This window comes from Melanaphis sacchari, unplaced genomic scaffold (genome assembly GCF_002803265.2).
Source record: "Melanaphis sacchari strain LSU unplaced genomic scaffold, SCAv2.0 Contig1_pilon_pilon, whole genome shotgun sequence".
NCBI lineage: Eukaryota > Metazoa > Arthropoda > Insecta > Hemiptera > Aphididae > Melanaphis > Melanaphis sacchari.
This window is the reverse complement of record NW_020270976.1, coordinates 5,656,895-5,723,853: the sequence shown is the minus strand read 5'-3', so window position 1 is coordinate 5,723,853 and position 66,959 is coordinate 5,656,895. Positions and strand designations below refer to the sequence as shown.

The 66,959-nt window shown below is 25.4% G+C and overlaps 4 protein-coding genes across 9 annotated transcripts; 2 read left to right on the top strand and 2 right to left on the bottom strand.

Moving 5' to 3' along the window:
• Positions 1–20,870: 20,870 nt before the first annotated feature.
• Positions 20,871–26,724, bottom strand: LOC112593146 (phospholipid scramblase 2). 3 transcript variants are annotated; one of them, XM_025337466.1, is made up of 8 exons: positions 26,478–26,724; positions 23,568–23,644; positions 23,070–23,363; positions 22,792–22,902; positions 22,347–22,564; positions 21,338–21,505; positions 21,078–21,239; positions 20,871–21,012 (listed from the first exon to the last, which is right to left on the bottom strand). In XM_025337466.1, exons 2-8 carry the CDS (start codon positions 23,602–23,604, stop codon positions 20,953–20,955), a joined length of 1,050 nt encoding a protein of 349 aa, XP_025193251.1. In that variant the 5' UTR covers positions 23,605–23,644; positions 26,478–26,724; the 3' UTR covers positions 20,871–20,952. The 3 variants fall into 3 exon arrangements, with proteins under 3 accessions (XP_025193251.1, XP_025193253.1, XP_025193252.1); XM_025337468.1 differs by having other exon boundaries at positions 26,492–26,724; XM_025337467.1 differs by lacking the exon at positions 26,478–26,724 and adding an exon at positions 26,059–26,448.
• Positions 26,725–27,110: 386 nt separating this feature from the next.
• LOC112593147 (ras-related protein Rab-2A) lies at positions 27,111–28,758 on the top strand. 3 transcript variants are annotated; one of them, XM_025337471.1, is made up of 6 exons: positions 27,111–27,202; positions 27,659–27,779; positions 27,847–27,918; positions 27,989–28,232; positions 28,291–28,471; positions 28,574–28,758. In XM_025337471.1, exons 2-6 carry the CDS (start codon positions 27,734–27,736, stop codon positions 28,664–28,666), a joined length of 636 nt encoding a protein of 211 aa, XP_025193256.1. In that variant the 5' UTR covers positions 27,111–27,202; positions 27,659–27,733; the 3' UTR covers positions 28,667–28,758. The 3 variants fall into 3 exon arrangements, with proteins under 3 accessions (XP_025193256.1, XP_025193254.1, XP_025193255.1); XM_025337469.1 differs by lacking the exon at positions 27,111–27,202 and adding an exon at positions 27,237–27,395; XM_025337470.1 differs by lacking the exon at positions 27,111–27,202 and adding an exon at positions 27,402–27,596.
• Positions 28,759–30,475: 1,717 nt separating this feature from the next.
• Positions 30,476–36,582, bottom strand: LOC112593197. The gene is made up of 10 exons (XM_025337540.1): positions 36,543–36,582; positions 36,347–36,417; positions 36,040–36,093; positions 34,808–34,873; positions 34,133–34,216; positions 33,806–34,017; positions 32,713–33,080; positions 31,029–31,203; positions 30,887–30,970; positions 30,476–30,785 (listed from the first exon to the last, which is right to left on the bottom strand). Exons 2-9 carry the CDS (start codon positions 36,387–36,389, stop codon positions 30,890–30,892), a joined length of 1,083 nt encoding a protein of 360 aa, XP_025193325.1. The 5' UTR covers positions 36,390–36,417; positions 36,543–36,582; the 3' UTR covers positions 30,476–30,785; positions 30,887–30,889.
• A 3,913-nt stretch (positions 36,583–40,495) lies between these two features.
• Positions 40,496–47,020, top strand: LOC112593105 (RNA polymerase II subunit A C-terminal domain phosphatase). Of its 2 annotated transcripts, XM_025337380.1 has the most exons (9): positions 40,496–40,813; positions 40,938–41,097; positions 41,165–41,290; positions 41,361–41,605; positions 42,566–42,771; positions 42,902–43,786; positions 43,886–43,888; positions 45,078–45,158; positions 46,528–47,020. In XM_025337380.1, exons 1-9 carry the CDS (start codon positions 40,599–40,601, stop codon positions 46,812–46,814), a joined length of 2,208 nt encoding a protein of 735 aa, XP_025193165.1. In that variant the 5' UTR covers positions 40,496–40,598; the 3' UTR covers positions 46,815–47,020. The 2 variants fall into 2 exon arrangements, with proteins under 2 accessions (XP_025193165.1, XP_025193167.1); XM_025337382.1 differs by lacking the exon at positions 43,886–43,888 and having other exon boundaries at positions 46,528–47,019.
• The last annotated feature ends 19,939 nt before the right edge of the window (positions 47,021–66,959 follow it).

The window sequence follows — 66,959 nt, the reverse complement described above, 5'->3', positions numbered from 1 at the left end:
TTCCAAACGGTAGTATAGAATAAATCATTATGTCGTTTTCATTGAAAAAGAATCTCAAAAGTCCATTAGTTTTCGCTTGGGGGATGTCTTGTGTGATAAACTAATCAGATCTGATTTATTAAATTACTTTTTGTTTTAGAAATATTGAACAAAATATGCTTACCAATGTACGATATAAGCTTGTTTTATTTTTTTATGATTTATTTTGATCAAAATATAAATTCATTAATACTGTATAGCATCATTTATTATTAAAATTAACTTATAAAATATTAGATCAAACAACTCTACTGAAGTTAAAACCATTAAAAACCTAAAGGATAGAAAGAGAAATTAATAATGTAATTTGACTTCATAGACACACACACTAATTACACATGGACACCTTATGGCCATAGATGGCCAACATTTTAAAATTATTTTTAACAGTACTTAAGCAAATCCTACTCGAAATCTACCCAATATCCAAAACGTGACAAAATTAAATCAAAAAACAATATACTTATTTAATTTAATAAATTATTGTATAAACTAAATAATACATAAATAATTAAAATTAAACCATAGACTGAATACAAAAAAATAAAAATAAATGATAAAACAATTTACTTGTATAAGTAATAATAGTTTAATTTTTGAAATTTTAAAATCATTAAAATATAAAAATTATTTTAAGATAAAACATAATTTTTAGAAATTTTAAAATCTTATAGGTACTCTACATTTTTTTACTGTAATATTTTTTTATCCAGTTAGGAATAAACAAATAATATTTTGTACCACTAAATTTGTAAAGATATTTTATTAGAGTTTAAAATATTTTTATTTATACATATATTATTAATTCATATTTATATTAGTAATATTCTGTAAGTTAAAGTTGAGTTAATTTTCATCGTATACTAATTGCATATATCAAAAACCAAATAAAAAATATTATTTCATATAATATTATTATTGCTGTTATTAACTTATAAGCCAATATGCCAATGTAAATTAGAATAGTGTGAATATAAATTATCATTCGTCTTATAAATTAAAAATACGTTACCTAAGATAGAGCTTGAGATTAATCAAAATACTATGAACATTTTATTGTATATATTACCTAATAAGATAGTCGGTAAGAAAAGTTTAAGTTTCAAAAAATAATACTTTTAACCATAAAAAATATTTAAAACCGCTATTTATTGTTTAAAATTTATATAATCAATTTTGTCAAAATTTTAATTGAATAAAAAATGTACCTTAATACTTATGTATTTTTGATATGTTAAATTACTATAAGAACAACTTATATGAAATTTTATATTAAACTTTTGAGCTTTAAATAAAATTATAATTTTGTCATTTTTTTGATTTCGATGATTGGCTCAGTAGCTCTTAAATAAAATAATAATCAATTATTTTGTAGCCTTTATTTACAAATATACCTATAATATATTATGGAAACTTAATTAAATCAAAGATATATTTCCTTAAAAATAATAGCGATAATAATTTCGTAAATAAATATTTAAAAATAAATTTAATGAAAATTAATCATTTTCTTTAAATAATTGAATGTAGGTACGTTGTAAAATCACTAAATTAACATCATAATCCTTAACATTATTTTCTTGAGTGTATAGTGCATACAAAATCACAATGATATGATAAAAGTTAATAAATAACTAAATGAAATTTGTGTTATTAGAATACGAAAAGTGCTTAGATTTAGGATACATGAATTTAATAGTTAAAAGTTCAATATTAATATTTGTTAAACTAAAACATTAAAAGTTTTTAGTACACCTAAAATATATTGAATTTTTGAATTTTTAACTATAATAGTGCATTTATATTTTTTGATAAAAAAGTCCAAGTTCCAAACCCCTAATAAAACTTAAAATAAACTTTAACACATATCGTACCTCCTAACTAACTTTTAACTTTTTTAGTTTTATATTCATTCAATTCTTTTTTTAATAAAACTGTATAATTACTTAAGTTTTACTTTTTATAGTTAAATTCAATGTTTTTACGTTATATTTTAGTAATATATATATTAATTTAATAATATAATATAAATTTAATATATAGGTTTAGACTTGATTTATCTGTTTAGTGATTATTATTTTTTTAATAGTTCTTGATGATTAAATTATTTTAAAATTCATTTCATTAGAATTATTTTATTAATATTATACTTCTTTTTTTTTATATATACTAGTATAACTAATACTTATACTTCAAAATACATTTCGGTCGTCATTTTTAGAACAAAAAAAATATGGTGGTTTTTGGTTGGATTATTAGTGTTTGACGTTAGTATAAATGACAATTTATATTTTCATCACGTTCTACTTTTATTTTGGTATAAAACGTATTGCTTGATCTGTCGTAAAAGTTTGGTGTACCTACATAAGGAAATGTAACAAAAATCACACACATCGTGACGTATATGTTAAACTCACAATTCACATGCATTATACATGATTAATGTAACAAGTGGAAAATAATAATAGTAATATGTGTAAGTATAGTGATTTAGTTTTACAGTTAAAAATTTGAAAAATAAAACTAGAATTGTAGTTTTACTAAGGAATGATTAACAGCTTGTATGTAGGGTCCATCGTAACGAATCACCGGACTGGCAAGTGATAATAGTCTTTAAAAGGGGAACACATCAACCACACCGTTTACAAGATTGATTTGTCTAATTATTAAAGACGACTGTATTGTTTGGATGAAAAATACTAGGCCAGTAGGTAGCTTAGGGAAGAAATTTCCCACAGGATTTCCCCTAGCGTATAGTGATGTATATTATATTCTGTTCAACACATTGTTCTATTTTACACGTTGAGCGTAAATCATTATACTAATCAAATATGTTTTGTTTGGAAACAATACATTTGTAATTTTTATTCAAATTATATTTAAATGGTATAATTTACTAAAAATGGTTTACCTCTTTTATACTTGCCTATCTAACAATAAGTTAATACAAATATCTATTATAATTTAAGTTTCAATACAATTATTTCATTCATTCTATATGCCCATGCTCCTTGATACGATAAACTAACTAAATATCATAAGTATAATTAATATTATTACACTTTATTACTTTAAATTTTTAAAGTTGTTCATTATTTTTGCAGTTGAACGGTTTCATATTTAACATTTTACTCTCATTAAAATTCAATTATAGTAATAAAAAAGATATATTTTTTCTTTTAACTCCCGTGAATAAAAACGAAATCTAGATGATGTTTTATATTTTACTAAAACACAACGTCGCATTTGAAAAACAATTTTAAAAATCTCAAAAAAGTTATGACGTTACATTTTTATATTATTTTAAAGTGATTTACATAGAGTGAGTGATTTATTCACTATTAAACGTGCTCTACGATGAATAATTTTTTATCACTTTAAAATGTATAAAGACGTTCATTTTTTTTTTACATTTTTTTTAAATGGTTTACGCCAAAATCTCAATTTTTCAACGTTTCAAAGCAAGTAAAGTTGTTTTTTTTTATAATTAATTACTTTCAATTAAGTTTTTTAAATTTTACGTATATTACCGTAAGTTATAGAATATTTAGTAAAAGTTAAAAAAAAAAAAAAATACAAACAAATTAGGTTCCTACAAAAATAGTTTTAAAATCTAAGTCACGACATTAAAGCTACAAACCATTATGTGTTAATTAATTAGCGTAGCTCGTGCATGATATGTTCAAACATAAAATTACTTGAATGGTATAATATTGAGATGTGTTTGTGTAGTTTTGTCGTGTAAAAGAAACAGCTATTTCGTCGAATTTGCTCCCCATATAATATCGTAACCACAAAAAATAAATAAAAACAAGACTATAAAACGCGTAGGTACCTACCATATAGTTTTGATCTAATAAAGCTATACCAACATAATCAATTTAAGCAAGTGTGTGTTGCGGCGGATGTCCTCGGGCCACTCGTGTGAAACGGAAACGGTCGCGTGGCGTAGGGTGCCCCTCGCTCATCGTTGCATTTCGCAAAACACAAAAAGGACTTTTGGACACGTGCTGTCCCCCCGGGCTCGTCAATCAAATTACAATTATTCTTGTACGTACCCGTACTTGTTTTGAACTAATTTTACGTTCCGCCGACCGACAACCGTGTCGGAGAAATAATATATCTGAATATTGTTGTACGTATATTATGAATGTATTAAATACCTATTAGTTGTATATTATGTTTAAAACAAAGAACAAGTATGCTGTAGTAAATTATAAACAATATTATAATTTAAATACCAAAGTAAATATTAGTATAGGCGTTCAACTATTATTAATTATCATGATATAAAACTAAATTAAGCTATGGTATTAAAATATACAACCATATAATATGAGATAAGACAAAACGATTTTATGTTAATTGTATGACTAGATAGTAATATTAGGCGTTATATTTTATATATGTATATTATACTTTTAAGGTAGTAAGTATGTTGCATATTATTAAGGCTGGAAATAACACTCTAAAAAAACCAACAAATGCCCTTAAAAAAAAATACTTTTATGCCCTGAAAATTCAAAATAATGTACCTATAAATTGCAATTACATTTTTTTTATTTTAATGATTTAAAAACATATTTTGAATGAAAAAATTATTTTTTTATTAAATTTAATAAAACCTTAAGCAGGACTGAATATTTCTAAATTTTTTCTGTAGAATTTTTTCTTGCCACTCATAATATCGATTTTTATGTTTCATAGTCCAAAAAAAATTTGGATTAATAATATTGGATTAGTAAATGTTGAAGTTACGTTTTAAAGTATGATCCAATGAATAAAACTTAAAAATCTGATTTTATTGTTAAACGCCCTAAAATATTAAAATAAATTAAAATAACTTTACAATTAAAAATTGTCAAAAAATACTGAGAAATTTAAAATAAAAACTTCTTTTCCTGCTTTTAAGCGGGGACCATTAGTCAGTATACTGTTTTTATTAAACGTTTAGCGAGTATTTATGCAACAACTATTAGCGTTGGAGTGTTAGACTACGTTACATTAGACACGCACAGCATCACAGACAACGAGATGTCGATGAACGGTACAAGTGGTACAAGGTATAATAATAATATGCAGGTTTTCGATGAAACATATACCTGCAGTCGGCTTTCTGGACGAATAAAAGGAGAACGAAGAAAAAAAAACAAAAACAAATGACGTAAGATAGAAAAGAGCGAATCTAATTTCTGATACTATGCGCTGTATCACACGCACACACGAATACGGTATGTGATATAATATAACACGCCCGTCCGTGTGGAATTTCACATAAACAGAATAAAATATGGCGCGAGCGTTATACACACTAGTTGTATACTCGTGTATATATGTATATATATATATATATAAACATATAGTTGGATAGGTATATGCAACAAAAACGTTTCCGCACACCCACACCCCCACACAATATATAGTGTACGGTCGTATAGTATTATATGAATGTGCATGTGTATGTGTGTGTAAGCATACATAGTAGTAGATGAGTATAAATATAAGGGGAATAAATGATAACAATAAAAATATACACGTCGCATAAAAGTGAACGCGGGCCTGCGTGTGCGTGTATATAGCATAAGCATATACTAGTGTGTATTAGAGAGAATAGGGAGTTTCGGTCATGGGGTACTGCGGCAAGCCCGGCGCCGGATGCTGCGCGAGGTCCCCGGGGATTATCTAAGGGATGATGTTCTTAGGCTTTGTGACTGTGTGTGCGTGCGTGTATTTGTGTTATTGCCAATGCCTTATACGCGCGGAAAATGATAGCGATATTGCCCCCGCGTGGGACATATGCGGCGGCGGATCCGTCGCGGAGGGGCGACGGCGGGTGGTTCGGCGCGAGTGGGTGGCGCGGCGGGAAAATACGTTTCCCGGGGCGCGTGCACATAGCCGCCAAAAGTCGCTACCATCCTGCCGCTCCACCGCAAAAATCGCACTCACACCTATATATATATATGTGTGTGTGTGTGGGTGTGCAAAGGCCTGGGGCGTGCGCTCGTATGTGTCTATGTCTGTCTGTTTTACGTACGCAAATAAGCAACCAAGACGTTAGAATCGGTCTGGGTAGACGTAGGTAACTCCTGCACATAGCTAGTACGTATGGGTATCGCGTGGTGGCAATCACTTTGATCCGCTTTCCAAAAATATTACATATTATATATTATATTCACGTTTGTTTCTGCTGCATCCAAACATAACGGAAGACGTTATTCTCTTGGTCATGTACACATTTAGCCCATTTAGGTATACCCTCGACCACGTGCGTATATGTCATAATTAGGGTTAGGATGTTCATGATTTTGCATATTTTTTTTAGGTTGTCCAATAGCATCCATTCTTATACAGAAATATGTTTCATGATATTTATATTCAAAATATCATAATTTTATTTTGCATATAAGTGCATATTTTACCATTTTTTTAAAAAATTGCATAATTTGTGTTTTTTTCTGTTTTTAAGCGCATATTTGACGGTTTTCGATGCAAATTGCTGAAAAACACTGTAATTTTATATTTTACTGAATCTTATATAAATTTGATTATCTGTATTTCACATATTATCATTTATCACTTATTTATTGTTGAGAATTCAATATTATGGTTTTACCTATTCGGAGTAAATAATATAAAGGTACCTACTTAAATAGAATTTTCGATAAGCTTCGTCAATTGTCACAGTCAAAACTTATCTTAAAACTGCGAGTCATTAAAATTTTATCAGATATTTTAACAGAACGTATATATATAATAAATCTAAATTAAATTATAATAATTTAAATAAATACAATTTTTTACATAGAGATTTTTTGTTCAATAGATTCAAAAACGTATTAGCACCAAACAGACGAAGATTTACAGTGGAACATTTAAAACAAACTTTAATTATTCAATGTAACTCTTTTTAATTTTTTTATATTTTATTTAATTTTTTTCAGTTTTTTTCAATTTGTCTATAATAATAAATGTTTATTGCATTTTTTGTCCAAAAATTTCTTTATTTTTTAATGCATATTTTTCAAATTGTTCATGCATATTTAGTTGATTTTTAGTGCATAAGTGCATACATATTCATACATTTTTTAGTGCATAAATATCCTAACCCTAGTCATAATATAACGTTAGGTAATCTAACGCACAAGACATTCGTCATTATTTCAGAAAACTAACTATAATGTCTTGGAAAATATTTTTTTCGTATGATTTAGTTCGTTAAAAAGACATTTTTAGTTTAAATATTATTTAAATTTAAGATGAGTAAAGAAACGGATCGACATTTTACGGGCTATCCGTATACCACAACGTCCCATTCGTTTGTATACTTTAATAGCGAGTTACTTATACATATATCGTAATTACTCGTCCAAACTTTGATTTTTACTCATCGAACTACTCCAAAAATATTCTGCTTCAAAATAAGGAATTAAAAATTCATATAAATTTTTTTTTAAATAAATGATTTTAAAAATATAGTTTTTTTTAATATCGATTTGATCAGCATTGTGTAATTCACTGAGTGTTCTTCTCCGAACCGGCTGAATTCGAATTCGAATCATTTAAATAATATTGTAATAAATAAGACATTATTATTCTCAAAATGTTCATAATTCCTGAGTTTCATTATTGGACGTTTTGTATAGGTAGGCTTGAAAAAATGTTTAGTTCAAAGGCCTGTTTACGGTTGATTTAAAACCAAACTAAAATATCAATCATGACCATCTATGATAATATAATTTATTTAACCCAGTCTCGTAGACGTTTGTAATACTGCTAGGTACACTTATACCATGACTTATAATATTCTTAGTTCGTGTTCTTGCTCTACTCGTTCGTCATATTTATTTTATAATGTCATATTATCGTACATTCACAACGCTATTATGCAGGTCGTGACCGCGTTTCGTATTTCGTGAAGGGTATACCCACCACTCTCATTTCGATTTATCTCTGTAGCTTATTATTATGATATCCGGCGAATAACGACGCATAAAATATTATATGTAAATATTAGAAATCGTATATATCTACTTATTACAGAACATATACAACTTACATATAGTTTACGTATAAACGGTTACATAAACATAATACGTATTGTTGATATATTTTGTGCGAGTTCATATACGAGAAAAACACAACCATATATGTAAGTTCGAACACCATTACAATAGATTATGTTATCACATGTAAACAAATAAAATTCTTACATATCATTAACACTCGAGTTTGGGAGCAAAAAGAAAACGAACCGCTAAAGCAATAAAGAAAATATATAATGTACAGTATATAGTTCAATTTACAAGAGGTGCGAAATTGAAGTGGATAAGCCATGTTTAGAGAGTCAAAAATAGTTGGTATAGTTAATAGCAGTGTCCACTAACAAGATAAATAAGAAAAGGTTGCGTGGTCAATCAAAACAACGGTGGTTAGATGTAGTGAAAAGAGACAGAATGGATCTGAGACCAGAATAGAATGGGGAACTAAATCATGCATATAACAGCAGAGTGGATTAAATTAGTCTTGGCAGCAAAGGGTTGTCGAAGTATTAAATATGATTTATATTATTATTATCAGATAGATATAAATTATTTTTTTTAAGTCTTTGTGATACATTGAGTTTCTTTACCGTTAAAATTATTTTCTTCTATCCATGGAATAAATCTATATGAACTCAAATAAAACGCACGTCAAAGGTATATTCACCTCGTTATGTTTATATTACCTAAAACTAAATTTAAAACAGAGTTCTCAATTTTTCAATTTTGGTTCAACACGTAGGATCATATATTTAGTACGTGGGCTATAGTATACAGTGTGTCCCAGAAGTCCAGTATTACTCTTAATACCTATCTCCGTGGAAAATCAATGAACTTAAATGTGGTTTTTGCATTAATTAGTTAAAAAATTTCTATTAAATATCATAAGTATCGTGGTTTTTTTCAAAAATTCAAAAATTTCAAAAAAATTTAGTTTTTTAAATTTTCAAAATAACCATTTTTGATCATATTTTTTTAAATAGTTTAAAAAATATATTAAAATTAAATGAAAATTAACAAAATTGCGTTTATATTAGTTAGTACATACTTTAGTAGTATATTGAATTATTTCATTGATTTTCAAATTGTATTAAAAACTCAACTTTAACTATTATTTAATGTCAATAAAAAAAATAGGTCAGTTCGATCGAAGAACACAACAAACGTTGACCACACCATTAACATTCTTGGAAGTGAAGTTGTATCTTCAATATATCATACTCACATTATTGGTATGCGAACCTTGGAATAAACAAATCATGCGTTATGGAATATCACAAAAAAATTAAAATAAAGCAATATAGAAAACCAAATTTGTTCAATAGTTTTTATGCGAGTGATAAAAAAAGGTATTTGAAAACAAAGATTCGGTGTTACATAGAATGGTTCAGTATCCAATATTTGGAAATAAATTAATTTTTGCCAATAAATCTATTAAAAAAAAAAATCTATATTCCAATCGAAATCGATGAAAACAAACCATCCGTGTTTTACTACATACTTAGCTATTTATATAATTTTTACGAATTCAGAAATTTAAATTAACCAGTTCGATTTCTACTTCATTTAAATTTTTTTTTTTTAAGCTATTATAAAATATATGATAAAAATTATGGCTATTTCTAGTATATTTAAAAAAATTGTTTTGAAAGTATACCATTTAATTGGAATTTTTTACTAATTGCTGAAAAATAATGCATTTAAGTATATTGATTTTCCACAGAAATTACTAATGGAGATGATGATACGGGACTTCTGAGACACACTGTATAGTCTATAGGTATATAAGCAATATATATTATATGTATCTATATTTATCGTTTAGCGACTCGCAAAAACCGGCGATAACTGCATGTATATATACATTATACATCGTTATATATAAATTTAGCGTGGAGTTAAACGCATTTCAATGACGCCAGATCACGTATGCTTGTGTATATATACAGCATTTGTGTCCGCAGAGAATACGCTACGATAGCAAATCCAATTAACTAGAGCAAACCATCACCTTTTGATATCGGCGACCAATAAACGCGCTCGGGATAAGACCAGAAATATACACACACACACACACGCACACACGCACACACTCACTCACTATATACACAGTCAATATTAGTCGTGTGTGGTTGCGTAGACTTAAAAATTCAACCGTACAAAGAGGTGTGGTAGTTATATACTTGTATATATGTAAGGAAGAGCGGAAGAAGACTCGACGAGCGGAATCGTCTTGTACATATAGTTACATTTATGTATAATATACCTGTATACACGCCGCCGCACGCAACGCTGTTCCCTATAAAACATTCATAGACATTGGATCACGCGAACATCGGTTTCCAACTCCGGTATATATGAGGTCGATCGTCGGGTTATTTTTTTCAGCGGGACGGGTGGGAGAGGGAAGGGGGACTTACACGTCTTGAGTCGAGTTTTTCATATACCCCACGTTGGTAACCGTTGTATATAGGCGTAATGAATTTTTATAAATAATAATATTTTTATATAGGTAGGTATTGTATAGGTATTTCATAAACGCGCGTGTAACTCACATCGCATGGTTATCAATTATCATGTACAGAATAAGTCGGGTGCCCAGACATACACATTACATTACACAAATGTAGACCATATTATAGATGATGTACAGTATAAAGACTTCAATGATATATGGATGTGCTTATGGTACACCATCAATAGATAGTGATCAATTGGTAGCGCGACAATAGATAGTATAATACGACAATTGATAGTTTCATGAAAAAATGTTAAATCAATTTTTTCACAGATTTGTCAATAATTTAATTCATAATAATAAGTTCTCACAAATAAACGATATCAATAATAATAATAATAGTTATAGGTTTTCAGAAATAAACTTACACAAAGTTCTCTATAATTAAAATAATCGGTTGAAAGTTGAAAAATTAGTCATAGGAAATCAACCATCATTAAAAATAAAGTGTAATGATCGAGCAAAAAAACTTAAAATTATGTGTAGTGATTATAATAATAGAAGTAAAAAAGAGTATCTACGAAGGTTGCGCATAATTTTCAACTACAAGTTTGATTTTTTTATTAGGTAGGAACCTACTATTATTGTAATTATTAACAACTTTGTTAAAGTTTATTTCTAAAAACATATTATAATTATTATTATTATTGATATAGTTTATTTGTGAGAAACTATGGCTATTAATTTAATTATTGACAAATTTGTAAAAAATTCAAATCTAAAAATATATATGAAATCATCAATTGACATGGATCCAAATATCTACAATTGACTATAAATATAGATTTAAAAATAATAATTGCATGTGGAGTAAAAGAAATCCTTTTATCCATCCGTGATCAATAACATTATCAATTTTTAAAATATGCCACTATACTTGAATAAGAATAAAATTAATTCATCTTTTTTTTATCTATTTAGCATAACTTTAAAAATTAAAAAACTTAGTTTGAAAAAAATAACTTAAATAACATATGTAATTACCGTTTGTCGTGGCTAAATCGAGTTTTGTTTTGTACAAGTGAATTAAGAAACATGATTTAAAAAATAATAATAATAAGATTTTAAGTTAATATTTTAAACAGTTATTCCATAATATTATTATAGGTAGGTAGTGTTTCAAAATATCGTAATTTAACTCCTAAATAAATTCAACCGTATACTATGTGTCGTTATTTTTAACTCACTGTACATAACAAATATGGTTGTGTTTTATTTATAATAATTATTAATAAGAATCGCCATACTATAATATTGCAACAGAATAATAACTATATATAGAGCAGCGGCGGCTTGTATAGAGAATGTTATTGTTGTTTCGTGTATAATATGAATGCAATATATTATACGGTATAGGTTAGGTTATAGTATATACTCTATTACCATATATAGTATAATGTACATACATAATACATACGTGTATATATTTACGTATACTTACAAGTTATAATACATCTACATTATTACATGCACATCGCTTCTAAACCAAACGAAGTCAACCACCGCGGCTGCTGCTGCCATCTGTGTCTGTTTACTAACGTTGCCTCAGGCCACGCAAATTTAATCATCTCCTTAGTGTGCATGTGTAAACACAATTTTCAACCTTAACTGCCAACGATTTTCGCAAACATTTGCTCTCATTGTTCCTTTGTAAGTTCATCCACTATATACATATTACAATCCGACCATACCGTTTCGATAGAACCTCAAAGACTTAAGCCCCTAAACGATATATTATTATGCCAGTTTGGTAGATATCTTAAGAAAATATAATATTATTATAATCCCATATTGTTGTATTAGCATTATATATGACGTGAATATATTATATAATTTAATAATAACATTAAAGTGAATACAAGTTTATATATATATATATTATATATATTTAGGGGCTGTTACAACGTTGTTGTCGATTACTAAAATTACATAATATCACAATTCGTAAATATTTCAAAGTAAAATTAACAATGATTTAAAAAAAAGCTGAATAAAACTTAATACAGAAAACCATGTTATAACCATTCGTTGTAAAATGTGTGAAATACTATTGTTTTTTTATTTTTCAAATCAATAATTGGCGTAATAAATAAAAATATTTTTTTCTGCAAGCTAATGTTGCATCGATAAATACATGCATAAATACTAATTAAGTACATACAATTTATTAATACTTACTACTATCAATAATTATTATAACATTTAAAATATCCATATGGTTAGAAATATACAGTAATATAAATACTAATTAAAAAACATCAAAAATCTATAGTCACAATAGTTTTTTATAGGAAATTAAAGTTAACATTTTAACAATACACCGCTAAAATTAATAAATTATTTTATATAGCTAGAAATTTATAAAAAAATGTTCTTCATATCTAAGATTTACAAATTAGATACAAGTTCCACAAAAGACATTCTTTACTTATTTTTAGTATGCATTTGAAGTTAGAATTTCGACAAAATTCATCAATATCACAAAATATTTAAAATTATTTTGTTGTTAAAAATGCATAAAAACTTTCTTTTTTTAATATTTAATCTTTAAAAATATAATACAAGGTTGTTTATAAGTAGTTCATACTAAAATCTTAAAATCTAAATAATGTTTAAAAACAATATTTTTCATGGAATTTTAAGTTCCCATTTAGACGAAGTCGCGTATTTTAACGACAAATAACAATATTTTCATTATTTGATTGTAATTTAAAAATATTATTCGTGAGAATTTAAAATTTAATGTATTTTATATTATTATGAATTTGACTAAGCGAAATGACATTGTTAATTTATTTTAAAATATTATCTATTTATAGGTACTAGGAATTTATTTTTTTCTATTTCACGATATTAGCAGAATGATGTTATTCAATTTTAAGTCTTATAACTTTATATGATATGGTATCAATACATATTATAATAATTAAATACTAATAATAAACGATAAATGTAATTTTTTCGAAAAAATGAAATAAATCTACTATAATACTGAAAAAAAATGATTCTGCTAGTTTTATCAATAAAAAAACATATCTCTAGGACTAGGTGATATAGGCTGACAGATCGCTATCGCTCAAAATCGTTTTTCGTGCACTATGATATTATATCGACGGATAATTTAGCAGATCAATAATAGTGACCTACTCGATAATCCTAATGCACAGAGAAACGGTATTCATTTAGGTACCTAGCTTTTTATATCCAAATATTATTTATTAAATAAATAAGTGCTAAATAATAATTTTGAATAAACGTAAATAAATTTTTTTTTATAATTCTTCAATATTTATATGCAAACCAGTATAATATTAATATAATATGGTTTAAAAAAAAAATATTTATTTATATTTTAGCTATTTATGTTGTTTTTTACACTGAATGATGTACGGTATACGTTTATAAATTAGATAAATGCGTATTTAATGATAATATTATATTAATGGTTTACCGAACACTACACACTGCACACACACTAAAAGTCCGACTTTTAAAATAATATATTTTTCGTACATAAAAATTTAACATAAAAAAGTTTCTATTTATTAATGGATTTAATTATATTTATTATCTATTGATACTCAATGTGCGAGTAAAAATAATATATTTTACGTACAATTATATAATATATTATACATTGTCATATCGATCATTAATATACACGACAAAAATTATGTCTATTTTTTTTTATCATCTATTTTCTTTTTATCATTCTCGTGTGTATATTTTTTTTCTACAAAACTTTTCTCTAGCTAGAATGACATTGCATGTTATAAATCACTTGTATTAATAATTCAACAACTTTTGACCATAGAAAAAAAAACGCATGCTTAATAACGGTATAGCGGGACTTTATACACCGACGTATTGCCGTATATTATATCATGAACAGTCTTCGACGACTATTAGTTTACTTCACCGCTCCTGGGTCTGTTGTAAACTAATAACTATGGGCAATAATAAGGACCTTGATTGTGTGTTCGACGAAGTACTTTGGCTATCACGCACAACATTTAATTTCCTATTGAAAATATATTAGAAGGTATTATAATACCTATATGACAAATAACAATTTATAATTCGTTTGTATGATATATAGTCCATTATATCTAATAGGATTATACTTGCCCAATAGAATTAACCGGAAATCACCCATATATGTTATAATTTATAACTAGCAATTAGAAAGACTGATTTGAATTTTATATAAGCCTGTATAAAAAAGGTAAAAAAAAAAATGTCATTTTTATTGCAGGCCAATAGCAATTACGCACCGATGAACCGGTGCAATAACCAGCTGCAGGTACAAAATATGTCCAATTTTTTAATTTTTCAAGAATCATATAAAAAAACTTTTTGAAAACTTGATAAATTAACCAATGTTTAAAAATATATTAGTATCATTCATTTTTCAAAATAAGAGATAACAGGTACATCAATTAAAATCATTTTGTGTGTATAGTAAATAATATAATACAACGACTATATTCATGAAAATAGTTTTGAAAAAAAAACTATAACAATTTTATTATTACGTATTTAATTATTGTTCCGATTGATATTTACGTAGTTTTGATTTATAAAAAATAACTGGTTATTGTTATCGAGTATAATAAGTGAAAATTCTGGTAATTATCCTATAGCTCACGAAACTTATTTCAAACTTTGATACCGATATCAGGTAATTGTTTACTGCCAGTTTATTAATAATATTACCAAATCACAGTACACTAGTATTTTTAAATACCAAATATATCGGATGCCTGTCGTTAATATCCAAATATATGTATACTAATTATATTATTATTATGAATAATAATAATTTTATCAATGAGTAAGTAGATATGTATCTATTTTAAAATAATTAGATAAGTTATTCCATACATATAAATAAATAAAAGATTATCATTTTATACCTGATTATTACTATACCAAAATTCTAATGGAATATTATTATAGGAGATAAACTGCATCCTGACGTGATAGATATCATAGCCACTAGCCAGTAAAAAGAAAAATGTCGAATAGTGTTTTGATTTTACGGATATGTATTTGATTATTTCGACCGGAAAATTTTTTCAAATAATTTAATAATTATTATATCTCCAACAAGAATGATTCACGTAACTGATTGTTACTTCAGCCGATCAGAATTTGTTTTTTAATAATTAACCTAAAATAACCTTCTAATGGGTAACCGCTCTGATGTACAATATAAGTATCCAATGAACTTCGTCATTAAGTAGGTCACTTCAATGGACATATTAAATTTAATTCAATAATAAATTATTTTATATAATTAAAAAACAAAATTTGAGCATAGACAGTTTAACTATCTGCTAACCAAGGTTTTCAAACAATTTATTTTAACCAATTTTATTAATTGTAACAAATGTCTGTAGTTTTTATTTGTTTTTCTCGATTATTTTAAAAGCACAGAGAAATCTCTATCTTTAACCAACCAAAGTATCAATAAAACCCAACTTCGTACAAGAAACTTCGCTTGAAGTTAATGATCGAAGCATTTTTTCTTTTTTAATAATTGTATAGTGATTAGTAATTATTGATTAGTGGGTGATAATGATTATACCATCAAATTTCGTAAAATTGTTCTTGTTGAAATAATATTGTTTACGTAATAATAAAGGCTGCAAAAATTAATATTTGGTACTTATAATATTAAAATATTATTATTAATTTATCTTAATATTTTAAAAAACAAAAACAAAATAATTCTGTGAAAATTGAGTTATGAAAATTCTGAAAATTACGTACTAATATGAAGCCGATTCGTCGAAAAATTACAATAAAATTACTAAATTTCTAACTTTAAATTGATTAACTTATCGCGAATACTTGTATAATAAACGAAGGTTTTCGATTTTTTAATTTTTAAATAATAGATTATAAAATTAGCCTTTTTTATTTATGTTTCTATTTTTTGATTTCGATTTATAGACACGTCAAACATTTGGGGATGATATGATTAAATATTAGATTCAAATCGGTCTAAATCTGTCAACACGTCTATCTAAATAATACAAAAATAGCGCATGGTAATATTATATTGATAAATTCTAAAGCAGTGGCTCACTCCGACACGTCGAATAAAGTTTAAAATACATTTCCAAAGTGCACTGAAGTGTACTTTTTTTAACATTCCTGTTAGAGACCAATCTCTTATTCTCTTCACTTCTCTTCGTCATCATTAGCATCAGTGTTAAGATTTCGATGCACATTGATTTTTTAGTTACACATTGTACGTTTTATAGCATAGACACGTCATATCTTTTATGTATTTTTGAATCGGAATAAAATGTTTTAAATTCTTTGGCGATTTCTTAATTATTATTACCTATTTAAACCATCTATGAACATATTTGTAATTTTATATATTTTGTTGACCATTATGTTTTGTTTTTATGGTATTTTATTTTTTCGTTTATCGTTTAAAAATTTCAATGGTTTTTTTTTTCATGTCGTAACGTTCATACAAGCACTTATTTTAAGTACCTATGTTCCTAGGTACTTACTAAGTACTATTAATATAGATAGTAAATCAAACTCACCTTAAACGTTTATATTTTTAAAATAATTTTCGATTTATTATCATACAAAAAAATATACATGTAATACATAAATATTTAAAACGAGGTATTAAAGGCGTTACGGTCAAATGAAAAATGTAACCAACCGAAAATATATCGACCACTAGTTTTACGGAGTCTAAATATTAACAACCACGGTGTAGGCACTTTCATTCGTCGTCCGGCGTGGTGTATATGCAATTTCGGTACATCGGTGTACAGGTTGTTTTCGAACGCTACCGCGTGCCGCCTTGTACGAAAAGAGTAATACGGTTAGGTATTGTATTCGTATTCCGTTAGAATAATAAAATAAGACATACATAATAATATAGATACATAGAATAAATAGAACGCGATGATTTAATATTGACACTGATTTATAACTAACGATGAATTAAAAAAAAAAAAATGAATTATCATTGATTATTATGGTACTAACTACTAACTAATCTGGCTATAATATATTATTATGTAAATAGATTTATTAAAATAATATGTTATCATTAGGGCCCGGATTTATATGTTTTTTTTTCTGAATAGTCCAAAAAATAGCTAAGCAAGTCAAAAGTTTGATTTGTAGTCAAATAGATCCTTAATATAAAGTCTTGTTTTGCTTATTATGTCATTTTTTTACATGACGTGCTGCATATTTCTGTATTTTACGATTTTTTTTATCGCATATATACGGGTTTTAAATGCATAATATGTAATGTTTTGCTCATTTTAATTAAAATAACGTATTTATGGTGATATTTATAGCCCATGTAATTTGACCAAGTCGTCTTCTTATCTTATCTGAGACCTATCGGGTAATCTGTTATTGAGTAGATTTTAGTGAATCATACAAATCGTCGTGTTTGTCGTGATCCGTGTGTGCATAACTTTTATTCAATTTTATTTATTTATACTTAATGAAAATAAAAGACATTTTTTAATCGTTTTTTTTTTTTTTGCATATTTGAATGATAATCAGTACATAAATGCATGCATATTTAGTAGACGTCTTTAGTACCTACATATAATTTCGGGCCCTAGTTCTCATAATATATCTGCTACTAGTGTTTCAAAATGATCAATTGATATATTTCGCTAAGAATGTAATATGATCAATATATTTATCAAGTACAAAGTTGATATAGATACAATTATATTTGTGTATTAACTTTGATCGAGGTAGATCAGCTAGTTGGATAGTAAAGATTATAAAATAATTTGTCGTAGAACAGATGTTTACGATAAGATGAAAATTTCATAAACATTAATTACCTAATACATCTATGTATAATTACATAGTAATTAATTTATGCTATTATTTTTACATTTTATTTACAATTTTTAATACCTTTATAGGGATTATATTATTTAAATCTTAATATAATATAAATAATCCAGATATACGTGATGGATAAATGTATTACCCATATTTTCTGGACCACACCTGTTCATTACATTTATTTATTTAAATATATTATTTTTTTCATACAACATTATATTAATATAATTTTAATAATTGTTTTTCTGATTCATTTATCATAGTGTAAAATATAAAATATGTTAAATTTATTGTTTAAATTATTCACACACTAAGAAAAAATTATGAAACAAAAATGCAGTTTGGTATCCATTCTTATTATTCAATTTTTTAATTTTTTTTAATGGAAGTTTGAGCACTAAATCTGAAAGAATTTTAGTTTTTTTTGGAAGTTTATCAAGACATTTAATTTTTTTTTATCAATTATACTATATGCTATGAAATACTAATATATGTAATAAATAGGTCTTATGAAGCTTTCATGATTTACTTGGGAAAAATGTATATAAATATATTTTGATCATCCAGACATATAACTTTTAAATACATGAATATTTTAAACACAGGAAACATGTATGATTTTTAAAACATAATACTCAAAAATATAATATTAATTAATGAGCATAATAAATATATTTATTCAAACAACAAATACACAGCATAAGTAAAAAAATACATTCAAAATTAGATATTAACATTTTGTCATGTCATATTATATCAGGTATCATTAAATGCATAAAAGTTTTTGTGCTATGGTAGATATAGGTTAACAAAAATATTTATTTTTTAAATAAATATAAATTTAGATTTTAAATTCAATATTTTAGTACAATAGTAATAAATAAATACAAATTATTCAAGTTACAAATAAATTTTCATTTCAATTAAATACATTTTAGCAAATCATTTAGGCTTTACGCTAATATAGGTATAAAATAAGAAAAAAAATATATAGCAGTGTAATATTTATTAAAATAAAAATAGTAATTGTTAGGTGGGTTAAAATAATAAACACAACTAATAAATGGTTAATTAATATTAATTTTTTTACAATATTTGATAATAAGACTAAAATTTTTATTTTTTGTTTGACAAATAAATATGGTAATTAAAATAAGTTATTTGGCAATAAAAACATGTCTTCATTAAACTTTAAGAAAAATTTGGCAAAAGTAACTTTAAAACATTTGGTAAACAACATTGACTAGTATTTACTGAAATATTTTCAATAATCAATATCAATTATAGCTAAAATAATTTTATGCTATTATTAACATGGACATATAGTACAATACATTTACAAAAGAGTATTTCTCAGCAACGTGTTACATACGAAATGGTGGTCGTTTAGTGGGTATATTACTAGCATTGCCATCGCCCAAAAATCTATTTATAGAATATTGAATCATTACAACAGTTGTGGAGCGTAAATTTATATATTAATATTAAAGAATTATACTGAAATATAATCATAACAAACTACTTACAGTTAAAAATGTTAGCAGAGAGCTCATATGACAACAGTCAGTATTGTGGTAGAAGAAGGGATGTTATATGGCGAAATCTGATGAATGCACGAAGCTGCCCAAATGTACTCTTAACGTAAATAGAATATATTTTATTGTATATTATAAATTCAACAATGAAAAAAACATTTACTTTAAAAATATTAAAATTAATTAATAAACAAAATATAAATATGTAATTATTTTATGAAAATTTCAAAAACGTTAAATATAACAAAAATAAAATACTTTAATGTATTTTTAATATTAGTAAAATAGTGAACTCAAAACTTAAATATTTATAAAAACGTAATTAAGAGTTGAATTAATTGCCAGTTATGTATATAGCTTTAAATTCTATTTTTTCTTAAAACAATAATACTAAACATTTGTTCATAAAGCCATAGAATCGGTAGGAAAAAAAGTTAATATTTTTATCTCAATCAAATGATACAACAAAAAAATGAAAATAAATCTAAATACATAAAGTTCATGAATTTCTACAAAAAATAAGAATCACTTAATTTACTTTTTAATTTTGAACTCTTAGCTATTTAATACCTAACTTTTTATATAACAATAAAGGAGTGTGTTCAAATTGAACTGGAAAAAATTTGATCGCACCTGAAATTAATTTTTTATAACATAGAGTATTTAAGTACCACATTATTCAAACTGTAGTGAAGCACAAATTTAAAAACAAATATGAGATTATGGCATTTTTTTTTTTTACAAAAATAAGGATTATGATAGTTTTCAAAGTGTATTTCACAAATTATAATATATATGAGAATAATATATATATTTTTTATCAGTGAAATTAAAAATTAAAATATTAAGATTTTAAATTTCGATATTTAAAAAAAATATATAAAAATAGTAATGAATATAACTATATAACTACTGTTTTAATTATAAAGTTATACATTATACATGATGAAAGATAACAAAGTTAACAAAGTCCAATGCCATCAGTTTCTGCATTTCCTCGCTTTTCATAAAACATGACATCCTAAAATAAACATGAGTTAATAATATTCAAGAAAATTCAAAGATATTAGTTTACATTTAACTTACTATCAAAAAACAAGCTCCTAGCATAACAGCTTTCATACGAACATCAAGATCCATAGGAAAAGTAATACCAAAGAAATCAGCATCAGTAAATACTTCTCTTAAAAGTCCAGACCATTGTTTGGATATACGGCCAACTACAGTGGTTTTGTCCTTAGATAATATCTGAAAGCCATTATTATTATGTGACAAAAATTCTTAAACTTTGTCTTTGCGTATAAACAAAATATTTAGTTAACTTAATTAAAAGCTTTAAAAATTACTTTAAATTCAACATCTCCTCCACACATACTATATCGACATATTGGGCCTTCAATTTTTAATACTTCTTCATTAGCTGCATTACGAATGGTAAATATTGGTGTTAAAATTGACCAATCTTGTTCAACGGATCCAACCAAACACCCAGGTGGTGAAAATACTTCAATTTTCTGTTATACAATTTTAAATAAATTAAAAATCATACATAAAACATGAGATCCCACCATCGTTCATTAAATAAAAAAAAAAAAAACAACAACAACAACAACAAAATAACAACAGAGAACTGGTTTTAAGTAAATATTTCGATTTTTAAAAGTTTACAAGGATTTTTTTTTTATTTTAAACACTTCTCTCTTTTTTTTTTTAAATACAAACTAGACCAGAAACTACAATCAAAATATAAAATTGAAGCTTCTTATTGTTTCTAAAGTATTATCAAATATTCAGTATCCTAAAATAGAAAAAAAAACTGAAAAATAAGCTTTATTGCAGATGATCATAATTTAGAATAGAAATTAGATTATAAATTATTTAGAAGAAATAAATTGGAGACATAAGTTTTAAATGCACTTTAGAATTAAATATATGATAAACTCAATGTACTTAAGACACATTTATTGAATCTAATATCCTGAAATTGGATCATTCCCGTGCTGCCCATTTATAAAAGGGTCTAAACATTAAAATTAATAAAAAAAAATATAACATTTTTATTAGTATAAGATATGAACAACAAATATTTGACACATTTTGATTTTATTCAAGTCATTTATTCATTAAACAAAGCTTTATATTTTTATATCCAATCATTATTGTTATGGCACATAGAATAATAGTAAATAATAATAAAACAAAATATAAACTCAACTTTTTCCACATACACAGAGCTATTTAAATTGTTTTAAAAAACATAAAGCAGTTTTGTTTTAACTTTCAGGTCTATGTGTCGAACTAACTTTATAACTAAATAATTCCAGTATTTATTTTTAATATAACATATTATTTTACCTGTAAACAACAAGGAAAAAAGCAGGATTGACATGCTAAAGGCCTTGATAAATGGATAATTTCATTTTTAAAATTGTCCAAAATTTTCATTTCAAATGGCCGTATTGGCCCACAGCAATTTCGTGTACAACAATCATTATCTTCAACAGCATAAAACACTTTTTGACCAGCGCTATTTTTAATTGTATACTTGTTATTGGTCTCAAATCCCAATAGAGCTAAAATAACATATTACAAATAACCATAATTAATATAAAATATTAAATTTTCAATTGGTACACAATTATAGCCTATACAACATTTATAATATTTATAAGTTACAATGATTCAAATACTATTGAAAATATTGTACAAATATAATTATTTAAAACCAATAGTTTCTATTAATTGTTTTAAATTCAAAGACTTAAATAGTAAGTGCTAATACATTTATTTTACTTTTTACCTTCTAAAACTTCCACTTGTTGTTTAACAAGTAACTGATTAATTGTTGAAAGATACTGAAGTCCATTTGGACAGTTTTGTGGTATAGATTGAGGAATTGGCATCCAACCATCTGTTAAATTATAAGATTTAAATTTTTAAAATAATAAACTACTGATTTATATTAAGATTAAAACTATATTTATTAGAAAATTCACGGATATACGTATTACCTAAATAAGTTGTTTTGAAACTAATCCTAAATAACTTTTAATTTAGTTAAACCATAAAATAACTAACCAGCCATCACTTGAGGAGATGGTTGATAAGTGCCGGGTTGATGTTGAATAACCTGTCCATAACCTTGCTGTGAATACGGAGGTGGATAGTTTGGATTTTGAATCATAGAATATCCCTGATTTTGTTGAGCTGGCATTTGTTGTTGATGTTGATACATATTATATTGGTCATGTTGATAAGGTTGACTTTGATTAACAACTGGTGGATATTGATTTTGATTACCGATAGGTGGATATTGATTTTGATTATTAGGTGGTGGATATTGGTTCTGTGGTGAGTGATATTGAGAAAATCCTAAAAAATAACATCCACTTAAAATTATTTGTCTTTAGTTAATTAGGTATACAAAAAAATAAAATAATGATAAGTAAATATAAAATCGAACCAACCTAACTTAATTAATAAAAAATTAATTAAAATTAATATCAACTAAAAAATATATTAATTTAATTGTTTGCTTAAAATATTATAATTATTTTTCACATTAAATTTTCATACCTGGTGGTGGTGGTGCTACATTTGGATTGGAATACATTTTAATTTTCTGACACTTACGATATTTTAATAAAAATATTCTGAAAAATATAATTTTTTTGTTAGCATAGATAGTTACTATACACGCTATACTAGTTAAATCTAATTAGTAAAATATCTACTGGCTAAAACTAAACTAAACAATTTATACTGAGTCTTGTTTATTATATTATTATTTCTATATACATTTTGAATAATTGTTGTGACTGTTGTCATGGTTATTTTACATCAACCACGTACATTTATGACTCATGATCTCAATTGAGACACTAAACAAATATATCACTAACAAGCGCTCCCACATCAATGTCAATATCATCAGAACATTAAGGTTTAGTATCAAGGTGTATTTGAAATGCAAATAATAATTGATGAAATAACATACGTAAAGATGCAATTATTATGCACTATAATATAAATATTATTATAACATTTTCTGTATAAATTATTAAATTAATTATTTTTTTGAAATTTATTTCTGTACAGTAAAGCATCTATAATAGAATCATTTGGAACCAACACATTTATTTGTTTTAAAGAATTTTCCATATTAGAGAGGTCAATAACACAATTGCATTTGAACTGAGACTATTGATATTTTCTGTAATAAGGAAAATGAAATATAGAAAGGTTTTATTGTAGTTTAAAAAAAAACCAATGACTTGAAAATATATTTTGCTTGGCAATGTTTTTAAATTACACAAATCTATATTAGTTATTAATTAAACATTGAAAATAGCAACTTTGTAACATATCTAGTATATTAAAGTTATTATTATTGGTACTTTGGTAGAATGATAATGATATAAATATTAATTAATTATTAATTTTTCTTTTGTATAAAAAATTATTTATTAATCAAATATTATATTGACAAAAGACAAAATTGTTTTTGAAAAATGTTATTATATAAATACAAATAACATACAAACATTTTATACTAAGAAACCCTACATTTTTAAACATGATAAATTAATAATAATATTATAATTAATACCTATAAATACTACTTATCTTACTAAGTTTTACTTAAAAATTATACTTTACAAGTATAAAATTTAAAAAAATAAATAATTTGACCATTAATTGTAGATGAAAAGTTAGTTTGAAAACTTTTTTAATGTACAAAACACGAGTTATAAGCTGATTTATTTTGGACTAATAAATTGTAAGTATAAGCATTGATTATAAATAATATTATTGATTTATAAGAATGTTATTATTTATTTCTTAATATATCAGTAGGAAAAAAAAAAGAATAGGTTTTAAAAAATCGCAAAATCTTTAAGTGTATGATTTGCACCAAAAAAAAAAAAAAAGTTGTTAATAAATTAATAATAATGATTCCATTTATCAAGACCAGCCATGTACTAATAACCACTACGGAGTTATGAATTTTAAAATTAATTTGAATCTAACAAAAATATAATTATTTCATATATATCACTGTTTTGACAGTCTATTGACTACTATTAAGTTTTTATAGGTGAAACATTACACAATTAAAAATATTTATAAAATAATTAATTTTTTTTAAATGTAACAAAACATTAAATATATATATATGTATAAGAATCAAAAATAACTTAAAATATGCATTTATATTTGAAATAAAATTACATATTTTTGTAATATAGGTACTCATTACTCGGCTATTTTTGCATTTGTGCAATATAAGTTTAATATGTAAATGTAAAATGCTTTAAGTCTTATGCACTAATTATTAGTAATTAATCAAAAAAAATTAATAGGAAATGGTTTAGACAAATATAAGCTTAAATTATGCTTTGACAAAAAAAAAATTATCATTAAGTTTAGGTACTTACAGAAATTTTAATTTAATTTTGATTTAATTCAAAATCTTTTTCTTATTTAAAAGTTAATTTTTTTAATCTAAACCTAGACATATTCAATAATTTTTACTATAATTAATAAAATAGTTTAAAATATTATTTTTTTTATTTATAAGGTTACTAAGTCGTATATCGTATATGTATTGAATAATATGCATAAAAATAATAGTTCATGAGTTTTTCTTTAGTGTTACAACTGTTACAATATTTATAACCGTGAAAGTATGGACTGCCTAAAATTTTTGTCATACAATAGATCATTAAATACAAAAATCATTGGTTTTTTTCTTTTTATCAGATTCACTTTATTTTTTATTTTTTTGGCACCCCGCCCGTATTTTATAAATAAAACTTGGACATTCAATCCTAGGGAACTTCTAAAACAATTTATGGCATTTCTACAAGACAAGCTGAAAATCGGATGGAAAAATATGCCATTACATGATAATCAGAATCTTGCCGTATACTTGTTGCGACTGGGAATATAATATTAATATAGCGAACAATTTGAATTCTCAGAACTACATGATAATAAATAATAATAATATTAATAATAATAATAATAATAATGACTAATAAAGTTTAGACAGTGAGAGGCTTACTCAAATGTATATAATATTATACGTTTTTATATGCTTAGGTATGCACGTGTATTCCGAAAACAGACAACTACTACGAAAAATATTGATTAGCGACTAGTGCGACGACACTCTCCGGGTGTGCAAAATACAAATAAATAGCAAACAATAGAAATAATAAAATTAATATTAAAATTAAAGAGCGGCTCGTCAGTCGCCACTGAGCCCTTCTTAGTTCTTATTTCGGGAAACGGAACGCAATACGAACAACGATATTATCGATTAACTGGTCACCACTTCACGTCTTCGCCATAGTCTACACTCTACGGAATACGGCAAAGAGTAAAGGAGACCCACTCAAAACTCAAAGCCCACTACCACCCAACAGTTTGTGGACTAGGCGGACAGTGCACTGAATACTGATTAGTGATTACATTACTTACAATTGACTACTAACTTTACTGAGTACTGACAGAGTTGAGTTGAGAGACTGAGTCACTGATTACTATATCACTATTTCAGTATTTCAGATTAATAATATGACGTTTATCGTTATCGCGTGAAAAATTTTATAGAGTGTCATTAGCAATAGTTCCGAAAGAGCGGCACCCGTATGAGTAATAAGTTAGAATCGCGAATATAGATAATTTGTTCCGTGATAACATTATCGTCGACGTCATCGTGTCAGTTATTACTATTCGTAGATAATAATATATATCTGTGAGTGTGGCAAGAACTACCATAACAATATCCAGTGCTAACGCAAGCGGTGCGACAATTGACACACATTGCACGGTCGCCTGCTTGGCAAACGATTGGAGACGTGACATCGACCACCGACGACACAGCTGCAGCAGCTGACAGCGCGATTATTATTATCCGCCGAGCAGCTGCTGCAGGCTGCAGGTTGCAAGTAATTCATGCGGCGACATGCACGTCCTCGGTCCTCGATCGGAAGTACAACTACTACCACGGTAGTATCACGTGGATATTGTAGTGGGCGGAAGCGGGTTACGACGACTTCCGAATAGTGCATTTTGTACGACAAGCGATTCCTTCCCCTACTGAATTGGTGTTCAGGGCTGTCTGGCCGACCGACCAACCGACACGGACCATTATATTCATTATTCAATACCTTTATCATATCACCGAAGACGTAAACACATATGTATGTTATATTTATTTATTCAATAATAATAATAATAATAATATTCTCTTTCTTTTCCGCGACTCATTCTCTCAATCGTACGTCGTGATAAAGATTAAAGACGCAATTTATTGCGAAAAACGAAAAATTTTTTGATCAGCGTATAGTGACTGACGAGACCCGTCTGTGGAGGGATTAGTGAAAAAGATACAAGGTACTTTGCCCACAGAGAATATTTTTATCATTACTATTATTATTATTATTATTATTATGCGTGTTCGTTACGTTTACTTGCAACAACAACAGTAGAAAATGAATCGTATGGCTTTGTAATCAACATCAATTACGTTTTACGAATATAATCTTACATAAATATACACTTGCGCGACCAATACTCTTGTTTCTTACGCGATTTGTAAGTTGTTGTTGTTGTTTCTTTGTGTTCTTCATTGTTTTACGTTTTATTTCTATCACAAGTGAATACAGGTCGTTCAGTCTTTCAGTGTTAGCAGCTCGCGGTTTCTTGAAAGTCCATTGCCACTAATCGTCGCCATGTCATACGCCTACCTGTTTAAATACATCATAATCGGAGACACAGGTTAGTGGGTATTCTCTGACTGCTAAACTATCAGCCACTTATAATCTTAATCTGGCATATGTTACAGGAGTAGGCAAATCGTGTCTCCTATTGCAGTTCACTGACAAGAGATTCCAGCCCGTCCACGATCTGACCATCGGTTATATTGATTTTTATAAGCAATAATGATTATCAAAGTTTTTTTTATTTTTAACATGAACTAATTCTAGGCGTCGAATTTGGTGCACGCCTGGTGTCCATTGACACCAAACCAATCAAGTTGCAAATATGGGACACTGCTGGTCAGGAAGCTTTTCGATCAATCACACGATCTTATTATCGTGGTGCAGCTGGTGCATTATTAGTGTATGACATCACTCGCCGAGACACTTTCAATCATTTGACTACTTGGTTAGAAGACGCTAGACAACATTCTAATTCCAACATGGTCATTATGCTCATTGGCAACAAAAGGTAATATTTTAACCAGCATAATCTTAGTCAACTTTGATTAATTGATTAATGCGCTTAGTGATCTGGAGGCAAAACGAGAAGTAAAGAAAGAAGAAGGTGAAGCATTTGCTCGGGAACATGGATTAGTATTTATGGAAACATCGGCTAAAACCTCTGACAATGTAGAAGAAGCCTTCATAAACACTGCTAAAGAAATATATGAAAAAATTCAAGAGGGAGTATTTGATATCAATAACGAGGTTAGTTATATTTAAATTGAGTTATTTGTAAACTATTACCTAATGGCTAATAGCTCGCCTAATAGTCATATATTAATTTTATTTTATTCTATTTAATTTTAGGCAAATGGTATTAAAATTGGACCACAACATTCAACTGGTAACAATAGCGTACCTGGCGGTAATAATCGATCCAATGGCAATGGATGTTGTTAACTATTTCTGAAGGTCAACTAAATAATATTCAATTTGCAATTTTGATATTATTGCTTTCCATGTGGGTTATACTTAATTTTTTTTTTTTTTTTTGAGTGAATTATATTCAATATTTATTAATAGACCAAACTCTATAAAATTAGTATTGCGAATATATCTATTTATATAACTATATTACTTATTAATACTTATATGATGATGGTTTGGTTGTAAAAAGTTTTAAATCATTAATGTATAACCCATAAATGATTAAAAAAATATTCTTATACACTTTACTTCTATAGCACGATATTACCTTAATTTTATGTTTACCCTTAGGTTAGGAATGTAATTTATTTATTCCTAAATGTTTTGTTTGTTAGAATATAACTGATTTACTATATTTAATTACCTTATACACGCGATCAGTATTTAAAGTTTAAGTGTTCACTTAATGGTCTTAATGTATTTTATTAAAATAATTATCTTTTTAAATTCAAATAATTAACATTACATGAAATATTGATTTTTTTATGTTGCCATTGTAATTTTAATAATGGAAATTAATTTTTATAATAGGTATAATTACATATTATTCTAACTTTAATTTAACTTTTGATACTGAACGCATAATTATCTCTGGTTTTAAACTTTGAACGTTTATAAAATTAATGATTTTATAAACATTTTATGTGTAAATACTAAATACTTTATTGTTAATCATTTAATATCCTTAGATCTTATAATTTAATATGCCTCATTATATTATTATGATTGGTGTACAATGTACATGTTAGTCACAATAAATGTTTAATCTCTTATTTTATTTTTAAGGCGATTTAAATAGCGATTAAGGTACTCGTGAAATATTTATTCCTTTGTTTATAAAATATTCAATTTGTTAAAATTTGGTTTTCAAATAAATAATGCTAGAGTTTTAATATCTGATACTAAAAATATTAAACTAACCCAACACATCTTGTCATGGGTGTTTAATCAGGGGGTAGCCTTTTGTTTTTTCGATTTTATAGTTAAGTGTAAGAAATAACATTTAGTGTGAAGCACAGGGGAAGGCACTTAGGTTGGTTAAGTTATCTGATGAATTTTATTTTTTTTTGCTTTTTCCATATTTTATAGTAAAATTTATAAGTTTGGTATAAAAAATAGAATTTAGTTTGAGCAGTGGGGATAAGTGCCCCCTGCCCCACCCTTCTATAATCATGCGTATTGTAGCTCAATCATTAGGTATTAAATTATACAAATTAAGCTCAAGAAAATACTTCATACTACTCGTGCGTGTGTTGTCTCTTTACAAAACATAAAACATTACATTTGAGTTCAGCCAAAAGGATTTTGTGTTATTAGCTTGAATATTTAAAGTTGAGAACATTATCTGTAGTAAACATAGACTTTTTTTATTAACATTTCAATTTGTAAGCACGATTAATATATGAAATATTAGTAATATAAATTGCTCATGTTTTGCTTAAAAATTCGCAGATTATGTTCTTAACATTAAATTTAATAATCAATAATGAGTTGATTCACTCTAATATTTAAGTTATCACAAAATTTATTTTGTTAAGTTCAAATTTAATATTTTATTTTTGTAAGGTGAAGACAACACATACATGGATAGCATTCTTTAAACACATTGATTGAGTTTCAACAAGAATTTGTGTCTTTAGGTTTAATCGAAACCATTAAGCATCAAGTATACTTTTGAAGTAAGTTTTTTTTATTATTTTTTATGTAACTCTAAGTAATTCTATTATTAGTCAACATAGTTAAATAATAGATATTTTTAAACATAAATTAATACACCACTCATTAGTATAACCATGAAAATAGTTTCTATTTATTAGAAATTATTATACATACACACTAGAGTGAGAAACACAAATATTTATATATACTATAATATACAGTCATTATATGTAGCGACAAGACAAAGTTTGTGTGTAGTAGTAATATTACAGTTTTCGTTTGGACAATCTTTTTTTGATAAAAGCAACCAATCCGTCCACAATGAATTGTAAGTTAATATCAAAGTAGGCATGCATAGTATGTTAAAAATAATAAAGCGAATAAAATCATTTGGATAATTGTTCAATAAAAATTGAAAAATACATTTCATAATCTATAAAAACATACACTTAAATTACACTAAATAATAAAAATAAATAATTATAAAAAGTATTTATATACATGAAAACGATTTATAAAAAATGAAAATCTTACATTTTAAGGCATACATTTGTTGTTTTGTAGCTCCATAAGATATTTTAACATTAAATCTATAAGGGTGGATGACCAAACTTGTATCTAAAACAAGACATTTAAATTTAAACAAACATTTTATTAAATAAATAAAATCACTCACTTTTCCAGAAACATTAATTGAAGCAACTTTAGGCGCTTCGAATGCTTTCAATTTTAATTTTGATACATTTATTCCACATGTTATTTTAAAATGATCTTCTATATCAGATTGTACTTTAATCAAATCTGAATAATGGAATGAAGTAGTTGCAGGAGATGACCGATTCAGTGAAAGCCTATAGATTATATTATTTGTTTTACTATTTAGTTTTCTACTGTATAATAGGTTTTAAGTTTTACATTGAATGACTCTACTAAAGAGACCAAAGATGAGTAAAATTTAAACTTAATAATTAATATTACACAAAAAACAATTGTAATTAGATGGTATGCCAGCCAATCTCTATTTTTTGTTTATATTTATAATATTCTTCTATCATGAACCAATCATTATTTTTTTTTTTTAAACTATTAATATTTTTGAAATATATCTCTAATATAATTTACGGTCAAAATAAAACAACATTTATTTAAAAAATATATGTTTTTAAATTTTATGAATAACAAGCATTTTTAATTTCACATCCTAAATCAGAATATTGTGATACATAAAAATCGATATTTAGAAGAGTAGTAGTTTATGAATTGTTACTTTATTAGTATTTAAAGTTTTAGTAAGCGGAGTAGTAAGACAAAATATTGTAGGATATTTCTGTATCACATCACTTCACTCACTTAAACTTTAAATACATATGACTTAAAAACTATTCAATGAAATTTAGATTTTTATGTATCAAAATATTACAAAAAATATTCTGCTTTAGAATATGAAATTAAAAATATAGTTATTCAAAGAAGTAAAACAAATCAATACAGTAAAAAATATTAAAAGTTTAAATTCGACTGAAAATTATATAAAAAAATATTTTTAAAAATGTTAATAGTTTTTGAAGTAATGATTGTAGATTGTAATAAAAAATTATGTTGAATTCTGAAATGGAATATTTTTTAAGTATTTAAAGTTCAAACAAGAGAAGTAGTAGAACAAAATTTATCAAATTACCTACTTTAACTATTCCACAGTATTCATAAATAGTTTAAATATTAATAAGTAATAGGCAATTAATGAACTACTTGTCTAAAATTTAATTTTTGTATATCAAAGTACTTAGAAAATCTTTTACTTTATAATTAAGCATTAGGAATAGATTTTGTAAGTCAAAAAAGTAAAAATAAATTTAAAATTATAACTATAAAAAATAGTAAAATTATAATTTTGTAACAACTTATTTGATTTATAAAAGAAAGTGGTTTATGAAATAGTGATAGTTTTTGATAAAAAGTGATTTTATATTGCTCAAAAGAGCCAAAATATTTTTAAATTTTTACTAAAAAGAAAATTCGAGTTTAGATTATTTTTATCTTAATTATAACAAACAACAAATACATTTTAATGCACTCAGCTCTTGTTATCAGAAACCATTCTTAATATTGAAAATTAGAGCAGTTATATTTGTTATAAAATATTATCAGACAAAAATAAAAAACCCCATTTATTTTAGAAGAAATTTTATATTTCTTTAAGTTTTTAAAATCTAAAGTAAGCTATATTAAAATAAAAAGCGTATTGTTAAATCAATCAAATTTTATTGATATGGTCAAAAGAAAATATTTTCCATTCAAAGAATATTGATTGATCCAAATAATACAGTTGAATAATAAAATAATATTTTTAGAATACTAACTTGGCTAAGACTGATTGAAGGAACTCGGATTCAGCATAACATTTTACATCCATCTGGCCCTTTGATGATTCATATTTATAGAGATAGTGGTATAAAACAGTTTCATTGTATAATGGTCCTGCATCACCCATTGATATTGCAATAAGCCACAGAAATTGATATAAAGCGAATTCAAATGGTCGAATGACACAATCAAAATATTCAGTTAACCAATTATGTATGGCAACTGAAATTGATTTATTTCCTTGTACCATTAATATGGGCATGTCAGATAAATTATTTTTACTATAATTTTGATTATAATTCGGTGACTTTAATAATAAACCCGTGTAAAGTTTTGAATTAGTATCATTGTTAAAAACATTAATCTGTGAAAAAAACAATATAATATAGTAAATTAAATTATTTATTATACTACCTATAATGGTTAAGTAAATATTTTTTTAAATCTTCATTATAAATATTTTATGCTAAAAATATTACATGTAAATTAATTTATAAAACAGGTCATCATTTAAAATATTTTTTTGAAATTATTTATAGTTTTAAAATATTACTAATTCCGCAGAATTAACTTACTGTTTAATGAGTTAACTAACTTATTTTTCATATAATTTATTTCTCGTAAACAACATTTTGAAATTTCTGATTATCTATTGATAGCTTCTTTAGAATAGATCGCAGTTAAAATTTAAATAAAAATATTTTGAAAAAATAATACATAAAACTATATTAACTATGTGAAATTGTTGTTATAATAAAATACTGTTTTCATTTATAGAAAACAAATAATGACTTTAAATTTTTATTTTTTGATTCAGCATAATATACCTACAGTTCATGGAAATTTAATAGAAAATTTAAACAGTGTGTAATCAATTGTATGACAACTTCAATATTAAATAGTAAATAGTAATACATATTAATACAGTTATTAAGAACACCTATATTTTAATTAATACAGTAGTCTTAATTTATTAATTTAATATTATTATTTTGTTAATATAAATAAATAATAAAATAAGTATAAATGAAATCAAATTAATATTGTTCAAAGAACACAATGCTATGAAATGTATAACTTTTTTTTTACCTTTAATGCAATACATTCATGATTTGCTTCTTTTGCTTCAATTTCCACAGAGATTTCTGAGAAAGAATTCTTTTGGTTTTTCATATTAGTAGATGTATGATTCATTAAAAATTTCTTTAACTTTTTGGATAACAAATTTAAATAGTTGGTATCAAAATTCAAATTCCATAATGGAGAAACACGAAAAATTGACCAATTTTTACCAACGAGATCTAGATTAAATACAATACACAAAAGTAGCACATTCTTATGAGAAAATTAAAATCAATTGGTATGTCTATTAAACGAGATTTCATTTTAGTATGTTGTCATATTTTTTTGTCTTACCGAGTATATCAGATATTTCTATAAGAGCAGTTGGATCATAAGTGAAATCTTCAACTATTCCTGACTCTGATCCTGACATTATAACTATAATGCAAATAAAATAACATAATATAAATTATTATAAATAAAGAATTTAAAATATCATATGACCCAATTAAATTTTTTGGGATTGCCAATAGTCTCGGAATTAAACTTTAATAATTTATGTTGACATTTTGGATTTTCAAAATAGATATTATTATAAGACACTAGGTTACATGTTTCATATAAAACCATAAGTAATTATATAATAATTTCTCAAATCCTAACGTCCCATTATAAGTTTTATCATAAATTTGTTTATAAAACTAAAGCTCCTCAAGTCTTACTTTTGCTACTCACTTTATGTCTCTTACTTAATTTTTGAGAACAATGTAATTAATATGATATATATTAAAATGTAAAATTACTTATGTTATATAATATAGTAAAAATAACAATGTTTACTTTGCTATTTCTTCAACTTTACTATACAGGAAATTTAATAATTTGGTACTTTCTATTATTTAATTTATTCTTTTAGATAAGTTTGTCTATATGAAATAAATAAAACATTATTGATTGTTGTAATAATATTATTATCTTATTATTTATATATTCTAGGTAATTATACTAAATGCAAATAGTAGAACTTACTATCTTCCTGATCAGATTCGTCAGTTTCAATTGTATGTGGGTTTTCATTTTCTTTTTCATTACAATCTAAAATAGTATATTTGCAATATTAATAAGATGATAAAATTATAAAATTGATAATACTTATATCTTATTAGATACTTAAACTAATAATCTATAGTTAATTCATTGTTTTGAAAATTGTTTAAAAAAAACATTTACAAATGATAATAATTTGTAATTAATATTAAGGAAGTTGATTTAAAAAATTCAATAAATGAAGCAGAACAACCAGTAAATTAGTAATAGTTAATAATGTTTCTCCTATTAAGCCTGTTAAACCTCCATTATTATTTAAGCTAATTGTACAAAATTTACATAAATTGTTTAATTTAAACAAAGAATAAAAAAAAGTGTTAAGCATACATATTAAGAATATGTATCTTTTATGAAAAAATTTAATACATAAGCTTATATAGGATGAGAATAATCATTAAGCATGTTGTAAGTTTTAACAAAGGTGCAGAAAATGCCAAACACATGTTGATATACAAGTTACTGAGATCTGATGATCTGTAAATTTAACTGTGTAAATTATAGCTAGATATTTAAGTTAGATTTTAATAAAAATAACTAAGATTTATCACAGTAATAAATTATGTTAAGTATGTACAGTGAAATCTCTAAATACTGGACAGTTATAATAACTGAAATTTTACCTATTTGGGGGAATGCTATTTTTTCTAGGCTGTTTATAGGAAGTATATTGATTTTTCTCCAAAAATAATCTAAGACATAGATGTATTTGTTAAGAGGTTTCACTGTAGTTAAGTTAGTTAAATTTTTGGAAAAAAAAATTGTAACTTTCATACTTTCTGAATGATAATTAATAATAAAAAAATAAATATATTATGATAATATGTATATAAGTATATATCACATATTTTATATATATATATATTATCTTTTTTATAAATTGTTTATATTTAATTAAATTTAATATGTCAATAGTGCTCAAATGCTCATCAACCACATATTTAATATTATGTTGATTATTTTATGTATTAAGCCTAGAGAAAATATTATATATAATGTTTACAATTAAATAATTTTATACAATTATTTCTATTTTTTATAAATTAGTTATACTTTAAAATATAATTAAATTATTCCATATCGAGAAAAGTTTACTTATTATATACAATAATAAAATTTTAAACAAACTATATAATTTATACACAAATGTAACTAACCATTAGTTATACAGGATATATCACCAAATGACTCGGAGGTTTCATCTCTCGCAACTATAAAAACCATAAAATATATACATGAGACAACAAGTAACTAATTAATATTTAATTTTAAGTTATATGCTTGAAAAATATATTTTTATGTTAAAATGTTTAAATATAATGCTATTTTTTTATTTTTTTTTTTTTGTTAATTTCAAATATTTTCACTGAATAATATAATAATCTATATCTTTAAGCTCCAATTAATATTATAAATATATGGCATTAACATATTTTAGTACTAACGAAGAAAATATATACTTACTTGGATTTGCTTCTATTGCACTTAGGTCTTCATCGATTTCCATGATTATCCTTATTTTATATTATACGTACCTAGAATTTATAGATCAAAATATCGGTCAGATGAAGAATACAAACACTAACCACTTGGTCATTTAATATTTCGCAATATTATAGAATATAGAATAAATTAATAGGTAAATAATTGTTAATTGTACCTTTTTCTCGTCTAATATTAAAATGTCGATTGTTGATTGTATAGTGTATAGTGTATACCTACTTACAAAATATATTTATTATATTATATAGTATATACCATAAATAATAAAATATAGCAAGTATAGTATATTTTAATAGATAATATTATCTACAACAGTACAAGCGTTCCGTTGTTTGAAGTTTGAATTGAAAATTTGTAACGGATAAAAGTGATAACGATTAACGACTTCTTGTCCGCTTGTATCGCTAGCACACCTGTTTCTATCTATCTAAAACTGTGATCGATAGCGATGGTTGCAGAATTGAGAATTGCGAATTGCGAACATTAATGCCTGGTGCTTACCTAATGGTCATAAACTCATAACTAAATCACTATTTATTAAAAATACTTAAAAATTAAAATATTAAAAGCATTTATGCATTGATTAAGTACTCACATATATTTGGTATGAGTAAATAGTAAATACTAAAAACGAAATAATGCCAGATTACATGAATGATCATTTAACATTTTATTGAATCAAATAGCCAATAGGTAGTTCGGCTAGTTCTTTAAGCACGATTTAGTGGTCCGTAATTAGTTTATTAAATTTTATCGAACTATTAAAATCATTAAATTAATTAATTTTTTCACGAAACCTGGAAGAAACAGGTAAATATTAATTTGGTAATTGTAGTGACTATAACATTGTAACCAAGGTATTGGGTAGGTAGTTGTAATTATATTATAATTATTAGTTAGAATTTATATTATCTAAAAAATACGAAACATGTCTTTAAAAAATGGTTGTACACTGCAAAAATTGAAAAATGTCAAATTATGTTTGAAAATATAACTACACTAAAATATTTTATATTGTGTATTTATAGGCGGCACAGACTTCTGAATCAGATATGGCAAAATTCAATCGGACAATTTCAAGAAAAGTTAATTAAATTAAATTCATTTGAATATTGTAATTAAATTTTCTTAAAATACGCAGAATGTTGTCTATGATATGAATAGGTCGTATGAATTATGAACAATAAACCAGTAGGTATTAGTGGTAATATTATTTTTTACGTATTAACATAATTACTCCAATTTATTATAATAACTAATAATTGAAACATAAAACTAAAAATTAATAATTGTTACCTATATTATATATTATATCTTATACTCGTGTGTTAATTATTCATTGTTACTTGTTAGGTAAGTAACTATTTATTTAAAGAAAAAAATTTTCATTTTTTTTAAACTATATCTACATATATGTATAGGTAGTTTTTCTATAATTCCGTTGAATATCTGGGTATTTGACTTGTCAAAAAAAAATTTTGTAAAAGTACACAAGAATTGTGTGTGTGTGTGTGTTTTTTAGTACCTAATCTCGTAGTTACTTTTTTCATTAAAAAGTTAAGTAGGTACCTAACTCTTATCATAGTTTTATTCGAGTACCTAATGAGTAATGATTAATGAATAAATTAATTACTTTAATATCCAAGCATAATGAATAAAATAATTAAATTACTTTTAAAAAATATTTTACTCAACATTGATGTATATTGTATACCATAGGTACGTCCATGATACGCATCAGTTACGTATTTACCTACTTAACTACATAATGGTCATATAGTATCATCAACTTAACTACCTACTTCATAATTTATGCAGTTATGGTTAGAATTGCATGCTTAACATGATACTTTGGAATTATTTCAACGTATTTGAATAATTTAGGAGTGTCGATTGTGGTTTGCGAGTTGCATTGTGTACTTACGTAAGTACCTACTACATTGAGACTTACCTACTATTTGAGTACTCAATGAGTTGCGTTAGTCATCACATGACAAAAAAAAAAAATCAATATATATATATTAATGTTGGTGTTAGAAATCTATAAAATACTATACCTTTTTAAAGATATTTAATATTTATAATACCTAAACAATTATTCAAATTTCAAGTCTACCTACTATAAATTTATTTTTTTACGCAAAAATACAGTTTTCATAAAAAAATGTATTCCACTACAAAAATAATTACCTTGCAGAAGTTCATAGTAGTTGTCATTCGTTTCTTGTATAAACAAAAAACTATTTTCATAAGTCATAGCTTTGTATTATTTTTTTACTAAGTTCCTTCTAAATATTGTTGTCTCTTGTATAATATATACGTATTATGATTTATGGTCTTTATGGCCTACTTCTTATATCATACATTTTTAATAACTTATAATATAAAAATATTGAATTCTATATTCCAGGAATTTATCATTTCTTAATAGTTGTATAATGATATGCTCACACATCATAATTTATTGTATATTTTATTATTTCATTAAATAAATAACGATAAAGTTGTCGCACGCAAATAGCCCTCAATAAAAACTAATAATCCCTATTGATCACTGATAATAGAGACGATTTACATTGTTTGGTCACGTTATTGCGAAAATATGGCACAAAGCGTGTGATCTATTTTCGTGTGCTGCCAGAGACAAGGGATGGTCCAATGAGGCTCTCCATCGTCGGGGAGAAAGCCGATTTCTCTAAGGACGCGGAGGCCTTTGTTGGAGCTGCCTGCGACTCTGGCTGTCTTGACCACGTCGTCTTCTCTCACCAGTGCAGGTGCACCAGACAAGCGAGCTGGAGCTCTACACAAAAAGATTTGCAGTACATAAAAACTAATGATATAATGCGGTGATCTACCGTTAGAGTTTGTTATTTTGTTGTTGTGATAAATTTAGTTAAATTAAGATAAAGAAATGTTATTAATGTCGGGAATAAAATCGTTTTTCTTTTGATTACGATTTACGTGCAAAAAAAAAATATGTAGATTATTTAGAATATTATTGAGTTGAATAATCATTTTCTAATATTTTTTAAAATATTTTTTGATATTTTTTAAGGAATTTTAATTAGGTCGTAAGCAAATATATAAATTTATTAACTTTTATTCCGCAGATTTTTTCCGTAATTGATTAATACTTTTAAACTAGGTAGGTACCTACGTCCTACATTAATGTACTATTAAATTATATATTATATTGATATATTATACAGATACTACAATTATTGTATAAATATTTGAGGTGAAATTTTCATAACCTAAAGTGCCTATTTAATGATAAATAATATTAATATATTGTAATTTTCAATAATTCTACATTAATTTTAATGACAGCATAATCATTTTAAAATTATTTCGAACTCGTAATAAAATTCATAAACCTTAGGTAAGTACTAAGTAGCTAATAAACATAAGTAAAATAAATAATAATATATTTATTTGGCACGAGAACCGTGATAGTAGTTATAAAAGTTCAAACTACGATTAAAGATAGTATATTACTGTTTTAATCGTAGTTCAAATAATACATTTGTTTTGAATTATAAATCATAAAAAAATTTGAACATTCAATTTATAGAAACACATTATTCTATTAATCTATTAATAAAATAATTAATAAAAGTGACATTTATTCTGGTAGACAGTAGTTAGTAATAAACTATTAATTAATAATCACAACTACTGAATTTATAATTTAATATTAGTAAACAATCTGACATTAAAAAAATCCGAAACAAATCTAAAATCAAATTTACATTTTATCAATAAATATACGCTTTTCAGCTTGACGTATCATAAAAATCGATCTAATCGATCGATACGTTACGTTTTCATGTTTAGTTTCTATTGTGTGCGTTTCAGAGTTTTGATACGTATCAAAATATGATTGTAAACCATGTTGAAATGTTGCTTATCACGAGTTAGCTTAGGATTGATACTCTTAATTTCTAGTACCTGTACCTACTTCGCTCAACTTTTGAATTTTTTAAATCTTATCATTACAGTTAAAATTTGTTTTTACTTTTCTAGTTTATAATATTTGTATAAACGTTATAAATTATTGTTTTGCTCAATAGATCGTTAATGTTTTAAAACTTGTGTTTTTTGATTAAACTTAACTTCATTAATACTTTTTAATCAATACTCTAATATTATTTCGATTTGATACTCATGTAATTTTATTGTAATTGCGTTTGAATGTAACTAATTAATAGAAATGAGTCAAGAAAAGATTTGTGTTAAGCTCCCAACGACAGATAAAAAAGCAACTCTTTTAAAATGGCGAGTAAAAGAAGGCACTTTGGTTAATAGCACTGTTGTTGTACTTCTTTATCAAGAGGATGGAGAAAAAGATCGGAAAAGTTTTCGCACACATCACATTGGTGTTGTTAAGAAAATTTTGATACACGAAGGACAAGAAGTTCCTGCAGGGTAAGAATAACTTTGATTCTGGTTAAAAGCTTATATACTTTCAAATATATCTAATAGTATTAATATATTTCTAATATTATTATAGACTTGAGAATTAATTATTATTTTTTACATAATATTTTAGATGTCCTGTATTTGAGTTGGAGCCTGGTTGTAGCCATAGTACTGTTGTTAGTGATTTATGTGCAGATTGTGGTGCCGATTTAAGAATCGACAATGCATCTAAACCAACTGCATCTGTTTCTATGATACACAGCGTGCCTGACCTTAAAGTCAGCGAACAGGTACATACAAATTATTTTATACATCTAACTAAAATATGAAATTATTAATTTTTAAATTTAATTTTAGAGTGCATTGTTGTTGGGTAAAGCTGATGAAAAACGACTGCTTAGTGATAAAAAACTGGTATTACTTGTAGATTTGGATCAAACACTAATACACACAACAAATGACAATATACCTAATAACATCAAAGTATATATTTTAATTTATTTGTGTGGTTTTATATTAATTAAATACTTTATTGGCATGTGTATTTGCACAGGATATTCACCATTTTCAATTATATGGACCAAATTCGCCTTGGTATCACACAAGACTTAGGCCAGGTACTTACAATTTTCTTTCTTCTATTAGTGAATTATATGAACTTCACATATGTACATTTGGCGCTCGAAACTATGCTCATACTATAACACATATTCTGGATCCAAAAGGAAAGTTGTTTTCTCATAGGGTTTTATCACGAGATGAATGTTTCAACCCAAACAGTAAAACTGGAAATCTCAAGTATGTTTATCTTTTTAAGTATAAATATTTTATTAAATATATTATATTAACGTTAAGTTTGCTTTTATTGCTAGATATTTAATTAAATGTATTTTACTGTATGATATGCCCTTTCTATATTTATATTAAATTAAATTAACTGTAACTGAAGTCTATATAATATTGTTATGATCATTTTGAAAATAATAGTCTTGGTTAAAAAAATAAAAACTTATTAACAAAAATAAAAATGTATTTATGCTTTTACAGTTTATATCACTATTGATTTTGTATATACATATGTAACTTTATATTTTCTTCAAAAATATTTAATGATATTTTTGAACTCATAACATACTTTAACACATGATAAAAAAAGATTCTTTATAACTTCAGAATTATTTTGTTCAATATTTTTAAATAATGTATCTCAATTATATATTTTTTGTGAAATTAAAATATCACTAATTTGAAAAATCAAAATGATAAGTTTCTTAAACGTGTTAAATATTATATATAATTGGCAGATGATAATAAATAAAAAATACTTTGCACACTTCAGTTAAGATTAAAAAAGTCAATAAAAACTTCTTATTTAGGTATATACATATTTATTTATTAATTTTCTATGAAAACTAACAAGTTGTATTAATAAAAAAATAAGTATGAAACGAATATCAGTATGTAGTATGTAAATATAAGTATTGTTACAAATCTTGGTCCCGTATAAACTTGTAACATCATAAAATAGTAGATTAACAAACACCCAAAAACTCATATTATGGATTTAGAACTCAGCCATGTTTATATTTAAAACCAAGATTATGCATTACTTTTACAATATTTTAAGTTTAAAATTATAAATATTTTAAAATTATTAAGTATAGTAATATATTTATACTGTTTTTTACTCTTTTATTATTTAATTTAATTTAATTATTTAAATTTACAATTAAAAATATAGTACATTGTTTATTTTAGAGGATTGTTTCCATGTGGTGATAATATGGTGTGTATAATTGATGATCGTGAAGATGTTTGGGATTATGCTTTAAATTTGATACATGTCAAGCCATATCATTTTTTTCAACATACTGGTGATATAAACGCTCCTCCAAATTTACAAAAAAATGTTGATATAACCTTACAACAGGATAATAGAATAGATTTTACACATTTAGTCCAAGGTAAATTTAGGGGTATTTTATTTTCTTGTTATCAAAAATGATTTAAATATATTATAACTGTTTATTTTATTATACACCAATTAATTTAAAAAGTTTAAAAACGCTAATTATTAATTATGTATTGACACAGGTATAACTATTAAAAAAAAAGATAATCTAAAAGATGAACCACAAATGGAAGATGGAGAAGTTGCGTCTGATGACGATTCAGGGAATACAACAACTGATAATGAAAAAAATAAAAATAATGTAACTAAAGATAATAGTGATCAAGTAGAAGTTGAGGAAGAAGATGATTACTTGTTGTACTTGGAAGATATTTTGAAAAATTTGCATAAGGAATACTTTAAAGAATATGATCAAAAACATAAGTTATACGGAGATGATGTTGAGGTTCCTGACATGAAGCGTATCATACCTATGTACCGTTCAAAAATATTAGCTGGTAAAAAGCTAGTATTTAGCGGTTTAGTGCCTACTCCTGTACCGTTGACTGAAAGCCGAGCTTATAAGGTGGCTCGATTGTTAGGTGCAGAAGTCACAGAAAATATTGAACCGGACTCTACACATCTGGTTGCTGTTCGTCAGGGCACACTTAAAGCTAGTGCAGCCCGTAAACGCCCTGATATCAAAACAGTGACACCTGAATGGTTGTGGCTTTGTGCAGAACGTTGGGAACATGTTGAGGAAAGATTATTTCCTCTCCGATCAGAAGGTGGTGGTGGTTCTAGTAGTAGAGACCCACCAGCTCATTGTAGTAGTCCAGAACATTCACCACATTTTATGGCTAATAACCAAAATATTTCTCATGTAAATAAAGAACAGGATCAAAAATTTGCTGAGACACTTAATCCTCTACTTTCATTTTCTGATGAAGATATTAAACGTATGGCTGGAGAAGTAGAAGACATGACTGATGATGAAGAAAGTTGTGATGGTGATGATGCGCCAAATATAAATAATGTATTAAAAATAAATAAAGATGGCAATTCAAGTTCAGAAGCATCTTTAGATGGTAAGAGTTTTATTATGAAATGAATTGAAATATTATTTGTTCTTTTTTCAGTTATATCCGTATTTAAAGTTTTGGATTCATTGTGATTTCCATTTTCAGATGGTGTGTTTTTCTGTTATAAACATAAATTTACTGAGTATGGAACTTACAATATGTCTGAAACATTAGTATAAAACTGAAGATATATTTGAGAATTGAGAACATATAATTAAGCATTTTGTTGTTTAAACTAAAGTCTAGTTAATATAAATCAGAGATGGAAAACCTTATTTTTATTATTATTATTAAATAGAAAATTTACAATCTGTAGCTATAGGCAAATATGATATACATATGAAGAATAGTTAACCTGATGACATAGTATTAGGAAGAAGGCTACCCAGTGACAAAATTGATAGATATTACCTATAGTATAATGGCTATATTCTAGTGACATGTGAAATAATCTTATTCATTGTCTAATCTTAAATAGTTAAATAAAAAATAAAAAAATTGGAAACAATTTTTACACTCAATATTTATGTCAAAATACAGTTGTGGTAACTTATTCTTCACAATAAATATATTTTATTAAAGACCCATCCAAATGAGAAAAAATGTTAATAGGCAAATTATTACTATTTATTTTATTAAATTCTACAATTCTTTTAGAACAAATTTTTAATTATATAGATATATTACTGTAAAATCAATAGTCACAAATTAATTAAAAGTAAAAATAGAAAGAAAGAAAGCAGCATATTTCCTGGCTAAATTTTATTTCTCTTATCTTCTGTTAGTTGGAGTAAAGATGAAAAAATAAGGAATGAGTAATGAAAATAATTTTGAAGTTTAAGTGTTAATTAATTTATAGCACTTGAATATTATAAATATTTAGTTAAAAGCTTAATTTATATAATTAAAATATAATAGGTATATTAAATAATAAAAATTTTAAAATGTGGCCTGGTGTGGCACGATGGTTGGCCTCAGTCACTAATATGTTTAGAGGTCAAGCATTGGCCAGCATCGCTAGCTCTCGGATGGATGACCATCTGAGTTCATAGTGATGATTCCATGGTGCACACATGTTTCAATTCTATTAAATAAACCTTACAAACAGAAAAACCTACTGTTTTTATCCACAGCTAATGCCCTTAGTTGCCGTGCTTAAATAAGATGAATAATAAAAAAAAAAAAAAAACTTAAAAATTATTAAAAGTGGTAATATTAGAGAATTAAGATTATATTTTATACATTATTAGGTAGATATTTAAACAGTAAGTAATAAATATAATGTATTTTGCTTCAGGTTCTAGAAGAGGAAATAAACGTCAATTCAGTTCATCAGAATCAACAGATAATGAAGATGAAGTAGAAAAAGAAATAGAAGGTAAAATATTGATTAAACAATTCCGACAAAGTAAAAATATAGATGAATTAGCCTTGGAGTAGGACAATTATAGTGAAAAAAGTATAGATATTGAATAAAATATATTGCACGCTGCTTCACTAAAATCATTTTTTTTTAAATTAGTTTTTAAAGATCTTTTAGTTAAAAGTTTAGCTGGTCTGTATGCATAAGTATTATATCTTTTATAATTTCATAAAACATAAGTTATTATCATTTTTAGTACTAATGTAGAGTCTTCTCTACAATGACTCAAAAAAATCCTGCCACTTTCCTAAATCTAAATTTTGATATTGTAATATCATTTAATATCTATCATAATTATGATACATATTATTGACATATTAGTGTATTATATTATATCTTATGACTTGTCTTCATCATCTGAAATTTTTTAATTTTATACCTTGTTAAATTTGTTTAGAGATCAATAACTAAAGAGCATAATATATTTCAGATTTTACTAAAGTACATTTCTATATTTTTGGTCTTATCACTAAATATTTAATTTACTATAATTAATTTTAACAAAATGTAGTTTCATTTTTTTTTTTTTTTTTGACAGTTGTAAGGATTTATAAGACTACTTTATTTATTACTTTTTTGTTTTTAATCTTAAAATGTAATGGTTATATTTTAACTAGCAAAAAATTATGTATTACTTATTGCTTTATCTATTTAGTGAAATTTTTTTCTTTTCATGAAGTGGATTATATCTGAAATGGATTCAATTTTTTTTTTTATTACACAAGTAAACTTTCTAAGAAAATTTTTTATTTTTCTTCAAATATGTATATTATGTATGAAATGAATATATTGTTTTCTGATTAATTTTGATGATACTTATTGTATAAACCAATTTATTAGTATTTTAATGTACTAGTACTTAATTTATTAATATAGTTTATACACGAGAACTTTAAATAAATTTAGTTATTTTTACATAATATAGTATATTATATGACACTGTTAAGTAATATTTTTAAATTTAAAATTAGTTTATTAATTAAATTAACAATTAATGACACCAACAGTTATAATGCATAGTTTTAATTATTTATTTTGTTTAAATTTATTAAAATTAATTGTATACACTAATAAATTATAAATATACAGTCTTACAGTACTCTAAAATGATATTTAGTAGGTTTATTCAATATAGTTTTCCATTTTATAAACTAAATTTCTTATCCACTATTTTTATTTTAATCTTTCTTTATGTTAAAGAAAGTCATAAATCTAATCAGTTTTTAAATTGGCAAACATTTAATGTAAGATGGTAAAATAAAATAATTATATAATATAATTTATTCATTCTAATTAATTTTTGATATAATGGTTTTTACTTTAGGTGCTAGCAGAGGACAGAAGCGTCGACACAGTTCACTAGATAGTGATGGAAGTGAAGAAGATAATGAAACGTTAAATGAAAAATTCCGTCAAGGTAAAAATTTAGATGAATTGGGAGTAGAATGGGGTAATAATAGTGAAAATAGTGTTGACCAACCGGATGATATGAATGACTCTGAATGGGGAAACAATAGTGAAAATAGTGTGGACCCACCTGACGAGATAAATGATTCTGAATGGAATATGTTGGGTGCTGCCTTGGAAAAAGAATTTTTGGAAAATCAGTAATTAATACATAAAAAATGTTTCTTAATTTTTAGTTGTATGAATTGTACATATCATAAATTGTAAAAATTTTCTTTGCTGAGTTTTTTTTTTTTTTTTTGAAACATTATGTATGATCTTATTTGATTTGTCACTATATACTGTGTATTTGGAAATTTATTACTTGTGATGTATACCTTTTATGCTTATTATATTTGTAATAAATAATTATTGAATAAGACAGTTTTATTGTATTATTCAACTATCTATTAATATTAATGTTTAATATGAAATATTGTGACTTTCTGTGTTTTTATTTTTCATTTGTATATATTTATAACCAACATGATTATTTTATTATAATTGTACCTATCTAATAATAACTCTTACAAATTAGTTGTATATTTTATATCACTTATTTTAGGCAAAATCAATTTCAATAATTAATAAATTTGTAGGCTTATACTAATAACCACCGGGCACTGATGTTGTTGAAGTCTTCGAAAAAAAAAATAATAACTATATACCTAATAGTGCAACTACATATTTTTTAACAGTAATTTAAATCTAATTTTTATTTTAAGACTGTTATGATTTAAAAATAAATTTTTGTTCCACAGATTTACAAAAACTTATCTACTTGTTATTTAATTCGCAGAACTGAGGTGATAAATACTACAATATTTAAAGGAGAATATTTTTTGGACTAGTTGGAAGGAGACTAATGTTTTGGAAGTCATCACTGACATTCGCCTACACACAAATTTCGAAGGAATTTTAGGAGTTTAGCATCCTTTCATAGTTTTGAACTTAATAAGTATATTAGGTAACTATTATCATTAAAAAATATTGGTATTTGATGAACTATTAGAAAAAAGAATGAATTTAATTGAACATTTTTTCGAAGAGTTTTTCGTACGAAAATGTCTGAAAAATGTATTATTTATTTTTAAACACGTCCTGCTTTTATTACATATATTTTTCATATGAAAATAAACTTTGGAATACAGAGTATGGTGCAGTAAAAATATTAGAAATATTAGGTTATAGTTTCTAAGCGAAATTATTAATTATTGGTTTCACATTAATGGCAGATATGATTTTTTTTGTGACTGGCTAGAAGAGTTACAGAAAAATGCGGAAGGAGTCGTTCAATTGAATTTTCTTTTATCACATAAATATTAATGTATTTATCTTGTACATTTTTAAAATCCATTACATGGCGTATTGTTAAATTATTAATAGATGGTGTAATATATAGTATAAACAATAAAAAAATAATAATAAATAAAAACAATATCGTCATAATCCATAAGAATTTTAAATTTCTTCTATTTGTATAATTCATTTATACTTAATTTATTTAAAATGTACAGAATTAAAAAAAAATAGATTGGGCTTTCCACCTAATATAAAAGTCATATTTAATATAATGAATTGTAAAATGGAACAAGTTGTTATTATCATAAGTCATAACAACAGTTATTCTACATCACTCATTCTCGACCAAAGTATATTACCTATATATATTTCTGTGTATCAATACTATGTGTATTACTTAAAAGCAATTTAATGTAGTAGGTATGTAAAAAATTAGTGATATTTTCGATTTAAACTGTCTAAGTGAACGGTAACCAGGCGCAGAAAAAGAAATTGGTGTTAATCCTGTGGTCTACTATGGATGGTTTTGCGTGATAATGGTCAAAAGTTTTGAAGCCTACAATATTAAGAAAACATAAAATGTTACAATATAACATCAGGTATGATAAACTTTTATTTTTAGAAACAGTCGTTGATATACCAGTCTGTTTTGCTCAAATTAGTTTTTCATACTTACCTTCTCAATAACTATAATTATGATTGAATTCAAACTTAATATATCTATTTCAGTGATCTATTCAATAGGTAAGTAGGTAATTTAAAGGTTAATATACTCAATATATAGATACTTAGGTGCCTACAATTAGTACCTAGCTCCGATTCGAATAAATTTAAGTGAAGCAAAATTAAAATATTTTGGTAAATGGATTATGAAATAATATGTTGTCTACCTCTAAAAACTAATAAATTTAATTATTTGGTATAGATATTATGTAATGTAAAAACAAAAACATATATACAAATAGAACCATTCGTTCTCTTTATTATATGAAGCGATCGCTTTTGTTCATGTATAGGTTCGGCGCCACTGCCAACAATGCAACAGAAGCGAGTTTATGGTTTTTTTTTTTTTTTTAAATTGAATTATTAAGTAGGTAAATTAAAGAAATAGAGGGGTGGTAGGGTAATAATAATTAAATATTAGGGTTTTTGTTTAAGGTTTTAAATATTTAAATACCTACAAAATCGCTCTTGATAACTGTTTATATTTTAAACAGATATATTTTTTAATTTGTATTTATTTATTTATAGTATATAGGTATTTTATAGACTTATATAATAGTATATAATTTGATTTATATAACAATAAATACAAATATAATGAAACAAACAAATCATCAATCTTTATCACGATGTATTGATATCTGAAATACGTCGATTGTTGAGTTATAGAAGTTTTCCAATTACCTACTTATTATTATTTCCAAATTGTTGATTTTACGTGACAAACAAACGAACCATTCTTCAAAAGACCGATACTGAGGAATCCAGAAAAAGTAGATAAATATTGGTAAACAAAAATGTTTGTATTCAGCCACATGCGGTTACTATGGTCTATATGATGTCGTCATTCTCTAAAATAACGATTACTTATGTTTGGGAAAATAACTGAAAATAGGTCTCCTCTATAGATGTTTTAAACACTTTTTAGTTTTTTCACGAGAACGTGAAATATTTAGGTCGTTAATTAAAAAAATCATAAGAGAACTTAAATTTTCTCCACAGGTATAGTTAGTATACTTATCTCCTTTTTAATCGTGCAGAGCAGTAGTCAGTTAGTATTTAGTAAAATTAATGTTCAAGTAAAATACACCAAAACCTCATCGCTACTATTTCTACAAATGGAAAACGAATTTGTTTTTAATTAAATGATATGATATTAATTATATAGCTGCTTAATTTAAATAGAATTCGAGTTAGTTTTCTGCATTCCACATTGTTATCCTAAAAACCATATAAGTGTTTTACTGCATATCCTTTTATTTAACATGACTTCCTACATAATATAATGGTAGATAATATTATTAATAAATGCGCAATAAATGTGTAAAATAAAATAGATTTATTTTATGTGAGATGAATATTACACAAACACACACACACATACCCACAATCATATTTATACTTTTTGGGATAATTTTAATGGATTCATAGATAGTAAAAAGCCTATAAAGTGTATTTAAAGAAATTAATAAATAATATCGTTTATATATTTTTTTCTAAAATAAAATTTAAATTGTTTTAAACTGAAACAAAATTATATGTTCCATCTATGCATAGCTGTATGACTTCATTGTTAATAAATAACAAGCATTAAATAAACTATTAAATATTATTACATAAAATAGTATACATATCAGTGGTTTGATTTATGATTTCGTCTTTAGAGAGGAGAGGATGATATGTATTTATTTAGATAAACCAGAGCTCATTGACTAACACAACTACTCAACTTACTCGGACTCCCCGGGTGCATAGGTATATCTCATTACTCATTAGGTACCTATGAATATAGTAAATATGTACTATTGAAACAAAATAATATACCTATTTCCTTAAAGTATTAATTTATTATTATAGTTTTAATTTGTATTCAATGCTTTTTCAAAAATTATGTGTTATTGACATTTAAATATTATTACTTATATTAGTTTATTATTATAGGTAACTATTACCTAGACAATAAACATAATATAGCCATAACTCGTAGTCATTAACATAACATATCTTGTACACAAAGTTCAATTTTATATTTTTAGACCTAAGTCATAAATTATCTGTCATAATTTTAATATTCCAGTGACATGTTTAAAGTCCAATTTATTTAGTCTATTCTCACCTTTGTGCGAAATCGTTCGATTAGTTAGGCTATAGCTATTATAATAGATATTGTTGCACCTACTTTAATATTTCACATATTAATTTATTGTGGTAATATATAGTGTAAACATACAAAATATCTTATGCTTATTTTTTTAAAATTAACATTGGACATTTGAGCATTAATTATTATTATTTGAATTATTTGACATTAGTCGTCACTCGTTTAGTTAAAAAAATTAAACGCCAACATGGATACAACTATACTAGTATTTTCTGCATCATAGAAATATAACTGCATCCATATTTGTTCATAAGCGAATATTTTTTTACAATACAAAAATTATTTTTTAAATTAAACTCAAGATGCGTGATCCATTCCTTATATTCTCCTACCTCGTAAAAATGACACTGGTACAAATATAGTCATCAATACTATAATAATATATACGTGCGTGATCATTTACGGTGATAGGACGTGTATAGCTGGTTACTGTGCTGGTATATAAATATACACACCTAAATATATTCGGTTTCTGTAAAAGTTACGTGAACAATAAATTTTATTATAGGCATGCTGTAGTTAATGAAAATATTTAAACCTCAAAGTTAAAAACCACTGTTGGTGAATGGTAAAGTATTCAAGCTAAGTTTTATTCTGCAACAACGAAAAAATGTTACAGTGTTTCATTATTTCGAGTGGCTCTTTTTACATTATGCCACACAGCAAAACTGATTCAAACAGCCATAAAAAAAGTCCATTCGAGTTTTTAAACAGGTATTATTAATATCGTCGAGGGGATATAAAGTGGGTATTTAATGTCTTTTTTTCTCAAACAAACCTTCATAAAGAACGAATGGAATGATACAAAAATGTGCCAATTCCAATTTTTCGTAGACTCCATAAATGCAAAATGTCCCGTAATGAATTAAGTTTGGAAATATTTTCACGACGAATGAAAATAATTCTTCATTAAATATATAGTATATATAATATCAGTGGTATATTATAATTTATAGATACATTTAACATACGTATTATATATGACCAATCTGTGATCTATGATTTATAAATAAAAATAGAATGAGTATTATTAAATTGTAAAGTTTTCTAAGATCTTAAATTGTATTTTACAATATTATGAAGATCTATATACAGTAATAAGTCGCTTTAATATAACTTGAAAAATGGATAATTCTATTGATTAATGATTCTGATTAAATAAAAAATGTTTATTTTTATTTTTCTTTATTTTTTTTGCCAATTTTATATTCTTAATTTTCAAGCTATAAAAAAATTAGGAAAATTAAACATATTGATATTACAAATTAATCTATAGGTATGGGGTTTTTGATATTATTATCAAAGAAATGACAATATTGAATCGTCATTTTTGATGTAAAAAAATACTAAAGCAAAAGTTGATAACGATTTTTAGAAGATAGTTTAACAAAAATCTAAATTTATAATTTTACGCTTATACACGGCTTTTATACAATTTATTCATGATTTTAGAAAATAGAAAAAATATTATACAATTGTTATACGAAAATATACTATAAAAATCAAATATTGTACTAAAATATTAGTGTATTAGTTAGTAATCTTTTAAAATATTTGTTTCATTTAGCTTATCTTATTTATTAGGTATTTTAATTGTCGATAGATTTTTAAATAGAATCATACTCGGACTTATAAATCAGTTTATAAGGTGTTACAATGTTAGGATAATAAAGAATGTCAATACAAACATATTATAATGTACCTGATGTATTTATAAGTAGATACATGTTCTACTTAAGAACTGCATGATGATTGTAAAATTAATAGATTTAAGTAGTACTAGGTAAAATAGTGTAAAATATTTATCTATATTAAATAAAAATATACCAATATAATAAATATCAAAAATATGTAGGTAGGAAGGTACTTAATTTAATTCATATTTTTATAAGATTGTGAGACAATGAAAAATATCTATAAAAAAAAAAACAGTTATGAATGATAATGTAACCAAATAATAATAATTGGTTTTTAGTTCTATTAGTGAGATGTACATTATTTTGACCTTGAATTTTCTACATATCGTACACATTTTGACGTTTGAGAAATATTAAGAATAATCGATTGAGATCGACTGAAAAAAATAAAAATAAATTCATGTATTGTTTACGCGTTAGATTCCAACTACCGAGGTGGGACTTATTTTACATTTCTCATTAGGACAAATGAAAACTTTAAGCATAATAATTAACATGTACATTCCGCAAAAAAAATGAAGCAGCATTGAACAAAACCATTTCACGTGTTCCGTCTCTTAATAATAACCGCATTTTATGACCATACATGTCGGTTTTAACTATTCCAGTCACGTGTCTGTAGCGATTGCGTGAGGAACTATATAATTTCTGATATCAAGATTCAACTACTTGATTATTCTAATTCTAAGTAATGTAGTTCAGCGGTGCCGGTGCGGAGGGTGGGCACGTGGGAGGATTGGAAATAATGGAAGTACCTATATACTACTGCAGTGTAGCAGCAGGCACAAGTATAGCTGTTTGCGCGGGTGGGGGAAGTTCTTCGAATATTTTTCGAACTCCAATCCACCAATTATTTGTAAATGTATTAATAAAACACCGTCGACGGTAAACGCAGCGTCGACATTATTGAAACGGTCCTGTCAGCTGTAGTAGTCCTGCAGGATTCGGCTCGTTACAGTGTAATATGATTTCCAGTAATTAATTGGCGTACGGGTGACGATCCCGCGTAGTTATTATACACGGCGTACGACCGCCGCGCCCTGGCGTCTCAATATAATAACTTTCTGTTCAGTAGTCATCGAAAAACATCATGTGATATGGATCCTGCTAACTATTAGGTTGCACGCGATGACGTGTGCACAGTTTTCGTCGGCAATAATTATACCGCCCCGCATAACCTTAAAAAAAAGAAAAAAAACACGTAAAACAATAATAAAAAAAAAAAAGGGCAAAAAACCAAAATACATATACATTATAAATGGCGTGGTATGAAAAAAAAAACCACGTCAGAGAAGTAATAAGAACCGAACGTATATAATATATATATATATGAATGCGTGGACTGTATTTATATAATATTTCGTATAAAGTAGGTAGGTATATAATACTATTCGTTGTATATTATTATGATATAATAATATGTTCGTCTCACCCTGTAAGTGGTAGGTAATCGCACGTTGTTTGAACCTCGAAGAAATGACTGGTTACAGCTGTTCTAATGTTTGTGTGTGTGTGTGTTCTGGTAAAAACACCGATTAACCCAACACGCGCGCAAACACATACACTCGAACTTGGTACTTGTGTAGTTGTGGGTGTAAATGATATTGACAATAATTATAAATTTACGGGTGTGAACACGACAACAACAATATAACATTATGTACGTACTCGGTGGCGGATACGAATAAAATCGCTCGTTCTTACGATAATATAAAAATCTTAGGCGTATAATTTGGTGTAATAAATAAATAAAATATATTATATTCAGATACAGACCGATAGGTATTTAAATTAGTTTTGTAGCTATCGCACAAAATAATATTATGCGTGTCGATATAATAATAATATACGAGCAATTATATACCTACAACGTAAACTACACTGCAGAACGCTCAGATTTGCCAAGTATAATAATATTTCGTATTAAGTGATATTAAAAATATATTCACCCATACTACCCATTGTCCTATTAAAAATTTATCTAGAAAATGCTTATTAAACTTATTTTTAGGATTTATCAATCTTTAAATTTCATTCATTGTACTTTTGTACATTCATCATTTTGTAAATCTTCATTAATGTTGTAATAAGTAATAACCGTATTGCGTGAAATGTTCTTTTGTATTGTTATTTGAAATACCTAGTTAGGTACTTACTGAAAAATAATTGTTATATTTCAATAAAGTCCTTGGAGACGAGTATAGAGTATCGTAAAATCAAGACTCGAGGTCAAAAGTCATATTTATTTGTATTCCATTAGGTATAGTTAAAACCGTAGAATTTTAAAATTGTATACGAATTTAAATACGTACGTTCAGTAGTATTGTGTTTTTTTTTACATTTTATTAAAAAAGTGTTTTAGATGAGACCTATTACTTTTCTTTGAGATGTTAGATATTACTCAATGTAGATATAACTTAAATATATTAAAATATCTTTTGAACAGAATGAAATGTTGTAATAATAGATACTTCTATACGGCTCTTCCAGTCTTCCTATAATGTGCACTATTTTTTACTGTGTAGCATAATACATTGATATCTTTCCATACAATCATAGAATAGTAAATTAATTAAAAAAAAAAAAATGTTAAAAGTATATAATGAATTAATATTCTTTTTAAGAACAATAATTAAAGGACTCTATAACGATATTAGGAATCATGATCGATTTTTGTTCATTATAACATTCATAACCCACCAGCACCCCTAAATTATGGTTGTGTTATTGATTCTATAACTGTCAACTTACTGCTTGCACATGAACAGATCGTATAACAGATTCTATGCTGCATTTATTGTATAAATCTATATAAAAATTGGATAGTGTCGAGCAATTGAACTGTAAAATCCCTCCACAGTGGTGGTCTTAGGGTCTTTTGTAAAATTATTTTTCACCCCAATAATAGAAAAATGGGGATGGTAAAATGAGAATAGTACAGACTTTATTTAGTATTATTATAAATATATTATGTACTGATGCATAAGGGTGTTTTTTCTGACAAAAATTGAAAACTCATACTATTGGGTTAGTGTATTTGTTGTTCTGAAATCACTTACTACGGTAGCACGGTTCTATGACTGCGTTTTGATATTTAAATTATAAACTAGAAAAAAAATAAATAAAATAGCAAATTGAAAGTGTTACTAATGGGTGGCTGCTTTCCTTAAAAATGTCACGTATTATGTATAAATGCTATTAAGGATATACATAATGTATTTTTTCAAAAATTTGTATATAACTAATCTGTATCACCATCTACTTATTGTGCTCAAGTGGTATAGATTGTAGATTGCACTTAAAACTAAAAAAGTTAAGAAAAAAAAAAATTATAAAAAATTCATTTTTAACTCACTAGTTGATCAACGTGATAAATAGAAAAAGGAATAAATAAAAATATAATCTTTTGAAAAAATGAAATCTTTTTTCTTTTGTGGAACTATTGAGTTCAAACAAATAAAATTGTGCAATATTAGTAAAATAACAAAATTATTTAATAGCTGTTCTAAATAATTTTAATACTTAAAATAAAATAAAGTAATAAATTATATTTATAGTAAATTTATAATTACTATTTAAATGATAATTATTATTTTAAAATAGCTTGATAATTTTTTTAATTTTTAATTCTTTGGTAATTTTATTAAAATTAATAAAACAAAAATTAATATAATTTTATTTTAAAATCGGTAAAGAAAACATAGTATTTTTGATATGATTGCAGAGTATTGAGCAACTATTAATTGTTTTTATACAGCTTCGGTATATTAATTGGATGGTTTTTAAAATTTAAAATTTAATTATGTTTATAATGAAATAATAAACATTTGTACTTGAATATTTTTCTTGTTTTATCTAATAATAGTTTGCATATTATTATACTATGCATATTTTAGTAAAGCTGATAAAGTCAAATAAAAACATTAGTTCTAAATTTTCCACTAAAATTTAACTGCTTTAAATTGAAAATCAATTTTTTAGTATACTTACAGTTTTGGCTAAACATTTATGTTCTATATTTATATTTCATTTATTTTATAAATCTGCAATTGTTCATAATTATTAAAGTTCACAGTTGTTGATTTAAAATAAATTTAATTAAAATATATGATTTCTTTGTTTTGTTTTATTGTACTCCGAGGAGTTTTCTTTTCTTTTGTCTCGTGTTGTTATTTCACGGGTAAAAATCGACGTTTCAAACGTTTAATTACATTTAGAAACGCAACGGACGAAGACCAATATCTTATTTATGTTTATGATATAGTAGAGGATTTTTTCCTTACTTCCACTTCTGCTCCTAAGTCGACGTACATACATACAAAATTGAACGTCATGCAATCAAGACATAAAACCAAAATTAATCTCAATCCGTTACGAAGGGACTATAGAAAGGGTTCGTTTTATTTTTGTCGTATTTTTAAAAAAAATGTTATTTCCACAATCTGCTTTTATAGGTATTAGAGGTCATTAGCAGTTTTTTACCTTTCGGGAACCACCCCGTGTCCGAAGAACCATTATTACTCGAACGTTTGACGTTCGCTTGTGTGTGTAAAATTGAGTTATATGTTGTTAGCCAGCTAGACCACTGTATAATATTAGACCAAACACCTACCTACAAACGCAGATGTATATTTTTATATACACTTATATTAACCCAAGACATTTTTTTTTTTTTTGATTTTTGAATAGATTTTTTGTTTTAGTTTTCGATGATATATGTTTGTGAGAATTAAAAATATCTCGAAAGTTTTAATTATTTATTTATGCTATTAAGCATTAAATTATTGTTTTGAAAAAAAAAAAAGTTACAATATAATAATTACAATAATAATATATTTTTATTCCAACAATAATGAGTAATAAAATTGATACATTTTAGTTGATATTATATGATTAAAATGAGTATTATTCAGTGATAATTATGTAGGTACCTAATATTTGTACAATATTATATAGATATAATCCTTTTTTTAGTTTCTTGCGAAAATCATTGCAAAAGAAACCAAATATGTTGAATGATTTGAATTTAATTAATTCTTTATAGTCATATTATTTGACGTTATTGAAGTTACATAATATACTATTTATGATTTTTAGTTACATATTAAAACAGTCAATAAATAATAAACCATGAATATCTAAAAATAGAATAAAAAAATTTAATATTAGTGATGCATGTATATGTTTTATATTACACTATTATTTAAAATAGTTTAATATTTATAATTATTATAAAATAATAAAAGTTTTAACGATTAAACAACATGTCATACACGTATATAAATTAAATATGAAAAAAAAATCACACTGTTTTATTTTGAGTGAAACTTTCAATTTGTGTTAGTCACTGTTATGAAATGCATAATACATGTTAAATTAAAATTTTTTCCCAAAAACATTGTAATAGGTATCGTATATTATATTAAATTATATTTATTATAATATTATAATTTATAGCTTATAGTTAGTACTATTAATAATTATTACAATGAACAACAATGTACAGTACGAAATTTGCGAAAAACTAAAATTGTTACAATCACAAAAAGTTGAAACAAAAATATACGTAATATTATGGTTGAAAATATTTTATTCTAAATTTGTTTTTATTCAATTTATTTTACGCTACAGATTGAATAGTATCGAAGTATTAATAATTTCAAACTAATTTTTAGTTTCTAGTCTAAATATTTTGAAAATTTCTGTGTATAAATAATAACAATATAATAATAGTAGGATTGCTAAATGGTGTAACATCTATGTGATTAATATCTTTGAACTGCTGTAAGTAAAATGTATAAAAAATATTGTATTAAATTGTCAAGCTCTTTAACTTACAAAAATTGTATTATATGTCGATCTATAAAGGGTTAAAATAAGTAAACAATTTCATAAGTTAAGGAGAGTAAAAATATTTTGAAAATTATTTTATGTCTAAAAAATATTAACATAAATACTTCGATGACACATATATTTAAATTTTTTTATGGTTATTTATTTTTGAACTGAAATAAAAATACTAATTCGATAATGTTGAAAACTAGTTGTGTTTAAAATTATTCCTATTTTCTTGTATTTTCTAATTTTATTTTTAAAAATTATAGTTTTCCTTTTTTTTTAAATAGGTATTTAACCTAATCATGGTGCTTAACAAATCATTTTGTATTTAATACTTCATAATATCATAATATTTCCGATTTAAATATTAAATAACAAAAAAAAAAAAATTATAAGTATGATTAATTTTTTGTCCGAAGTGAATCTTATAGTAATTTAAAAATGTCGGAAACATATGTATATTTTTAAAACATTTTAAATTCAAATTATAAGTTTCTTTTTTTCAGAATCAATTTTTCGTATACTATTACAATGGCTAATTGGATTTATTAAATTCAAACCAATTATGCAGTAGAATAAAGCTTTTTGATTTTTCTGATTTATTTTTAAACAATATCAGTTAGTTTCTGGTTAAGTAACTATTTCACTGAAAAATATGAATTATTCATAATTTATTTGTTTTTAGGTGTTTGAAATACTTTTGAAGGGTTTACTCTTCATTTCTAATTTCCAATAATGAATTTGCATCGTTTAGAATCTAAAGTAGTAAGCGCTCAATGAATTTAAAAAAAATACAGCAATATAGATAATACAAGTAAGGTTATATCCTTAATTTATATGATTGTCTAATGGAGAGTATAAGAAGGAAATCAATCCTATTAAAATATTATATAACACAATTGTGTTTTGCCATTAAAAATACTGAACCGTAAATTAATATTTTATTTATTATTTACAGTCGTATTATGCATTATATAGAAATCCTGACTTTGCAATGTTGATTACTATAATATTATTTAAGCTTATTGAAAGTGAAAATATGAAATAAGATAGTATTACAAGTGGACTAGAACTATGCGAGCTAGAAAGCAAATGGTGACTGAATGCTACTGAACATACTGAAATGTAAGTTCTTAGTTTATTTTTTATAAAAATAAAAAACAGAGCGGACAAGCTCGTTATGTTATACATTTTATCATAATGTCATAGCAAAAATTCAACAGAAAGCTGAAAGCTACGTTCTCAATTTAATGATTTCACATACCATTTTCATTGTCACAGTTATAAGATAAAAGACGCTGAATTATATTCGTATATACATTTATGACCTTCCATCTTGTATTATAATTTTTTCTGTTTATAAAATATTATATTTAGCACAACTACAAAAAAAAAAAAATTATTTTTTTTGGTTGAATATATATGTTCTGTACAACATCATATTTAATAACTTTGGTTTTTATTTTAGTGTCTTGAAATATGTTTTGAGTGGTAAAGTTATATTTTCTTTATATTTTCTTTTGTCTTTATTCGTCTTATTATTAATGTTTTCATAGATTAAAATTTAAAATATAAGGTATTACATATTTACGTAATTACTCATTCTTTACTTCTAAACTTTTAATTTTTAAATTGTTTTTACTTGACAAATGCAGGTTAGTATAAAATCTATAAAATATTAAACATATGGAAAATAATGTTAGGTCAAGTACTCAAGGAAAATTTTCAAATAAAAAGAAAAGTATTAATTATTAGAATTAAAAAATATGATAAACTACATGTTTAAAGTTTAAAAAAGAGGAAAGTAGGTAATCGCTTTGTTATATAGTAAGAGTACCTTATAAGTGAGTACTGAGTAGGTTACTACCATGGATAATATATTAAATTTGGATTCAGTAATAAATTACTGCAAACGAAAAACTGTTCTGAGCGAAAATGATCTGTTAACTTATTATAATATAAATATATTTTATTACTATTATTAATTATTATAGTTATTTATTTTATTATTAGTAATTTGGAATTCCTACTTATAATTATTTAAATATAAATTATTATGATAATGAAATATATTAATATAATAAATGTATTATGAAAAAATTATATCATCCTTTTATAATCCTAAAACTAAAATAAATGTCTTTTATAGCTGTATTAAAAACACATATCACTTGATGATTTGATGTTAAAGGCTGATATAGATAATTTCCGCTCAGAATCGTTTTTCGTATATAATGATATATCATTGAATTCAAATTCAACACAACTGTTAAAGTGACCCATTCGACAACTCGTGTATAGCAAATTGGTATTCATTTACATATTTATTTTTTTATAAATTATAGAACAGGATCTAGGCATGTATTGATAATAGAATGAATCAAATAATCCAGGTTAGTTTCCACAGCAATGTTGCGTGCCGATATCAGATCCAGACTCAGGGTGTTATTTAAATGAAATTTACAACTCTTAAGAACAATAATGTGTTTATTACGTATAAACGAAGTACATGTAACTGATACAAAAAGTGGCTGAGTATCGTGAAGTTGCTCAGGTCTTCGTGGCTCTGGTACATCTGCCCCTGTTGGTCTCTGGACTCCCTTATATACAAAGAAGTCTCTTGTTGTTGTAATCAACAACTTTCTAATTCATATTAATTCTTGGAATTGTTTTCACACTTGAAAACAACAATCTCCAGGATGTCTTCTGTTCTCAATTAGCAATTCGTGGAAATGCAATAATACATTTAAACCACCTCGTCATACGACTGCTATTTTGATTTATTATGATGTTTTTACAAATATGAATCTAATATCTCGTATACATTATAATTATTAGATCACATATATATCTATATTATTATTGCTAACACCTCTAGCAATATTACATATTATATTATATATATTTATATTATTAGCATATCTCGTAGCCCATAACAGCAACAATAAGACAAGTTTTCACATAAATGTAGCACATAATTATTAGTATTAGTTTATTTTTTCTTCTATTAAAAAAAAAAAAAAAAGATTAAAACATTCTACGATCACTCACCCATTTCTCGGTATTTTAAGTTTCTAAATGGTGGTGATTTTATAACGTTACCTTGACACCACTATATATTTTATTTTATTATTATTTTTACGAAAATAATGAACGTAATGTTACGGTAAAATGAATTTTACTGAGAATTCAAAAAACGTAGTCATAATAAAGAAAAAAAATGGCTCTGAATATTGAAATGCTTGAACTGTCAACATTTTTAACGATGAGAGACACATGTTTTAAGAAAAATTTTCTATACATAATCATGCGCCAGAGGCGAGACATTTTCATGATAAAACAGCTTTAGTAAATATAAGTGATAAAGCTAGATCAACTCGAGAAAAACCATCTGAAATTCAATACATAATATATATGTATATATTGCAAAATTCCAATTATTTTTCGACCCTACTCTTAACTTCTAAGAACAACTAACAAAAAAATAAATAAGTTTAGGATTAAGAAAAAAATACCTTGCTTCCAGACCCAAGTAATTTAAGAGAAATAAATATTTCTGATAATTTAAAAACATGTTTAAATAATTATAAATTTTGACTACAAAAAAGTTTAGTTTTGAATAAAAAAATTATTAATATATATATATATTTTTGCAAAAAATGAATTAATTAAAATTGATCGGTTATTTGTTCTGGTTTATAGATACAATTTTTAAAACAGTTTATTTTTTTTTACAAAAAATTATATACCTTTAATAATACTGTCTTAAATGAATGCATCATAAACATAATTACATATTGATTACGTATTAATGGAATCTAAAATTAAACGTTATTATTAGTGGTTATTTGAAGATTTAATTTCTGTTTGTGATGATCATGGCTAAGCAATTTTACTAAAATGTATTACAATTTACTTTAAAAAGATGGTGTTTAGAGTAATAGTTTTTAGGTATATTAGAATAAATATTTGACCTCGCAGAATAATAATAATTGTTTTTATTATTAATATTTGTCACATTCTGTTTAAAATTTATAAATTACGAATAAAGATTTAGGATTATTAAAATGTGCGAAATTTTTGTACTTATCAGTTAACATAATTTTCAATAGCTGTTTTGAGTTATTACTAGAGGGGTTATCATTTCGTAAAATATATTTTAAATTACCTATCTACTGTCTATACGATAATATTCACTTTTTGTAATAATAACTATAGGTTTTCAGTTCGATATACTTGCGAAATATTTATTTATAACACATAAAACTGATAGTAATATATGTTTTATTATTGTTATTATAATTATATTTCATTAATTTATGTCAAAGAGGTAGTACATGGAAAATTAATCAGAAGATACAGAGTAATAAACTCATATAGATCATATTATACAGAAGAACCTCAAGAACCTATAGCATAAAAAAAAGTCCGGAGGCGTCGGCTCATGGTATACAGATGAATATACATAAAAAAAACAACAAAAGTTTTGTTTTTCGTTTCTTATTTTGACTTAACCATCGCGATACAAAGATCAAGATCAAGTGAGGGGAGGGGTGATTTGGGGCTTATATTATTAGTTTACAAAGTAAACCAATTCAGCCAAACAAACTTACATGGTATACGCGCGGCCGGCAATAGCCCGGAGCGAAAATGTATCTCTAAATAAGTAAAGGGAAATAGCAGGAGAACCCTTAGCTCGATTACGGAATTGTGTTCGCGTGCGATGTGCAACGAAAACACCGTCGACAGTTGACGACGACGATGCTTGATGATTCCTATTGATATGCATGAGATATATGAGTTGTTACTCAGTAACCCTCCAGGCCTTCGACCAATGCAATATAACCACGTGCCTTCACAGTATATGTATAATAGTATTATAATGGTATTCGAATCGATCAAACTGCATTATTGTGTGCAGCATCCGTCATGAACTTCATAGGTTATCATTGGAGCTGTTACAGCTGCCGTAGTGTGTTATTCTAACGAAATATATAATGTTGTTTTTTGTTGTTTTAGTAGCAGATATCAAGTTTTCCTGTCAACTCCCACCCATAAAGTTGTGCGTACCTAAAATATGTATACGTAAACATGGCTATATTATACTCGTCGATCATCTTTGTACGATTGCATTGCACACTATCGTCACTATATCCGAGCTATATTATGCAGGAAGACTTTGGTAAAATAAAATGATAATAAGTTATAATAATAATAATATTATTTTTTAAGCGTTCCCGTTTTTTCTATAACATAGACCCCGCTGACTTATCTGACCGGCGTAGCTATTGTTGGTTTAGGCGCTTGGTAATTTTGCGAGGGTGTACCTGCCCATGATATTGTTATTACGGTGTTTACTGAACGTCCGGTCAGATGTGGTGGGCATAAACTGCTGCGATTTTTTTAATTACCGATGATGACATTGATTGCCAGCACGCATATATGCGGAACAAAGCGGATGTATTAATTTTAATTATATACATACCATTTCCAAGTTCGCCATTATAGTTACGGAGGGTGTGTATTATAATTTACATTATGTTATGATGATATGGCTATTTCATAGTGTCTATTAATAGTTTGCCAAATAATTAAATACATTCGTTAACGTACCTCCTATTCGTTTATCGATGTGCGCAGTGCCGTAGACTAGATGTGTATCGGCGGAGGTGCCATCACGAAACCTTATTTTTTAGACGTCCGTATAATATTATACGTTGGTATGTTATTTTTTTAAAAGGTGGTTTTTTAAACATAGGACATTCATTATAAATTTACTGTCTTTGCCTTTTCTTATTGTATACACTTATACCAGAATACCAGGGAATGAATTTAAATATTCTAAAAAAACAAGGTAAATCCCTTACAGAAATACTATTCATACTAGAGCGTTATCTAATTATATTAAAACAATTGAAAAAAAACCTTAGACAATGAATGGTCCTCATATAAATTTAAAAAATAACTATTTAAAACAAATCTATTTATATTATTGCAATTTTATTATTATGCATGTCTTGTATTTTATGCAATTCATAAATAAAACGATCGATTTTATATATACTTGTATATGTACGCACGTTAAAAATAAAAGCAGCCGTCGTTTTAGTTTCGTATCTACATAAATAAATACTTAATACAAAATAAAGTAACATGATGAATCAGAATAAATAATATTTGATTTGTTTATTTTTAGAAGAATAATTCAAACTAAATTATTTGGTTTTCCATAAAAATTCAAAAGTGGCACGACTTCAAAAAATTCAAACTGACAGTTCTATTTTAAAATTCTTTGATAAATGAAACAAATGCATCGAAGCCAATGTTGTAGAATATACAGAATAAATACGGTTTTCATTTAAATGCGTACTCTGTTATTACTGTTACTATTTTATAGCAGTGAAATCATCTTGAAACATTTTCCGATGTTTTTATTTGATTCTTAACAAGTCTCGTTAAAAAATAAAACATTTTTAAGTAACATCTGAAGAATGGAGTTCTAGGAACAGTCTGCTATTTGTTACGCGTTATAACCATTAAAGAATGTAATTATCAATCCTTTTTATAAAACATAAGTTATAAATTTTACTAATAACTAATATACATATTTTTCATCATTATTAATATTTTTTTGCTGTAATCAATTTTTAAACTGAAAATGCATTTTGAATATTAACTTTTAATCTAGTATGAAGTATGAAATTATTATCATATTTTTTTGGATAAAACTATCTTATTTTTATTTAAAATTTTAAATAGTTTTTTTTGGGGGAGGATAAGTGCTATGTGATACCGAGTAGCAACATATTTTTGAGCTTTTGTATAAAAGTTCTAAAATTATCATAATAAAATCGAAACAAAACCTGACCTGGTGAAAAAAGGGTGAAATTTGAGTCCATTTGTATTGTCAGTTAAAAATGAATTTATGAATTTGTGGTAAAGATGATTTTTTTTACATATTATATTTATATCTATAGATTATATTTTACAAAATTAGTCTAGTTAGTTTATTTTCACGCTGATAAAACTTTGTGTGTTTAAATTAGTTTGGAATGTTTGGGTAATGATTTTAACGCTTACATTCACAGCATATATTAATATTAATTATTAACTTTGTTTCTTTTTTTTAAATTAAGATCCAAGTTAAATGTATATTTATAGACTTATACACTAAGTATAACTTGTGTCGGGTGAATAAGAGCACATTGTACGTTTGTTTACGTTGAAATTCCCAAGTTGTTGTCCTCCAAGGTACTAATGGTATAATCTACTATAATATTACGTGAGCTTTTAATAACTAGTCTTATCTCGCCTCTAGATATATTTTAATTGGTCAGTAGGTACCTATTTACCTACATACAATTATTTACAGACTTTTTTTTGGTTAAACATTTTTAATGTAAGATTGCAACTTTGTGATTAGAAAAATTTGAGTTATCGCAAACCATGTTACTTAAATCGTAAGTATAATAAAAGCATTGCTCTCATATAAATAATAATATATCATAGGTGTGTTAAAAATTTTCACCGTTTATAACTTTTTTTGTGTGTTTATAATTTTGAATTTGAAATCAATGTAAAATCAATTATATATTTGAAAAATGATAAAGTTATATAATTATATAATTAATTTTATTTTTGGAATTTTAAAGATATAAATTATTTAAAAAAAAAACACGATTTAAATTTATATCATGTTATAATTAAACATATTATAATTATTATTATTATTATTATTTTTACTATACGTTTATTTATTTGTTGTTCAAATTATTGATCTTTTATTTTTGTGAACAATAAGTAATATATTTTTTAAACTATTAACATTTTTATAATTGAACTAGATTTTTTTGAAGATAATTATAAAATCAAATTAAATTAATTTATTACTTTTGGAATACTGTTTTTGGCATTATATCATAAGCTTAATTTTTACAAGCTTTATTTTTAAATATTGCTTAAAAAAATCAGTTATTTAAATCTGAGATGAGTTCAAAAGAATGTATTTTGGAAACAAACTAAACTTACAAAGTAAAAGTAAAAATTAATAAATAAATTACTTTTACGCGGTAAAGAGACTTGAAGATAATAAAGTATACTTAATACTTATATATTAAATATAATCAAAGTAATGTATGTAAGAGAAAAAAAGTAACCGTTTAATTGATTTAGCTAGGTGTATTAATAAAAAGTTATCAGATAATATTTAAAAAATATATAAACTATTAAAACATTTAATAAATATGTTAGAACGTCTCTTTAGAAAATATTATCTCTTTTTGTTTATAATATAAAGTATATATTATAATGTATAATGTATTATATAATATTAATGTATGATATGGCTAGGAATATTTTATTTTTTTATTTGCATGTTTTCCAATAATCATTCAAAACATAGCTAAGTAATAAAGAAATTCGTTTCACAATACTAGAAGTTTAAAGCAATCATTTTTATTTCGCATATTTTGCATACTCAGCTCTTTTTTTCTTTTAAGTGCATATTTTGTTGTATTTGTATTTTAAGTCCATATTTCACATATTTTATTTGAAAAAAAAAATTCGTACTATACAATATTTAATATTAAT

Coding starts and splice junctions, on each gene's coding strand:
- LOC112593146 (XM_025337466.1), bottom strand. CDS start 23,604: ATGTATTCCAATCCAAATGTAGCACCACCACCACCAG. Junction 22,903..23,069: donor ATCTCCTCAAGTGATGGCTG/GTTAGTTATTTT, acceptor ATAATTTAACAG/ATGGTTGGATGCCAATTCCT. Junction 21,506..22,346: donor TTTTTCCTTGTTGTTTACAG/GTAAAATAATAT, acceptor ATTGTATAACAG/AAAATTGAAGTATTTTCACC.
- LOC112593147 (XM_025337471.1), top strand. CDS start 27,734: ATGTCATACGCCTACCTGTTTAAATACATCATAATCGGAGACACAG. Junction 27,780..27,846: donor CATCATAATCGGAGACACAG/GTTAGTGGGTAT, acceptor CATATGTTACAG/GAGTAGGCAAATCGTGTCTC. Junction 27,919..27,988: donor CGTCCACGATCTGACCATCG/GTTATATTGATT, acceptor AACTAATTCTAG/GCGTCGAATTTGGTGCACGC.
- LOC112593197 (XM_025337540.1), bottom strand. CDS start 36,389: ATGGAAATCGATGAAGACCTAAGTGCAATAGAAGCAAATCCAA. Junction 34,018..34,132: donor AGAAATATCTGATATACTCG/GTAAGACAAAAA, acceptor TATTTAATCTAG/ATCTCGTTGGTAAAAATTGG. Junction 31,204..32,712: donor CTTCAATCAGTCTTAGCCAA/GTTAGTATTCTA, acceptor TATAATCTATAG/GCTTTCACTGAATCGGTCAT.
- LOC112593105 (XM_025337380.1), top strand. CDS start 40,599: ATGAGTCAAGAAAAGATTTGTGTTAAGCTCCCAACGACAGATAAAAAA. Junction 40,814..40,937: donor GGACAAGAAGTTCCTGCAGG/GTAAGAATAACT, acceptor ATAATATTTTAG/ATGTCCTGTATTTGAGTTGG. Junction 41,606..42,565: donor AGTAAAACTGGAAATCTCAA/GTATGTTTATCT, acceptor TGTTTATTTTAG/AGGATTGTTTCCATGTGGTG.